Consider the following 72,089-nt stretch of genomic DNA (forward strand, 5'->3'; position numbering starts at 1 on the left):
CAAGAAGTGACATGGGGAGAAGCATACATTGTTTATTTCTGTTGCCTTCAATCTGTTAGAAGTTTTAAAATGTGTTAATTGTGTTTGACCTTTTTCGATTTACTCAACAGACCTCATGAAGGGCAAAATTTTCCACTTCAGCTGACAGAGCTAGGAATTCATTGACAAGCTCCCTCACTTGGTTGAGTTTGTCGCTTTTTGTCCTTTGTTTCTAACAGACATTGCTTAGCATGCTCAAATTTTCAATGCAGCCATTTGCCTGATACAGTGGAGCAGACCGGAAGGACAATGAAAAGCACCAAGTAGCCTGGAGCCATTCTAATGGGCCGCTTCTTCCGCTCTCCCACCGCGCAACAAATTAATTATCCCTCTCCAGGAAATCGACATGCACACACACACACACACACACACACACACACACACACACACACACACACACACACACACACACACAAGCACGCACGCATGCCGGACACACACACACACACACACACACACACACACACACGAACACACACACACACAAAGTCAAGGGAGATTTCCCAGACTGGATGGCACCTTGAATGAAAAATGTCCCACAACAATAACCTACAGCAATATTGTGTTAGCCACAGTGTGAAATTGATGAGTATGTTTCCTTTCATTGAGTGCTACATTACAGTTGTGTCTGGCTGCAGCGAATCATCCATTAGTGATTGTCACTATTCAATTTGATTGTGTACAAGCCGACATCCCAGGGCAGTTAGACAAAGGCCTTGGTGTTAATTCAGATGGAGAGCAGGAGAAAGAATAAGACTCTTGGGGCATTGATAGCTGTGGAAGTGATGAAGATTGTCATGTAAAGAGTCGCATTAGCCAATCAGCCAAACAGTTCCATCGTCCAAACGTATTGTCTCTTTTGCGATTTTAATTTGCACGTTTTTTTTTCTTAATCTGAGAATGAAAAAGAAGTTTGCAAAGGCTGAACTTGTTGTTTTTAACAAGTGGGAGGCTGAGATGCCCTCGCATGCCTACACTGGAATAAAATAAAAGCTTATGGCAGTGTAGTTTTAAAGTCTAGCATAGGAGATCAATTAGTCCAAATGGCCCGAGTGTGTGTGAGTGCTACATCCACCATCCACAACAACTAATTCTACATGCTTTTCTGGCCTCTTCTTCTTTACCATTTTTAACGCCATTGGCGTGCAAATTAGTGAGTCCTCTGCTTATCAGTCAGTTGAGTAGGCGGCTCAGCAGCGTGGCCCAATACACAGCTGTGTACATACTGCTAAAATGTCGACAAATTCAGCCGGAATGTCAGCATCTCAGTGTGTCTGGATTGTATTCATACCTTCATTTGGAGCGACTTGCTGGTAATTGGTTCATTCTAACAGCATGTTAATAGAAGTATGCAAAGGCCCTGATTCAAATGAAGTGATTTAAACACAGAACTACAGTGTTCCCTCTAAGCTGCACACGTGCACAATTGCCCACTACTTGCATATTCTCAGCACACAAGAAAGTTTACGTAGCGCACCAAATAAAATTTGATGCAAACGTATTAACTAGTTAATGACTGGAGACGAACGGACAGCTAAACATCAACTCACCAAGCCAAATCAAAAAAGAAATGAGGTTCTTTTAAGATGGAATGACTGTCCGAGCTTATGCAAATAGACGAACAGGCTGTGAAACTGGGTGAGATCTATTTCTTTTTGAGAAAGTTCAAAGCAAGACGCAGACGAAGCCATTAACCTGGACAAAGTGTACAATCACGCAAAAAATAAGGTAAAACTTAAGTCAGATTTGTGCATATTCTAATAACATTTATTCAGATGTTGTTATTTATGGATATTAATCATTAAATGCTGTTACTACTAGATAATTTATGGGTTGTAGATATGCTAATACAAAAAGGGTAATTAGAGTTACAGGCATTTACACTGTATCACAAGCAACAGCACACGTGATGTGAACAAACTGTTACGTCTGAAATGTGTATGTGTCATTTCTTTCAGAACGGGGCCCTAAGCCAGGCTACAACGGGACCTCACCGAGCTCAAAGCAGCTCTCTTCTCATGGCAAAAGCAGGACTCTCACATATAACACTACACATATCATGAAAAACAAGATTTTTGTTTTTTTCTTTTCAAGTGGGCACTTACGTTATAAATAAACAAATGAAAATTGCTGCTGTAATTTGATATGCCATGTTGCTATGATCCAAGATTTTGAACAAGTGTGATACTTTTGTGTGGCCACAGTGTGCATATGTGATGTTGCTCAGCAGTGATCGGCAGTGTGCTCAGGAAGCTTGTGTGTTTTCCCAGACACATGAAAAATTAGAGGGGATATTGCAGAACTTCATGAATGCGTTTGTTTCCTGGTTTATGCTGCAAAATTATTTTTTTTGCCACAACCTCTGTTGTTATGTAGGTGTGTGTGCAATAGAGAAGAACATATAACTCCATATAAAAATACATTTATTTTGAACAGTTTTAAAATGGCAATTTGTTCACAGTAAGAAATATGATTCAAAACAAGATGATTTTCATATCATTGACAAAAACTGACAAAAATGGACACTATCATAGATCATGCAAAACTTTTTGTAGCTGCACAACTAGACTATTAGACAAGGTGTTTAATTAGTTTAATGTGTGGAGTAAACTTTAAAACCAGCCATGATATATATTTATACTGCAGTTGCTCACCCTAATGTCTTAAGTCTTTCATCACAGATAATTAGGGCATGCTACTGTAAAAAAATCAAATAGAAAAAAAACAGGTACAGGTTATTATGAGCTTTAAAGGGACAGTAGACCCCAAAATCAAACATTTTTCTTCTTATCTGCAGTCTTATTTATCCATCTGGATTTTTTTAGTCTGATTTGTTGGGGGTTGGTGATATCAGCTGTAAAGATGTCAGCTATCTCTCAAATTTAATGGAATTAGATGGCACTGAAAACTCAACAGTCTGTCCAGAATTCATGACACAGTAACTCAGGATAACAGGCAGACTTGATGTGAGTATTTTCATGCTCAACCTGTTTTCTTCCCATATCACAGCACAGAGAGTGTTCGTCTATATGTGGATGTAAGGCTAGCTCTGCTAACTAATGTTATACAGCTCATCTGAGGAGGATTTCAATAATGTTTCCATGTCATCCTATCATGAGCATGAACCTCTCATCCGTGGAAAAAACTGAGTGCCATCTGCACATATTAAAATTCTAATACAAATTCAAATATGTATATTTTCCAATAGTAGGATATAAAATACATGTGTATGCAAAAAAAATCTGCTTAAACAAGCTTACCAGGCTAGATTTAATGTGATGATTAATGTGCGCGACTATTTACATGTAAAACGTGAATCTCATGTTCCCTCTCTGGTCCACATATGAAATGATTGTAGGCTGACAGATTTTTGATGGAGATGATGTCATCCTATACATAAATACTTTTTTCAATCGCCAAATGATTAACTGTATTGTGATCCTGGCCCACATCAGGAAACCACAAACTTTTCTTTGTTCACTATCAAAACGATTAGTTCAGTGTTACTTGATATCTATTTTTGGATTGGAACTAATTAATCCATGTAATTTATTTATCACATATGCTGTATTTGGGCACTACCTTGACCTTATGGGACATACTGTAACTTACGTGAGGGGCACCAGACCACCCCGTTGGTAGCTGAAAGGCTCAAATGGTTCTACTGAGTAATCCTAATGCCTGGGCAAAATTTCTTTCCCGTTATGCCACAAAGCTTTGCAGTCCTCTCCTGGTCCTGTTTTGGCCTGGTGGTTGCCAGTTCATTAGCCCAGATCCAGATAAATAACACAAGAGATAAGTTGTGAAAATATATACAGTGCGCCCTCGTTCTTTGCAGTTTATGCGTTCCAGGAACCACACACGATTGAGAAATCCACGATTGAAATTGCGATCTAGTTATCTTATTATTTTCAGTGATTTAAACATTTGTGAACCCTCCCCATACTGATATTAAACCACCTTCTATCTGTATTACCTTTTCCCGAACTCTTATCGACTGTTTAAAGCACTTTTGTGTCTCACGAAAGTCTGAGACTGACAGAACATAGCACACTACTGGATGCCGTCAGCCAATAGAATGCGCGAATGGTATCACGTGACTGCCGACCAAAAATCCACGATGAGGTGGAGTCGCGAGCGTTGATGCATGAATGCACGAGGGTGCACTGTGTTCATATATATATATATATATATATATATATATATATATATATATATATATATATATATATACTGTATATATGTTTTACTGATCTTGCGTGAACTGTCCATTCAGTTACAGAAATATATCACTGCCTCTTCAGTGGGTAAATTTTACAAAAGATTATGGTGAAGCTAGACTCACATCCCATCTTATTTTATGTACAGGTTTTCAGTGTTTCAACTACTAAGACCTTATTTTCACATCCATATATCATGTTATTGTTGTTAACCATCATCTTAGAAAAGGTCATTGAAAGCACCATGTTATCTTACAGAACATCTAAATACTGTATTCATAATTCTCTTGCTCTCTTTCCACTTTATATTCAAAACTAAAAAAAAACCCAACAACCTCCAGTTACAGGGCGGTAAATGCATTAGTCCAGAGAATATAGGGCTGCATTTAACATCATGTCTTATGGCACTTGAGCTATCTCTAGGCCCCGTCCACACGATGACAGATTTTTTTAAAACGCAACTTTTTTGTTGCGTTTATGCCTTCCCTCCACACGACAACGCAGATATCCGGAACAAAAAAGCAACTTTTTGAAAACGCTGGACTAAGTGGATTTTTAAAAAAACGCTGGGTCTGCGTTGTCATATGGACGGTGTATCTGCAACGTTTTAAAAACGCTGACATCTTGCCTGCGACGAAAACCTCTGTGACGTTATATTTATGGGCCCATGTGTTGTGACAACAAAACACGGAGGATTCCTATTGGATAAAATTTGACTCAATACTGCCACCACATGGTTTGGCATGCTTATAGCCGTCTTCAAAACGCACTGCTGCGTTTACGCGTGGACGGAGATTTCTTTGAAAATGCTGTCGTGTGGACGCGAATCGTTTTCGATGCGTTTTTAAAAAATTCCGTCATCGTGTGGACGGGGCCTAGTCAGAGTCTGTCGTTATTGTTTTAGGTTTTATTTCCATTAATAGAATGTACAGAAAGTTTTGAATAAAGTTAATTCTTGATAAACTGTATTGTTTAAATTCATGAACAATAAGTAATGTTATTATATAATAATGTATATAAGTAACATTCATTTAGGGCTTACTTATCCTCATATTTAGTCATAATAATGAATTTACATTAAACTTTTTACACAAAACTTTAATGTACACAGGTGTAAACAATACATTCTCACTGATACATAAGTTAACGGCACTTTTTTTTTAATTTGTGAGAAGATATTTTAGATTTATTTGGCTTGTGACATGTCAAAATTTAATTGTAGAATGTGATATGCAACATTCAGTGAATAATTTGCCAGAAATAACAAGGACACTTGACTATTCATGAAATACACACCTGATTCAAAGCAGAACACCTAAGTATAATGGGGTATCTTGATGCTAAATGCAAATTTTGTGCTTGGTAATACAGCTATCAGTGAATTTCAGCAGTCACCGCTCTCAAACTAGAAGCCCCCAGCTCTGGCCTGATGGATTTACCTTCATTAAGTATTGTAAAGTACATACTAACTATGCATATGAGTTAAAAACATGACTGAACAATAGCAACTAAGCTAAATAAAAAAACAAAGCAAACAGTTTCAGCACTATTGTAACAACAATATGTACTTACTCTGTCACAGAGAGCTTGTTTTAGACATTAGTACAGTTTGGAAATTCCCTTGTAACAATTCTCTCCATATTTCTTCCAATTCCTCCTGGAAAAATGCAAACAAAAACAAAATTGAAGAAATACTCAAGACTCTCTTGCTTTGTCATCAAATGCCCAGTGCAATTTGCTTGTTCTGATGATTCAAGAGAAATTTATCTTTGCAAACAAAAAAGATTTGATATCAAAATTGATTTTGAAGAGTTTTAAAGAATTAAGAGATTTTAACATCAAAATAGCCACCTAAAGTTCATTCTTGCTTCCTAATCTTTCTTTACATGAAGGTTAAATGGTTTCCATGTATTTTGACTTTAATGTGTGTGATTTCTTTGTAACGATACCCCTGTTATCTCAAAAAACATGGCCTCTACAAACAGGGTTGAGCTACCGATGGATGGATAAGATACGATTGCTGCAAGAGGTTGCTCACATTGTGTAGATGCTGGCGCTTTCAAAGGTGGTTTATCTCCAAATAAGTGCCAAGCTCATTTTTCATCTACAAAACTAATAACCTTGCAGTAAATTTATCAAGGTCTGGATCTAGCAGTCACCTAATACTTGTTAAAGAAAAAATGCTCACGAGATTTAGAGTTGTTATGGCATTGACTGAATTTTAAATTTAGAATTTTAGTCTGCAACAAGGTTTAGTTGCCCACTGAGTTTCTACACATGTTACTTTATCACCCTCTGCCAGCCGAGATGAGCTGCCTTCAAAGGGCTGGGTGTCCGGGAGGGAACATACCTGGGTCTGTATTTATCAACCACTCAACAACTCTATCAAATTTAAAAGAACTTGAGAGGTGCCCTGAATGTTTCATCCAGCGGCAACTGTTCAAATCACATATAATTAATTACTTGTTATGTGATTGTGGTAAAACCTCCAGTTCTTTTTGATAAGTATTATGTGACAAAGCTCTCTATCGTTTATCTGTATTAGTTTTAAAAGTAGCTCCTAAGTGAGGACATTGTGAAGTATTCATTTTATTTTCACCTCATATAATGTAATAAGTGACTTTAATGAGAAAATGATTCAAACCCCGGCTTGAACTATTATTGTATTATTTTATATTCATGTTTGCAAGCCCCCTACAGCTTGTGAAAACTGCACAGCCTAAAGCCTAAAAAAAAACACTGTTCATTTTATACATATTTCTTCAAAAAAGGTTTTGTCTAATTTGAATTTGGTTGTATCCTGAAATGTAGGAGTTTAGTTTAGTTTTTTTCTTGTCCAATTTATCATCATGACCTTAGTAACTACCACTCCCTAGTAAAAAGGCATAAAAATTTATGAAAAAAATAGAATCTTCAAGAATGCCATGGCGTGGGCTGCATGGCTGCTATCTGTACAAGGCCTGTACCCTATGATAACATCACTGATTATATAAAATGTTGTATACAGTACTTCACTTGTATAACCTCATATACAAGTCCTATTTTCACCACAAGCACGTAAACACAGTACAGTGTGCCCTCGTGCATTGCAATTTGCGACTCCACCTCATCGCAGATTTTTGGTAGGCAGTCACATGACACCGTACGCGCATTCTATTGCTGACGACATCCGAAGTGCGCTATGTTCCGTGAGTCTCGGAGTTACGTGAGACACAAAAATGCTTTTAACAGTCAATAACAGTGTGGGAGAAGGTAATAGAGATAGTAGGTGGTTTAATATCAGTATGGGGAGGGTCATAAACGTTTAAATTACTGTAAATAATAAGATTAATAGTTTGTCACTCTATCGTGAGATTCATTAATCATGTGTGGTTCCTGGAACACATTAACCATAAAGAACGAGGGCGCACTGTAGTGTTTTTAAATCCCTCAAGTTTATAAAATACTCTTCAAAATGTAAAAAACTCACTGATAGGCATTCATGAGCTTATTTTCCTGAATACTCAAGGATACCAGTTTATCCAAGTTTATCTTGATGGCCTTTAAAAGCTCAATTATTCTTATTTCTCTTGAAATACAAATTTCTGTGAATTCTTAAAAAGGAGTAAATAATAGCTGGAACACTTTAGTTTTAATATCATTTCAATTCTCATACTTCATTTGAATTTTGATTTTAATTAACCAACTAGCCCTGGTTTAACTGCTGAAATCTTACAACTTGAATTTTCTGTTACTTCGTCTCGCTGCACTGTGGGACTATCAATGAATAGATGGATTCTTCTTAGAGCTTTTAAAGACATTTGGACCAAAATGAGAAAACATAAAATCACTGAACAGAGACATTAATTAAATTAAACCTGGTTAATGTGTTTCCCCTGGTAAGGGGGATGCTTCCCACTGACTAGAGGAAGATGAGACTCAGAGGAAAAGCCCATCTATACCTTTTATATTGCTGTAAGTATATTTTAAACACAGTAATGACAAAAAAACTAACAGGTTTATGTCAAACTGACGGACGTGTTTGTAACAGACCATGCTTTATATTGGAGGTGAAATTAAATACAGCATGCTGTAAATGCATTTAATTCATCTCTTAACCAAAAAATAACAGGTCATGCTGCCTTTTTTTTTTATTAACAAACACTTTGAAAGTGACCGAAAAGGAGTTAAATTGTTAAAGATCAGCAAAGTTAGAAACAGCTGAGAAATGAAGAATATCAAAAAGTGCTGAATGACCAGGAAAAAAGGGCTGCAGCCCACATCTCTGTGTCAGGAGTACTGCAAGAATCGTCACCTTCTGCAGGGACCAAACAGTACTCATCTTAAAAACATCACATTCAATGTCATCCTGATATCCTGATGTTGTCCTGTCATTGTGACATAAACTTTTGCTTTTGGTGGGCAGTTTTTTTTAACACGATATTGCATTGATAAACACATTCCAGCACTTCGTATACAACAGAAACTCACTGAGGAGATTTTGTTTAAATTGAAACACTACCACTGTGTTTGAGTATAAACCACACATCATCATTAAGAGTCTCAGGTGGAAGTTATCTTTAAGGTCTATATTAATGCACCTGAGGACTGCTCAGACGGTAATATATTTAGTACTCGTATTAATATAGTATCATGTATGATATTGTATGATATTGTAGCTTTAAATCTAAGTCCTAATAACATAAACTTCACAAAATATTTTGTGGTTGAACTCATGAATTAGCTTCCACCATGATTTAAATTGCTTTATAGCCTGTACAATACGTCATTATTAGTGATGCACCAGTAGCACATTTGTCAGAATGAAGACGAGAACTTAACTTTATCGACCAGAACACTGAGGACGTGGTATAACAAACTCACTGTAGTGTCAGCAATAGACCAAATACAGACCAATAGTGACATATTATGTACAACATGGTTTGCTTCTGCTAAAGTTATAGCTGTTACCATGATCCAGTCATTAGACACCACCTTGAAGTGCAACTATGCTGGTTTTTCAAGTGTAAAAATTGCTTCCACACCTTCTACCAAATGTTTAGCAAAGTATAATTTGCAGTAAGCTCCAATTTTATTGTCACCATTTCTATTGAAGTTCATGAGTTCCAGGACAACCTGTGAAAAACAAAATTTTGCGATATAGCGACACAGTAATTTAAACATTTATTAACCCTCCCATACTGATATTAAACCACCTTCTATCTGTACTACCTTTTCCCACACTCTTATAGACTGTTAAAAGCACTTTTGTGTTTCACGGAAGTGTGCTTCGTTCCATGAGTCTCGGAACGCAGCACACGCATGGATGCTGTCAGCAAATCGCATGCGCGTACTGTGTCACGTGACTACCTACTAAAAGTCCACGATGAAGACGTGAAGTGAAGTCGTGCATTTTGAAGCGTGAATAAGCGAGGTATTACTGTATTTCAGCACAGGTTAAATCGCTCCTCCCTTGACTTAGTTACTATTAATGGTACATAGGTTAATATTAAAGAGGTATTAGAGTAATTTTATGAATACAAATGCCTACTATCAGACTCAATAGAACAACTGATACATCCCTGACCATCATTGTTTCCAGTAATGAAAGTGGATGTACCTCTGCTCCTGGCCTCCAGCTCCTTCTCCATGAATTCATTTGGAGGAGGAAACTCACTGAGCTTGACCTTGGACATGTTTTCATTCTGTCCGACCGTACTGATCACCTCTGGTTCCTTCTCGTGGCTGTCCTCAGTCTGAACGTGAATCCAAGGAATTTTCCTGATGATGAGGATACTGTGAGGATTGGCTGTGTAAAGTTTCCAGTTGAGTTCGGTCAATATTTCTTATTCTCTAAATAAACAAACCTTTTGAACTTGTAGATGAAAAATGCTGCTAGACCAACAAATACCACAGTGAGAAGCATCAGCATTGCCGACCCACTATGGATAGAATTAGAATTTACCAGCGGTGCTGAAAGGCAAAGACATCAAAAGAGCGTCACACTTTGACAAATTCATTTGACCCTTTCTTTGTTTATTCACTAAACCCTTTCATTACCTCACGTCATGCAACAATGACAGTTTCAACTGCTGCTCTCTGCATGTTATCCACTCAGAATATTACAGAAAACCTTCAGGGGGTCTCATGCCTCCCTATGGAGTCCACAATGCAGGTAGCTTATGCATAGTCATGGTATTTTAAATGCTGAGATGCAATATTCAAAGTATTTCTCCTTTCCACCCATCGTTCTCTCTTCAGATAGGAACCCATGAAGTGTTTGACCTTTGTCCGTCACTTTAAAGGTAACACAGACCTTTGTATGCAGACACAAATGAAGACAGATCAGTTGGTGGATGAAAAGGGTAAAGCCGTGCAAGGTTGATCGACACATTTTTGAGATATGCTAATGATCTGGTGATCCAGCCAATTTCCTCAGTGCATACCAAATACTTTCTTTGTCAATCAGGCCATTGATTTGCTGATTTGAATGAGTATTACAGTCTCACAGCCCCAGGTGTAAAACTGATGCAATGTGGAAGATATTTAAATCCTGTGTATACTCTCTTCTATCATGGCTTCATCTCATAGTAGTCACTTACCTTTTGTACTTAAATGAACAGAAAAAATGCTCTGAGGCTGTGTAGTCATATAATAGTACACTGGAATAAATTATGTTTGGAAGGTTTTTTCATGTCTCTGTTTTTCAAAGCCTGGAAACAAACTCACCCAAAGTTTGCTGAGTCATGTACACAATAATACGAATATCAGCCTTCAGCTCAAACTGGATCAGGCCTTGGTTCAGGGCAGTGGCAAAAATATCCGCTACCTGTTTTAGGAAGTTAACAAAAAAACACAATAGAGAGATACATTATTTAACAATCGATAGAATGTTTTATCATATCAACACCTCCCTATGCAACTGGCTGCTGAACTTCCTGACAGGGAGACCACAGGCAGTTCAAGTCGGCAGCAACACCTCCAGCACAACCACGCTGAACACGGAGGCCCCCCAAAGATGCGTACTGAGCCCCCTCCTCTTCACTCTGCTGACCCACACCTGCACACCAACTTCCAACTCCAACCTCTTCACAAAGTTTGCAAATGACACGGTTGTGGTGGGTCTCATCAACAACAAGGATGAGACAGTATACAGAAATGAGCTGAGCCTCCTGGCTATGTGGTGCAAGGACACAATCTCCATCTGAATGTGGAGAAGATAAAGGAGATTGTTGTGGACTTCAGAAGAGCACACACCCAGCATGTTCCACTAACCATCAACGGTGCTGCAGTGGAAAGGGTCAGCAGCACCAAGTACCTGGGTGTACACATCTCCGAGGATCTGTCATGGAGTTGCAACATTGCATCCCTAGCCAAAAAAGCACCAGGCAGTCAGGAGGCTCAACTCCTTCCCTGCTCTGCCCCGTTCCACAGCCTTGAACTTTACCCTCATGTTGCCCTGCCCCTCCCCTCGCCCAGCCCTTAACAACCTCTCTCTCTCTCTCCCCCTTCAACTCAGTGACTGCGCACATGTCACTTTCCCCTTATGTGACCAGAGAGTCTGTAGAGATGTTTACCGTCCTTTTGTGTTTCATCTTATACTTTGAGTTGTACTACCTGTGTTGTACTACCTGTGTTGTACTGCCTGTTGTACTGCCTGTGTTGTACTACCTGTTGCACTATGGGTCTGAGAGGACTGCAATTTCATCTGAGCTGTATGTCATGCATATATGGTAGATTGGACAACAAAGTTAACTTTGACTTTGACTTGATATCATGTAGACTACTTTTTTTTAAATGTGCGGTGTCAGAGCTTCCATATTTTTGGTTTTCTTATAATAATTTTGAATGTGTATATGTCTGTTGTAGATAATAGTTATTTAATAGTTATTTAATATTCTGACTGGGTTTCAGTTCTGTTCAGATCTGCTTTTATGAAAGTGTAAACTGTTTGAAATGTGTAAGTTTATACATAAGAGTATTTACAAAAAAGTATTTTGAGCTTTTTGTTCAGTAGCAAAAAAGAAAAACTAAGAAAACCCACTTCAACATACACCAATGCATACTCTACTGTATATTAACACACATCTAAAAGCTGCCTGAACCATGTTTGTTGGCTGTTACGTAGTCTGTGTTCAGACTGCAAATTGGATTCCAATCAGACTCCCTTTCATATCTGATTTTTTAAGGGTGACAATCCACACTGACCCATTTGGACTGTCTGCCAAGATCCCATTTGGCAGACAGTCCAAATGGGATCTTGCTATATTCGGACTGGGTCACATTAGTGGCCAGTCTGGCAGGTTTCTGTAACAACGAACTCAGAGCAGAGGCATCGTCCATGCTCTGTGATGCGCATTGGCTCCTGTATTGCGTTGAGTCATGTCACACAGTCAAAAACGATCAGTGTATTTGAAGCTGTTCAAATTGTTCCAAGCCGAGCGGAAAAAACAAATGAATGGCTGCCATGAGGCACGAGTACTGCATGCTTCACTTTGGGCCTTTCCCCAGTTGTTTCAGGACCGCTCAACTCAAGAAAGACGTTACACACATGCAGTTGTTGACAAAGAAAACACTGTACATTATATACACTAAATTATGGGAATTTAGTTCATGGAGCAAACGTGTTTGAACATTTTAATAGCGACATGTAGAGAGACAGCTTTACAGTCTCACTATATAGCATACCAGCACAGCTAGTTGAGTCATTACGCAATCCATGGTGAGGCACGGCTGGCTGGTGCCTCACCGCAGGTCTCTGATCAGTATTTCAGCGGTAAATGTGAAAATTCAGAGATTTTGAGTAAAAATAAACTAAAATTGGTGACATTAAATGGAAAATAACTTAAAATACACATCACAGGATAAATATAACCATTTCATTTTTTTAAATTTTTTTTCTTTCTTTCTCCTGCCAAGTGTTCACCACCACAAAGGTAGAAATTCTTATCCTTATTGTTCTATTGCTTTAACTATAATGTGCTTTTCATTTTAGCTTACTGTATTCAATAATTTTTCACTTAATTTGCGTTCCATTGCCTATGGTACGAGTTTACGGTACCGTAAACTTCTGTCCAAAAGACGACGGTAACTCGTACCTTAGGCTAACCTGATTACGTTAATGTTTTTTTTTCTTTCTTTCTTTCTTTCTCGTGTTTGCTTCTTTCTTTTACATTTCTTTGATGTTTCATTACTATACAATTTGATATATAAATGACATTATGAAATAACATATTGTGTTGAAAAAAAAAGTAGTTTTCTAGCGTCTTGGAACGGATTAAGACCATTTACTTTATTTGTAACGGAAAAAATGTATTTGGAATTCGAACAAATCGCTATTCGAATAGCCGTCTGGAACGAATTGTGGTCTGAAACCGAGGTTTGCCTGTACTGCATTTTTATTTGTGATGTACAGTACATACTGTATATTATCTATGTATCATATTAGAAGAAGTGAACCAACTGCTGTAGTAATACAATGACACACATTACTTTTAAATTTCCACAGTTCCTGGTTCTGACCTTATCCAGATCCTCCTCACTGCTTCTCTTGTGCTCATTTGATGTCTGCTCATATGGCAGGATAAAGACTTCGGCTGAACATGGCAGTCCCGGATACAAAAACACCAGCAGCTGTTCCTCAGGAACCCCAGACACCTGGAGCAGCGGGACAGCACAGACAGACCTAATTCACTGCGGATGTTAAACTTCAGGCAGCTGTTTCTAAAGTTTGGACAACAACGTCAAAGTCTCTCAATCGATAAAGTCTCATGGCAAACATTTTGACAACTTCAATTCAAATTCACACTATGACCATTCATCGCTACTTGTCATCAGCAATAAACTAAAAAAAAAGGCAATATTTTTCACATGGACCATAAAACATCACGACTGCTTTATCAATACTGCACACAAGTATGAAATAATAAAAACCCCAGAATGCACTGGAGACTAGTCCTGGCTCCTGGAAAGACTTCAGAGCAATAGGGAGTTGATGTACCTGTGACAGAACTGTCCGCACCACACGCCCTATGTCCTCCCTCCACTCTGGGATGTCAGGATTGTGCTCATCAAGAACTGGTGAAAATGACAGTAGCAATGACCTGAAGAAGTCTGCAAGACAGATAAAACGGTGTCTTTTAGAATATGAGTGCTACATCTGGTTTGGTTTTTGATTAATCTGCTGCGTGGTTTTGTCTTTTTTCATTTAGCGATGTATGCCTTAAAGTTAATTGCTCCTCAAGATTTCGTGTTCGCCGATTGTGACATATTATTCATTAGATGAGTCCACGCTGACATCAACATGGAGCTGCTTGCAGAGTGGACCGAGATGCATCACACTTTCCTGAAGATAGCGTATTGCATATTCATGGAATGTGCATCGCATCAATTAATGTGTAGTGAAGACTGTCTCCCAGACTCACCTTTAACAGTTATAACTTTTGAATCCTGGATTATAGTGCTTCCAGATGCAACCTGGACAGTGACCTTGTTTTTTCCCTCTTTTTGGAATGTGTAAGAGATGCTTCCCTCCAAGGTTTTAATGGGCTATGTTTCAGAAAACAAAAGAGAGTTTTTCACAAAAAGCAAACCTCTGCCGAATATATAACACGCCATACATGTGCAGCCCCTGACATACTGCATGATGAAGGGATGCTGCAGTGGATGCAATCAATGTGATAAATATAGGACCAAACATCCTAACTGGATCCTCTGGAAAGACACGGTCCGGTTACATGCAGTCATTTTTACTATTTCTTTAAAAGCTTAATAGATTCGCACTTAGCAAACCTCAACACAGACTTCAACAGAGGCTTTGGGAAATGAAAAAGATTATAGTAAACAAAAGACTGTGTGTGGAGCAATACTGGGAGGAAAAAGTTCTCACCTCAGTGCTGTTGTCAAACCACCAGAAAAATGTCAATGTTCTGGTGTGGCTCGGCCAAACTGTCACACTCAGATTTGCCTCCTTCCCCCGGATGGCTACCATAGGAGCTGAGAGATACGTTCGCTCCACTGGACCTGAGGTGACAGACATTCAATATACCCGTGTGTACAGAAAAAAAATCACCAAACATATTACTATGATCACAGCTTCATGTACATTTTATTCCACATGCATGGGATTAAAGAAATAGAACCATGACCATGAAACGAATTCAGAGATTGGGAACGTGACTATCCATGAAAGAGCTCACGCTTCATGTGAGTAACGATGTTTCTTATTCACATACTGGTGATGTGTAAAAACAGTGTGCTGCTGTCAGATCCCTGGCCATTTTCAGCAGAAGCTGTCACTCGGTAAATCCCGGTTGTTTGGTAGATGTGCTTGATTCCATCATCAGTCCGACTCAGGTTAGAGTATGTGATCTTGATGCCATCCCCAAAATCCAGCTGGATGCTGGTTCTCAAGGAGTCTCCCTGTGGACAGGTGGTAAGACATGGCCTCTGTCACAACAGCTTAAGTCAGAGCACGTCAATGAGACCAAATCCAAGTGAAGTAAGCACAGTCCACTGCAGCAGTACTTGAGTTGAAATGTCATATATGCTGTGTTGCAAACACTTTGTAGGTGACTCAGAGTGGATGGACACAGGAATTTAACTTAGATAAGAAGAAAAGTGAAAACAGCTGTGGAGGCAAAAGACGCTATGAAGGTGTCCCAAAGTACGTGGGATCAATTTATAATCTAGTGCAATTTCACCAACTGATGAAATCATCAAAAGAAATACAATTCCCATTATTGAAGTGTTTTTCCATCTGAATTTCAAAAATACAAACATATCTTGTCCCCAAATGGTATCTAGCAATCCAGAAATTTAGAGATATTCTTTCTATAGGATTTCTGGCACCATACAAATGCAATACTTAGGCATATGCGTAGATTAGTGTAGTTATAGCACAATGACAAGTTTTCACAAAGATTATTGTTTCAACAGAAAGTAGTACCAATTACAGTATAATGTCTGTTTAATTCATCCTCATGGTATTGGGTTATCACAAAAACTGGGCAAATAAAAAGAAAACTATCTGCATGTTTACACTAGAGGGGAGTGGGAAAGTACATTTTCAACCATTCTTACTTGATTTTAGCTATTTGGTTCATTATAAAGTTGGTAGTATTGCACACGTCCATGGTTCCCAGAGGATGTATAATAACAACTTTGGCGATCCCCTACTGTGTCATATTAAACCAGCATGGATTGCTTTTTTTTTATTCTGTGAAATAGCTTAACGAAGATTGGATAGCTTGTCTTTAAATTTGGTACCAACATTCTCCCTCAGGGAAGAAATCCTAATAATTTGGGTGTTCATTATCATTATATTAATAAGGCATTTGTTGTTTCCCAGAGAATGAATTGCTTAGATGTTTATTATTCCATAAGGCGTACTTAGTGCCACCAGCAGGTTGACATTTATGGGTTCCAGTAATTCTACACACATTGGTCATTGTCTGACTTTCTGACTTTTTAACACTTTCCTTAGGTCAGAACTACATTCTATTCTGTACTCAATATTTTAAAACCCAAATGTGAAAAACAAATCACAGTCGTAATTCAAAAGCTATTATATTATATTGACTATGGATACCGTTATATCTGCTAAATATCAGCTTATTAACATGGTCACCCTATAGCATGTTGTCATTCCCATTATAAAGCCTACTATAGTCTCATATATGTGACATACACACAAACGCATACGCACGAATGCACGCACACCCACACACATGCACGCACGCACTCACGCACGCACGCACGCACGCACGCACACACACACACACACAATAAATAACTTTTCATGATGGAGAAAAGGCTGTTCTGTTACCAAATGGCAGTAAGGTCAACAGGCTGTGGTTGGGTTAGGTGTCATGGTCTCCTTTGGGCTCTGCACAGGCATCAAACATAAACTAATACTTTCTATCCCATTACTTGGCCATTAAGGTTAACAAAAACATGGCAAGGGAATTCAGCTTTTTCCAATTTCCTTTATAAGAGCCGAGATGTGTGTTGTACAGAATAGGTTCAGCTTAGAGCACACAAATAATGATGATGATGATTATGATGGTTGTTATTATTATTATTAATTAAGGGAATGCCATTCCATGAAACTCTCTGCCTTTGTCGTATAAATCACTGTAAAAACTCTGTCTCTGAAAAACAAAAACAAACAAACCAAAAAAAACCTATGGCAAACGTTGCTTTCTGGTAATTACTTATTTTCCACCACATGAGCAATTCCATCCCAGTAAGCCTGATATCAATAACATTCTTTGTAGATAATCTAATAATAATTATGTCCTAAATGTTGGGGTTTTAAATAACTAGACATTTTTATGCACTCCACATACATTGTAAACCCTTTAAAATAAGCAATCCTTTAACATGTAAATGAAACTTAAGTGGTATTCCTTCATAAATATGACTCATAAATAAAAACAGCTTCCTCTGTCATTTTTAGTATTTACAGTATCTATGTTATCTGTTGAACCTACAGCTATGGTACTAATACATAACTCTGCAAAAGTTTATTGGCATGACTTACATCATCAAGGTAAACTATGAAGGTCACGTTGCTTCCAACAGTGGCACTGAACTCTCCCTGACTGGTGGACAGCTGGAGGCCTCGGGGAGGTCTGGGACGACATGCCTGTCTCCTGGGGGAGAACACGTTTCTCCCTCCTTCCTTACAGTTGTTGGACAAAACCTTTCGATACCTTCAAAGCATTATGTAAAAAAAAAAAAAAAGTTTATACACAGCTCTGTACTACCTTACAAAATGTACACCTTTGCATAAATATACACACTTGAGTATTTTGTACTAACACTGAATTAGGACACAGTCAAGGTTGCGCAGCTTTAGGTGGATTTTTATTTCCTGAACCATTAAGGATGTGAAGCAGAATGTTCTGTTTGTGTTCTAGACAACATGACAAACAAGCAGAAATGGAATAATATTGTTTTGTGACGGATTGAACACTGAGGACCACTTACCCTGTGCTATTAAGGAAGGTTTGGCTGGTGCTGCAGCTTTTAGTCGCACCATTTGGATTAAACCAAAAAGCAGGGGAGCACTTCCCGTCTGCCTGGCGTTCCCACCCGTAATCACTGCCAAAAAAAAGAGTACTTCATGAAATGATAAACACGGCGACTGAAATAATCTAGCTTCAATGAGCTTTTGTAGTGGAGAAAATGCTCCGCAGTCGGAGCTTCATGGCACATTTTAAGAGCATAACCAGAAACATGATTGTCAGACAAGCAGGATCAAACAGAATTTCAGGCAGATGGATAAAAGATATTCAAAATTCATTTAGTGATTCATTATTAATTGAATTCTAATAAGTCACTTGACATTATGGTAATTACAGTTGCACGATGAAAAGTTCCTAACTCCCATTTACAATTTCAAAACTGTAATTAGACTCGTTGAATAGGGATGTATTGGACATCCAGTCGAAATTTAATGTAAGAGGGTTATTAAGGCATATTCAATTCTGTAGGTTGAGACTTCTGTTTTTGATTGCACATACATATAAGCAGGAGTAATCAAGTGTAATGGAATTAGATGCTAAAAGGTGAGGGGTTGTACGGTAAACAGGTAATGTCAGAAAATAGGTATCCGTTAGATAAAAGTCTTAGCTATAATATATTCTCATTAGGGAAATCTGATAGGGGAAGGCATTACCATTCGAAATCATAGGTTGTACAAAGGCACGGATCTGAGGAATAGATCCTTGAATAGTCCTGGGCCAGCATGCAATGGTTGCCTGGCTGGCGCTTCATATAGATCTGCTTCTCACCCATCACACACAGCTCTCCCTATCAAACAAAGAGAAACATGATCAAGCTCAAGATTGAAAGAAAATCTGTAAAGGACGGATGAACAGAAAGGTTTTTGTTCATAACTACGCTTTAATTAAATGAAAGCATAATAATATAAACATGAATGTCTTAGAGCTGACAAAAAATCTATTATGTTTAATATTCCTGTTACCTTGTTATGAAGGTGCCAAGTCTGATAATCCCCATCCATGCACCTCCTGCTAAAGAGGCCCTTGTAGTCGATCTTAATCAACTGCCACTCTGAACGATGGCTGAAGTGTCCAAAGAAGCTGGAAGATGATTCACAAATATGCAATTTCAGCTGAGGCTCTGGAGATATTAATATGAGACTCTAATTTACACTGACAGATAAAATAACATTCCCTTTGATGAGAAGTTGTGGGGAAATCAGTTGGACCTTTCTTTGGTTACATTCCCAGCCAAGCTAATACCTCAAGTTTGATATTTGTTTCATTCCTGCTGGACTCCACTTAGACATCTCTGCTTACGTGATAATGTGGTTGTCAGATTCTGGCTCCATTAAAACACCATCCACATACAGAGGCGCCAAGGAGAAACTGTGACGGTCCCATTTCTTTCCTTCGTCTAGACTGATCCTGCATAAAAAATAAAAACAACATAGCGTGATCTGTCTACCCATCCGGCTTTGAATGTCTGTTGGGGTTAAATATGCTTTTTCTCCCTGTATACAACAATTCCAGAGATGTGCTCTGAAACATTTCAGGTCATTTAGCTTTTGATGGTGTTGAAAAATGAAAAATTATCCTGATACTAAATTGAGCAACAGAATAAATGCTCCTGAGCACAGCTTAATTTCCAAAGGTGACAAAACAATATAAGAGAAAGATGTGTCTCAGGTTGTAACATTAGAAATGGGCTCTTTTTTTGGAGGGGGGGGGGGGTTCAAATCACCTTTCTCAGAGCTTAATCACTTCTGACAGGGCTATAGTGAGCAGGGACATCAAAGTCGATAGTGTTACAAAGCTCCCACAATATGGGGCACTTATGAGGGCATTCTCAGTCTCACATTCCCACCCTGCTCTACTTTTCATTTACATAAAAGCACTCAAACCATCATCTCCCACCACGAGTACAAAGCTGTAACAGACTCTTTTCTGTTGAAAATAATTCTAACAGTTCTGAAGCTGTAGTGCCAATATAATAATCATGCAAACTTGCCATCAGCATTTCAAAACATTAAATGTAATCATATGCGGCTTGCACCCAGGTAATTTTCCTCAACTCCACCACCTACAACTCCTGCTTGCAGTAAATATGATGTATGATACCTACCATAAGTGTCGAATGGGTGTCGCTGCATTTAAGACTGCCAGCATCGCGCCTCCATTGTCGAGAAACCAAATGTTGTGTTCTTCATCAAAAATCTGCACAGCCACACATTGACACAAAACTTTTGTTCCATGCACAACAGCAAACTTCTATTTGAATACAAAATCTGTTTAAGGTAAATGCATAGAGTATAGATGGGTCTCACCTGTCTCCAGCTATTTCCTGCATCAGATGTTATAAACATCCCAAGGTTGGTGGAGGACAGCTCTGCGCCAACATTCCCTAAGTACAGAGAGATGAATATTTTTGCACTGTATTTACATAGCAGAGACTCCATAACACACCTATATGCACAATCACATAATATAATCATTAGTTGTTTTGCAAATCTCTGCATGTCCTCATTTTCCACCAGTGGACATATTTATGATTTACTGTGACCTAATAGTCTCCCACAAAATATGAGACTTCGGAGATGGAGTTTTAGTGTCTGATTTCAATGACACAAAGAAGACATTGTGTGATTAGTTTTGTGTGTTTTAAGGGTTGCGCTGCTACGATACATTTATCTGACAAAGTAGGGATGACTGAGGTGATGGACAACTAAACAAAATTATCATGTCCAACTCTTTACCTGTAGCCACAATGATTCCTGGTACCGACTTCTTGCTGGTGATGGGTCCAGACGTGTACGGATTCTCCGACATCTCCAGATGAAGATGCAGTGAGCAAAACGACTGTCAACAAAACAGATTTCACCCATATTGAGACAATAGGTATCAAACTGATCTTTGCTGCAGCTTTGTCTTCAAATTACTCTTCCCATTGAGAGAAAAGTGCGAACATTATCTGAGACAATTTATAAAACAAAGATGCTTTGTCACTTTCATCTCCTCTGCCCGGAAGAAAGAGAAAAAGCTGAGAGGACACAGAGGGCATTTTAATTGTCTCATTCGAAGGCAAACAAGGCATGTAATTAAAATTCCCCAAGATGCACTGATAAAACTGGCAAAATTGATTCAAATCATTTTCACTCATCTTTCAGACTAAAGCGCACTGAAAAACATCAATAACACTTCTCAAACAGCTGGGGGTTGGAGGGAGGTCGGAACACAGACAACGACATAATGGGCATCTGGTGGTACGACAGAGAAATACTGTAACCTGCTCAGTGAACAAAATACATTATGACTAGAGAACATACTGACTGGATTAGGTGTCTATCATACCTGCTGAATAACAACATGGCCAGATAATGAAATTTGGTGTAATCTAACCTTCATTAGTCGAGTGTGACTACAGGTAGTAAATTGAAATCATAGAGGTTAATGGAAAGTCTGGACCCCTGTAACTAAAAGCGATAACACCCAGTGGCTTACAACGATAATAGCAATATCCCAGCCAAGCATCTCTTTGCCCAGTTAAGATGCTAAAAAGGTAAGCTGATGCTCAACCAACCCTCATGCAATTATGACAATCATTCAAAGACCATCCAAATCACGAAGGATTAGATTGTAAAATTTGATGAATGATACATGTCAAGCTTCATTTGACACAAAAAAGAGCAGTCACTCATTAGTGCCAATAGGCTTAAGCTCACCAGAATGCAGTTCAGGTTATTTCCAGCCACATCGGTGGAAGGTGCCGGCAGCAGAGTCCATGTTTGTCCCTTGTTGTAGGTGATAAATGTCTTGACACTATTGCTCACCAGTTTGTTGGCAAGATACATGCCATTAATCCCCTCCACCTAGGAAAGATAATAGCAAACGTTAATTTGTTCTTTAAAGGTAATTTGCAGATACTCATGAAGCTTTTAGAGACTCTCTGAAGGAATCAATAATCATTGATTGCTTGAGCAGTGCTAGAAGGAAATATTCAGATCCTTTACTGTAGTAAAATCTAGGATACTACACTTGAAGATTTACTAAGTAGGCTAAAAAAGCATTGTCAACAAAGTGTAAAAAGCTCAATCAGTCAGTCTAAGCAGGACTTGATAATAGGCTAATGCTAAATATTTTGTTTGTCTATTTAAAAATGAAAGTTCCTTTATGCTGAACTTTTGTATTTGAATCACTTCTCAATCAAAAGTGCCAAAAGAGTTACTTCTATTAGCCCCTAAAAAGTGTTTGCTTCCTGAATTTAACTGTTTAATATGATCTCTATTATCAATGTAAAATACATACATTTGGAATGCCTGCTCAAACAAACTAACTGATTTGAATATACCACCTCCTTGTGAATAGTTTTGCAAACTATTCACAAAATTTTGTAAACCAAATTAAAGCAAAAAAGTGTCCACTTGTAAACTTTTTGAACACAGCCAGTTATTCTGAATTTGTAACAGGAGCAACAAAAGCCACTAAGGTTGTTGAATACTGAATTTGACTGGACCATTTCACAGGTAAAGATGTTAACTGGATGTTACAACATCAAATACTTGCATTCTCCTAATATTTGTTCCACCCAACTGGGGTTTTATTACTAAAATACCTGTGAGGGAAACGGGAGTAGCAGTGACAACAAAGACCCTTAAATGAGTCTGACTACGAACCTTATAAAAGTCGACTAGTAGGTTACCGGCGAGCCCTCGGCTTGTTCTCAGGTTCTCTAATGAGAGCGTAAAGTAGACCCCGGGGGAGTCAGAGATATAAAGGCTGTAAGTGTTGTTCTGATTCCACTCCTGGACTGCAGCGAATACCTGCTTCTCATCTGTACTTATAATATGCATGTCCTATTGGACGGTGCCAGAGAGGGAGACAGAGGGAGACACAAAGGGAGACAGATGAAAAGGAGAAAAGCTAATAAAAAAACAAAAATCTTCTTCTCTGTTTGGTTGACAAGCAAAAACACACAATCGTTATTCTTTCTGATAATGAATATTTTATGTGATTGTTAGTTGTATACATTTGCACTTACCTTTGGTAGGCAGTATTTTGGTAATTTCATCTGTTTGAAGGATTCTCTCATATAGGACACAAAGTAGCTGGCACGTCCCGACTTGGTTACCTATACCGTAAAGTCAAATACACTTTGTCACGCCCTAAATAGAACACATAAATGTATTTTAGCACCACTTCACCTGGTGCCCTGTTTTCGTGTTTTAGGTCAGTGACTCTTTTATTTGTATATTTCCATTTTGATTGATGCCAGTGTTAAGTGTGAGCTCTTTCTACATGGAGACGACAATGTGGAGCATCCATTAAAAGAAAGCAACAAAACGGGATGTGAGGCAGCGTTGACTTTGTGAAATGAGGACAGGAAGATAAAGCGTCAAGTGAACAAGGGGCATTAATTCCCAGAACATGACTGAACTGATAAAAGAATTTTACAATTTAACACAACAGATATTTTTTATCATTATCTTAATTAGTCTAAAGCCAAGAGGTTCTGAAATTTGTGTTAACTTTATCTACAGTGTAGCTTGAAGATGCAGTGCTGCTTTCTTTTCCACTAACAGGCAGGGCAGCACTACTTGATTGCTTATTTTTATAATCAACTAGAAGGATGGCGTTTGTCCCCCAACACACTACATTAGGGCTCTAATGGAATAATCTATCGAAAATCAATCAGCTGCATTTTCCCAGGCCACATTTTTGAGGATGTTGCACTTGGCTGTTCCTCCTCTCCCAAGGGAGTTTAGAGGTGTTGAAGACTGCTTATTTTGCTGTAGCCCAATCGATAACCTCATTACTCTTTGTCAAGTTAAATCCAACTGCCCCAAGCAATGAAAGTCACGAGAAAGTCATTGATGCCACAGCATCGGCTTGGTGTAGAAGCTCTCTACATCCAGTCACTCTCACCAGCATCTTCCCTCTTCCTCAACACTCCATCTCATCTCAGCAAAATGCAATTTGGGCCTATTATTGAATCACCAGAACTGATTCAGGCTGTGATATGATTTTTTTTTCATACATTTTCATTCTTACATTGTAGCCATTCCAATAAAGTCTGTGGATTAAGCCTGTTGAAACTGGGTCACTGCTAAAGTGTTACAAAATCATATCAAAAGATTAATCTGTGGATAAATAAATTAAAAAAACAAACAGTAAATATTTAGGGCTCACTTAGTCAAGTGAGTGCAGAGTGATTTCGTACAAACACTGAGCTCTAACAAGCATCTATCATTGGAGTTTTATCTTCCTCAAACATGGCTGGAGTCTAACAAGGAAAATGCATGGAGCCTGACCTGCACAGAGAAAATCACTAGCTCTGGATTGAAATCAATGACAGCGGAGGGCATTTGAAAATTAAATCTCTAATAATGACCCTGACTGCCACTGTCTAATTGGAGTCAAAGTCAGAGTGAATGATAATAAGGACACCAACCTGCCTATTCAAAGTTCCTTTGTCGTGCACTCGTTGCTAGGAAATACATTTTCAGGCATGGAGTAAGTCTGTGCAGACACTGAAACACTGAGCTTGCCTTGATATGGAGACAAAACATCATCACAACACACATCAGGCCAGTGGGGAACAGGTGTGTTGGGAAAAGCCACTGAACAGGTTTTGATGGAAAAGCATGAATTGAATGCACACGAGACTAGAATAAATGAAAAAGGCACAAGACAATCAAAATTCACAGACACGGAAGCGTTGGTGAGAAGATTAGAAGACAAAATGATAAGTTTAAACATAAAACAATAATATATTACTATGCAAACCTGTGTGAAAACATATTCATCCTGCACAACCAGTGAATTGGTGTCCACATGTCCAGGAAAAAGGTACTGCCTGTTGCCTTCAGTGCATCGCTGGGCTCGGCACTTCAAGTACTGAGCTCCTGGAAAGAGGTTAAAGGAAATCAATCAGAAGTAAATTACAGCCATTTACTTTCAAACACCACTTTGCATACTGGAGCTGCTGTATAGCACGCATTTACTAAATATAGTTAGGTCACATTTCAGTTTTAACTGTGAATAACTATGAATAATGTAGAAAAGGTTCCAGTTGTGAGTGATTTAAGCAGTTCAGAGTCAGATTTTTATCCCACAACAGTAATATACAAATCATTTCCAAGAAAAATAAATCCTGTAATTGGTCTGATAAAACATATCACACTGTTTAGAAGGGGAGTTGAGTTTTGTCTATGAGACACAGGGGATGTATTAAAGAGAAGAAACATCCATCAACTCTGTAAAACTCTCCATTTTTGTCAGAAGACACCTATTCTGTTTTACTAGACATCAGGGAACAATCGGAAGAGCAGAGCAGGTCTCATCGTCCCCTTGACCTCGCTCTAAATGAGAGGCAGAGGGTCCTCTGGGTCCTGCTACTACAGTGGATAGGGTGTAGCACTCACGGCCTTTTGTGATGCGTGTCTCAATGTGGACCACATCTGATTCTCTGTCCAGCCCCATTACCGCCCTTTAAAAGAGAGGGGACGAGAAGAAAATGAAAAAAAGAGCAGAAACAAGCTGGAGGAAGATGAAGGGGAAAGGATAAGATGAGAATGAAATAAACAATGGGGGGTGTCAGGATGTGTCTCGCAGCTGTAGATGGATACCCCTGTTGTGTGAAACCAAAAGCAAGGTGTTTTTATCTCTATCATTCAATGTAGAATCTGTTTCACCAGTGGCAATTAATCTCAATTCACCAAAGAATCAACAGAGGAAGTAACAAGAGGGAGCAATGACAAAATATCAGCTCGTCCCATAAATATCAACCAAAGCAAATTTGTGCTGTAATGAAATAGTGTTCGACTGCACCAATATTTTGAAAAATAGCCTTTTGACATAATGTGTGTGTGTGTGTGTGTGTGTGTGTGTGTGTGTGTGTGTGTGTGTGTGTGTGTGTGTGTGTGTGTGTGTGTGTGTGTGTTTGTGTGTGTGTGTGACGTTGAGGTTTTCAAGAGCACAAATAATGCATTGTTTTGGGTGCCACTATACCCGCTGCGCTGCTCTTATTCATCAAACGACTTGCTGTTCATGCGTGAGTAGAGGATGTCCTTCAACCAATGTCATTTTCTTTACTGGCTAGAAAAACATAAACTTTTGGTTTTGACACATACCGTGACAAACGGGGACAAATGGGCTCGCATCAATATTCACTGTCTTGCTGAGATTAGTAAATGACAGCAACAACAAAAACAGCATGTCATGTTTCCATGCTATGGAAAAAAGGAGGCGATATCTCCTCAGCTTTACGTGACACGGGTATTATCAGCTTTGAGCCCTACGACTGCGGGGCAGATCAGTTCTTGACAGGATGTCACTCGATCCTTCTGACGCAGCACGGGGTTTTGAACACTATCATTAAACAAATTATAATCAATGACTGCGAGAAATAGTTTAAGTGCAAGCGCTGTGTCGTCATACCAGTAGAAGCGGCCTGGCATCACGTTGTCGTGGACGAGCTGCCATCTTTTTCCAAAGTCCACTGAACTGTACAGCTGAAAGAAAGAAAAATAAAATAAGTCTTCATCACGCTTAAAGATTTAAGGAGGAATATATTGTTACCGTGCAGTAAAGCGCTCATCAAATCACATCAAGCAGGATTTTATGGATTCGGCATCATATGTCACCTCATTTCTGCTTTAAAGTTGATTCGCTCAGACGTTACCTTGTTGTCGTGACTGTAAGCCAGTATCCAGTTCTCTTGCGTAGGGTGGAAGAGCAGGCTCAGGATATTGAAGTTAATGGGATGCTTTTCAAAGCTTGCTCCTTCATCTGAACTGATGAGAACAGCGCTCTCTACCTCTGGGTCACTAAGCATCATTATCTAAAGTACAGACGGGCAGACAAGGGATATGTCATTAGAGGAGGAGGGGAGACAGAGATCATTTAGCAGCAATTTTTAAGAAAATGTAATTTGATGTCAAGCTTGTAAAAGATCAGACAGAAAGATAAAAGCAGCAGAGAGATGCTGACCTTCTGTTTGTTAGTAGGGCAGACGTACAGGTAACTTAAGACTGTCCTTGAGCCCACTTTGTCATTAAGTTTGGTGTAGGTGCTTCCATAGTCACTGGATCTGAACACAAACAAAAAACAGGTTGCATGTTTGAATAAAAAATCCATTAGAGACCTGCCTGAGACCATTTCTGAAGTGCCATACCAGTGGTTTGGCATGTTTTAGCCCATTAACTGCAAATCAGTTATTCCTTACGTGACTGCATCTCCAAAGCACACCATACATTTTCAGATTGATTTTCTACCATCCAGACAGCCTTTTGCTTTACGGAATGAAAATCAGCTTGCAGAGAGAGAGACTAGCTTCATCTTAATGTGTTATTTTGTTTTGTTTTTTTGTAGTTGCTTTTGTAAAAATAGACTTCGTTTCATTCCTGCATGAAGTGTGGTACAGTCTATCTACAGTAAGTTGTCACACCGCAGATGTCTCATGTAGTGTGTCAGTGTGGCGGTGAGGTGAGCGGCTTAGCCTTGAATAGAGATTGCTTAGAATCGTAAATTGCATGATTGTAATAACATTTCTATTTAAAGTAGAGTATGGATGATTTTAGGCCATACAATTTAAATATCATGAATAGAACTGGAAATAAGACTGACATATCCTTACTCTTCAACTTCAATCAATATTGACTGTCCTGCATGCATAGTAACAACAGCAACTTCTGTGTTGGCCATTAATCCTGCAGTGAGATGCAGAAAACCAAAAGAACAGATAATACTGTGGTTGACTTGCAGTTTCGGGATTAATAATCCAACATTTCTTGGGGGATAGAAATGCTCACAGGTGTTGGGGTGTGGTTTTGACTGTTTGTGAGTTGTTCCCCCTTCTTGTTTACAGTATGTCACCATGTTCTGTAGTTTATTTTCTCCCAGTTCTATGTTCCATAAGGGGGCTGAGAATGTGGAGATTGATGGCCCTCCTTTAAAATGGCACCCGAGGGTGCCGGATTTACTGTTTGGCGCCCAACCGGACAATGTCTTTGTGTACCTTAACAGGTGCACTGAGCTTATGAGTGATGACCACTGTAACATTCTGTATATAATGTGAACCAGTGGTCCCCAACCCCGGACTGGTACCGGTTCGTGGGTCATTTGGTACTGGGCTGCACAGACATAAAAAATAATTTACATTACTTCCGTTTTATTTGTTTCAGAGTCTGAAAGACGTTTTATTTTGAAAAATTACCCGATTCACTGTTACATCCGTCTACGTCAGTGGTCCCCAACCACCGAGTCGCGACCTGGTACCTGGTCGCGGGACATTAGATACTGGACGGCACAAAACCTTTGACTTTTTCTTATTGATCACCGGTCTAAAGATATTTTATTTTGAACAGTGACGTCTGTGCGGAATGCATGCGTCTGTCCTACTTGACAGGTCTCGGTCACGTGACAGGTTACCCCTAAATTCACACAACTGCGTGAGTGTTGTGGATTAAAATCAAGGCAGATTATCCTGAGATCGCCCAAAAAGTATCAAAAACCCTGCTTCCGTTTCCAGCCTCATGTTTTTATGAAAGAGGATTTTCTGCAATGACCGTAAAGAAAACCAAACTGGGGAGTAGACTGGATGTCCAGAACACACTTCAGGTGTCATTGTCTCCCATTACCCCTAGATCAGCGGTCCCCAACCACTTATTCTCATTATTGTAATTATTATCATTTGATTGACTTGATCACCCTTTTATTGGAAATGATCAGTATTTCTCCTACGATGAATGCACTGATTGTAAGTCGCTATATTTCAAAATAAACCTCATCAGTGCAGTCACTTCAATTGAGTTTTTAATATAATTATTGCTTACAATTATTTCGTTTACAGAGATGTTGATTTTGAATTTATGAAAAAAAAAGTTATTTATTGTCTGTTGATGTCTGAATTTTACATAAAACCACTGTGGATGATTTATTATTGGACTGAAGCTGTACTGGCGTCATTAACGATTATCGAGTAGATGAAGACCGGTCTGTGAAAATATTGTCTTAGATGAAACGGGTCTGTGGAGCAAAAAAAAGTTGGGGACCGCTGCTGTAAACGGTCTTTAAAACCTGTAGTCTAGCTCACTACAAAGGAGGGAAATACTTTTTACTCCTATTTCTTCTTCTTTACTTTATTTGTTTATATTTTTTTATGGAATTACATCAGCTAAATGAATGTCATTTCATTTACTCTGACTGACTCCAGGTACATTTGCTTGTTTTTGTATTTTTTTGGCCACCCTGATACTATTATAATAGATGAATAAATAAATCAACTTTGTTTAGACTGCAATTACTGTAGCACTAGTCATCTTTGGGATTTAGGAAAGAGCAGAATTCTTCTTTTATAATGCCACAGTATGGTAGGATTGGGCCACAAGACTGGGCAACACATCAACTAAACTGTTTAGAAGAGAAGCAAAGGACTAAGAGATCTCTGGGCAAACACTGGAGGCCAAGGCCTGGGTATAATGCACATGCTTAGATTTAATTCATTTTACTTTTTGGCCCACGTCTGGTTAAATGCACATTCACTCAAATTCTGTTGACTCCTTAAGTTCTGTTATGGGGTTGCTAAGCACCAAATCTAATCAGTAATTTGGGAACACCTTCTGCTTGTTTGTGCATACAGACATAAATGCAAATTCATGTAAGTGACAAAACATATTGTTCACAACAGAAAACATGCAAATATACAATGCACGTAAGCAGCAGGGGAAAAATATATAATGAAGGACAAAGAACCAGTGAAGTTGAAGCAGCAGTCACAGCAAATAAACACCTCAAAGATTGGCCATGGCTGCCTGCTGGGTTGGGGGGGGGGGTGATACAGTATAGGATGCTTCACAGTTTAAAAAGCACAAACTGGTGGCACTAACACAGCAAGAAATGGAGTCGTTCCCTAACAAAAAGTAAAGCACTGCTGATCAGTATAAATGGTTTACATGGTTTACAGATAATCCAGATTTGAAAGAATTACATATTGAAATATTTATATCAAACTTCCACAGGTTGCCTTTAGAATTTTGCAAAGTTCTGAAAAATCAAACACTGTCATTGTGCAATAATGCATTATCATCACAAGAGCTACAATCCAGAAACCCCTCTCGGTAACTACATTAAAGGATTTTCTTTTAAAGCAATGAAATGGTGGTGTGGAGAGGAGCATAATGCAAATGATGAGCGCTAAAAAGGTTAGCATACCTTCCTAGCATTAAGCAACAATGTTGCTGTGACAAGAAAATAGTGCAGATTATAAATTATCTTTATACAGACATTGTCAAGCAAGTCTCAGTTCTTTGGAGCCTTGGTTTCATGCAACAATGACATTGAAGAAAGCCATCACGATGCACAAATCAGATAATGTTCAACAGCAGTGTGAGGAAATGCAGGAAAAAAGCAACTGCAGTATTTGCATTTAAAGGACAACATTCAGTCCTTGAGAACAACAACATCTTGAGTTAAGAGTACTTCATATTGTGCAGTAGTAACGTAGTACACGATTTATATTTAAACTTTTCATGCTAGTGGATGTTTGTTAATTGTACACGGAGTATATATTTAAGCAGAGCAGTGGTAAAATGCCTCCTTTTAACTCAGTTAGTGGTAGCCCTTGTGTTTCACTGGTGGAGAACACATACACAGACAAATGCTAAAAAGGAATTCTAAATTCAACAGGCCAACAACAGAACAAAAAAACTGAACAAGATTTAAACTAAATAAATTTGAAAAAGTGGCCAAAACCTGTTGACCTTTATATCATAAATGAGCCTGGTTCCAATACAGCAACTTAGGCAGTAAAAAAGACCTGCTATGACAGAATATTCTGCATGCATCCCATTAGGCTGGATGTGCTCCTGACCCAAGTCTTCATATTCCTCTTCCCCACAAACGTAAAACCGCACTCTCAGTTCTACCTGAGTGCCTCCAAATGTAATTTCTTTGTATAATTGGATAGATACCCAGTGTCTGCTATCATTGTCTGCACATTAATCGGAATTGTCTTATTCGCTGTCGACATTGTTTTCAAAGGCTTACCCCAAAACCCATTTGTATATGTGCTTGAGAAATCCTTTAAGTTGCTTTTGTTTTTGATTGTGGGAATGAAAGAAAGCCACTTCAATAATCTAATTACTGCACAGAGGGGTTTCTTTTTGCAGGAAGTGCCACATTCTCACAACCTAAATGAACTTAATGTGTATTTAGATTTGGGGTCTGCAGGTACTGGGCTGTGAAATCAACCAGAAACATATGAAAATGAACGTTCAGAAGCTCTCGCCAAATTAATATCACTCATATCAATTAATACTTTCCCTAATATATGTACCCAATAAAAAAAAAACTGTTATGTCCTGTTCAATCAGGCACATCCACCTCTTCAAACTCATATTAGTTTCCATTCACTCAGAATGAAGGTGCAGCTAGGAGTAATTCAGGGGAGCCTTCGGCTAAAAACGAATGACATGACCAAAGTTTTCAGGACATTTTTACTGAAGACAACACCAAAAAAAAATAAGAATCTGTCTGCGAGTCACCCATTCATCAGCACATTGTATTTTGCCACCAACAGAGGCCTGCAGTATTAGTCATAAATCATTTATCATGTTAACTCAGGAATCATTTACTCTTGTTTCATATCATAATTTTGGCTTTTGTAAAAGCCACACTAATAGCCATTGTGCATCCCCTCAGGTACAATCTAATTTAGTTGTGGTGCCACCGTTAAGCAGACATCTTGATGATGGAAGACCTCCTGCACACAATATGGAATTTGAAAACGTGCGTCAAGTCGGGTGTAAATCTTAGTTGTGCCTCTGGTGAAACAGATATTAATTTGAGGCTCCATGCTTGGCGGACTGATGTTCTCTTTTCATGTGTACTTTGCAGTGAAATGACTTCTCTGCAGGATGTGGGAAAGGTGAGAAAAAAGGAACATTGGAGGCTGTATATGATATAATCCTTAATGAATTCCATTCTTATTTATGACCTGACAGGCCATTGTAACTCACCTCTCAATACATACTGAAGAGAATTACTACAGCTATACCGTAGCAATTGCATGTCAATTGCCTTTGAAACAAAAGGTTGTGGATGACAATCAATCAAAAACTCCATCAGAAAGTTTCTAGGTCAGAAGAAAAGGGCCACGGGTCCAAACAAAGAATCCCTCAAACAAGTTTTCCTGTTTATCCATCAAAAGATGTCTTTGCTGTTGATGAGCAGAAAATAGTTTGGGTCTTTTCTTAGAAATGGTTGCAGTCTCACTTGTTTTATTTATGGGACTGCAGAAGGCAAAAAGAAGGATGCTCAACTACCTCACTCTGCTTCATTAAAACATACTTTATACTGGCTTCCAGTGTAACTTGATTGTTCATATCCTAGCAACAGAGAACACCATAAATCACACTCACAGTATATTGCATTCTCTGTGAATATATTACTCTTATTCTTGTTAGGTTTGTGATTTAGAATTTCATAAAATTCTTAAAATAATGTTATAGTTTCTCTATGACCCTGATTCAAACATATTGGTCTCCTCATAGACCATAAGTTAGAGTCTGATTAGTCCATGAACATTACAAAAAATACAAACAATCTATTTATTATTTTACCTCAATAATTTCATAGATTTCTGTAGATATGTGTTTTTTCTGAATATGATGCAGTCAGACTTTGGGGCAACAAAAGACAGACTTTTCACAAAATTACAGTAGAGAACATTCTAACAACTTAACAAGATAATTTCTCAGAAGGATCTGACACGCTAGTATGAAGGATATACTACACTGGCTCAAAAACAGTTTTGTATACTGCACTACAATTTAATCTTAGCATATGAAAATATTGTTTTCATGTTTTACACATCATTTGTGAATCACAGTAGTATTAGGACATCAAACAAAAAACAGCAATTACTAATAACAACCTTACCTCCATAGTGAACTCTCAGTAACAGCCCCCAGGTTGAAGTCATACAGCTTTGTCAAGATCAGAATCACCTGCAACAGCAACAGAAAAATTACTATTACTGTACACATCTTATGTCTCCATTGTCTGCCTGCTCCTAATCATGTTGAGTAAATACAACATGACTGCTACATCTCTTTTAATAATGAATATCTGAATCATACCGTACATTATCTCATTGACAACTGATCCTCATACTGTCAAGAGATGTCAGTTAGCTGGTGACAGGATCTAAAAAAATCCATGTGGGCTGTCAGAGTTGACTCTGCATCTCATGTGAAATAAAAACTATATGACAGCAGAATCTGAATTTTCACTGAACAATAAAAACAGATGCATTCAGTGGCTGCAGTGCACCGTTTCCTCTAATTCCCTACACTTTTGTCTTTCTTTTTGCTTTAAAACAGTGAAGCAGTTTAGCCGTGAAAATGCCAAAATATGATCATAAATGTTGATGGAAGATGTTGTGTCACTTATTTTACTGCTTGGAAGGATTCAGTTCCTGCATGGACTAAATGCTTTTGCATGCTCTCTGAGGATAGTTGGACAATGCATTTCTGGGCAAACAAAAATGTAGCCCATAAAAGCCTGCCAAGACACGAAGGGCAGAGTGAAATGGTGTGCAAATGAATTATTGTCACTCCAATGGCATTATAAATGACTTCCCATGGGGATGCTCATAACTCAGAATAGAAAAGGGGGGTTGGGGTAGAGAGTTTAGGGCAGCGCATTGAAGGAGGGGCAGTAGATAATAATAAACAAGGAGCAGAAACATGGTAAAACATGACCAAAAAAAAAAAGCAAAGCCTGGAAGATAGGTCAAAAGCTCAATTACTGTGAGTTTAAACGTATTAACCTTATGGGACCCGTGGAGCGAGTCATTAAACTGAGAAAACCACACAAGACTCGCAGGAACAAAGACATGCTTCCAAGTCTGCTTTGAAAATGTTAAAAACCCAATTGACCCACAATTTAGCCATCAAATAGCCACCGTGCATGACTGGGACTATCTGCATTACAGGTTAATTAACCAATCACACTGAGAGATAAGCATTTGCATAACTAAATGCACCATGTCTGCAAGGTCCAACACTGGAGTCTGAATCAATTTGGAGTACAGACTTCGTTAAATGGCTGTGATGTTTGCCCTAATTGTCTGCTTTGAAAAACAGATAGAAGAGAAAAAGTAAAACTGAGGATTGTTTTTCTCCTCAGTTCTCTTTTGCTAACAACAATGGCTTGGTGTCATGAGACATTATACCGTAAATACTGCCGCGTAAATTGAATCTGGAATTGATTTTATCTGTGTCAAACTGGAGGCAGTTCATTCCAAACCGAGGGGATTCAAATATCCAGAGCTGCAAATTAATTGACTGAATAAATGAATAAATGTTACAATTTTAAGGGTCTCAATCACTTGCACCATTTTGCACATGGTTCCAATTTAATCAAATGTTCACAGATTTATTTGGGGACATTAAGCAGCACCTAAAAATAGCCCAAAATAGTAAAACTTGATAATAAAAAAAAGTCTCTTAGCATTTGGGCTATCGTTGCCATAAGGAACAGTGTCTTTCTTTACTGTCCTCAATAAGTGCAATTGGCTCATTAACAAAAGTTGACCAATTTAATTGGGTCAGTGAAGATCTACCTCGGGGACCAACAGGCTAGAGAGCCACATGACTGTTTGGATGATTTGTCCCTAAGTGGATACATCAAGAGTACATCACTGGAGACAGCATGTTCGCATGTCTTTAACATTATTGATATGTTGTGCATCTGTGGCTTGAGTCAATATAGAGCAGCGGCTACACATGCAAATGCTGAGACAATGAGGGAGAGTCCATGACTCGCAAAGCCGATGAGAGTCTTACAATGAGAGCCGGACAGAAATGAAGTTGCATTAAACTACTTTATGGTGCAGCCTTGCATTTATGTAAATACAGGGAACAAACAAACACAAAATAGCTTCCAGAATTATTTTAGCCTTCTAGGTAAATACAATTTTCCATGCATATCATCGCTCACTTGCATACATGAAATTAAGTAAGGACCCTGGAAGGCCAAAAGCAGTGCATTTATTCATGTTTATGTTTTATTGATGTGAGCAAAGAGCTGTGCCCCAGGAAAGTCAACCAATCATTTTTCAGATTGGCTCTCACCCTCAGAGGACTTGGGTTTAGTCATCCTTTTATCCTAACATTCTATTCTAGAAGCTTTATTTCCCTTCTTTGCTCTCCCTGTTCGTACTCCACTTCCTTAAAGCTTCTTCTCTTTCTATCCGTCATTTTTGAATCTGTTTTTGTTTTAATTATTTCTTTTATTTGAAAAATACACTCTCCCAGTGTTTTCTTTTGCTGTTTGGGCATGGAGGAGATTTGAAATAACATAACATAAAAAAAAAAAAAGATATGACAGCCATGCAATGGTTTTGACTAATTTGATGGCAACAAATGATTCACCACTGTAAGTCCATTCTGATATATTATATCAGCTCATCCTTAAACAGATTCACACAGACCTGCAGGAGCGTTTAAGCATGCAGCGTTTGCATGTACCGCACATCCACAGAAAGAGACTGCTGGACCAAATCAAATCTTTAGAAGTTTCATATCTGTCTGTATTTTTTTTTGTTAAAGAGAAATGCATTTTAGAGAGCTTTAGTGGGACGTGAGAGGCATCTCAACCTCCTGTTGGTGGGCAGAAGATTTTCTATACGAATTGCAGTATAGGTATGAATCATCTCTACGCACTGCAATTTGGCTATTAATAAAATGGAGTGGAGTGCATATAGGCAAGGCTTTATTGTGCTTTCCAACACAACGCTTCAAATGGAACCTGTTGCTTATTAAGGCAAAAGTAAAACATCATTAAGATGGCAGTGCCTCAGACATTATTTCTTTTTAATTGGGTAGTGGGAAAAAAAAGGTTCTTTCTCCAAAGATCACACCTCCAGATTGTTGTTTCTCTCCTTCTCAGGAGAAACATGCCATGGGAAGAAGGAGAAATCTTCAGATATGCGAGAAATGTAGCCGCTTTCATGTAGATCTGATTCTGTTTTTAAAACTAACTGGAGGGTACAACTGAAGTATCTAAATTAATTTCCAAGGGACCCCCAAAGTTGATAACAGTGAATGATGTAAGGCTCTTTGTAATAACACAGCAAACGACTCGCGCTAGGAATGGCATTGGCACACTGTCTGTTTCTGTTTTTTTGTTTTTATTTTTCTACCTTTCCATCCTGTGACTAGTTCGCCTCTCCAATGACGCACATTTACATTCTCATGAATACACATAAGATTTCATATATTGCACCATAGGGTAAACACATCCAAAGAGACCGCTCCCTGGAGTCGCTCAAGTCTATTTACCCACCACATCAAAATGACTGACAAATCACTGGAATGCGTCAACAATACAGGCACACAGTTTCTGAAAAATGAGCATTCACGGGCAGATTTTTTTTTTTACCGTGCAATGCTTCTTTTCTCTATCTGTCTGGAGGTCACTTTTTGTGGATTTATCAGATTTGATGAACAGACCAAATATGGATTTTAAATCAATTAAGTGGCTGAAATAAACACAATCGGAAAAACCTGTGATGACACATGTTATCTATGCAGAGCTGGTGTATGTTTTTGTGCACTTTGAATGCTTTATATCATATGTCACATAAAAATATCACCATTTATAATAGTAATATCCATAATAAATCAAGTTATAGTTTACTGTAGAAATGCTTTAACCCTTAGTGACCAAGATATTTTAGCATCTAAAATGCGTGGGGTCATTTATACATATCATTTTAGAATATATTTTTGTTTTCAGTGTTTGTATTTATCTTATCTATACTACTACTCCTTCTTCTTTATCTGCAACACATAGTATATTCTAGAATGCTGTAACATATAATGTCAAACATAATGTATGATCACCATCGACCAATGCCAACTCATCTTCATCAACTGCAGCTGTTTTCATTGTCACATGGGAATTAGAATCAGCCTCAAGGATTCTGCAGCAGTAAATCTTGTTATTCTAGGTTTGTTAGCCATGGCTCAATGCAGCACATAGCAATGCAGTGATTAGTAGTGGAAAATTAGTATAAAATCAAAGGCTTTAATATAAAAAAACCCCCAAAAAACCAAAACAATCGGGGGTCATAAGCGAACATGGACAAGATACAATTTGAAGTGTTATGTTTAGGACAGTGGTTCTTAGCCTGGGTTTGATTGAACCCCAGGGGTTAGGTGAGTTGGTTTCAGGGGTTTGGCGGAGAAGGAGGTCCAGACAAAACACCCGTCACGATGTGTTGGGTGTTATGTCTGGACCTCCGCCGAACATACAGGAATCACTGTGTACGTATGACACATCGTGTCAATTTGTGATGACACACCTCCCTTAGCCATCACCGGCTGTAGGTGATCACGCTACATTGATTGGCATACCTTTGCTTTAGAGGATTTTGTGCATCAAGTAGTCAATTTATGCCTGTTGTGATGGTACGTTGTCTTTCTTTCTCAGAACTGATCTCTGATGCAGTCCCACCTCAACCTTGCACTCCTGTCACACCTACAGCACACCTCACCACTGTCTTACAGTCCTCATACATACTCCTCTAACATACTTCTCTGCCATTCCAGACTTCCCCATCTTCCAATCACACTACTGGCACCTGTCAATTCACTTCCATCCCTATCCTTAATCACCCTAACCTGCTGCACATCCTTCCCATCTCTGTCTTGCTAACCTGTATAAATAAGTCTCTCCCTCCTTACTGTCTAACCTAGCATACAAGTAATCATAAGCCACTTGTTTGGCCTCATTCCACCACCAAGTCTCCTTATCCATTTTCTTTCCAGATGACACACCAAGTACTCTCCTACTCTCCCTGATCACATTAGCTGTAGTTGTCCAGTCATCTGGAAGCATCTCCTGACCATCCAGAGCCTGACTTAACTCCCTAAAAGTCATGCAACACTCTTCCTTTTTTTTTCAGCTTCCAACATTTCGTCCTCTGCTCTGCCTTTGCCCTCTTCATCTTCCTCACAACCAGAGTCATCCTACACACCACCATCCTATACTGTTGGGATACACTCTCACCTACCACTACTTTGCAGTCACTGTTCTCCTTCAGATTACACCGTTTTCTCAAGATGTAGTCTACCTGTGTGCTCCTACCGCCACTCTTATAGGTCACCCTATCCTCCTGCCACTTTTGGAAAAAAGTATTCACTATAGCCGTTTCCATGCTTTTTGCAAAGTCAACCACCATCTGTCCTTCTGCATTCGTCTCCTGGATACCAAACCTGCCCATCACCTCCTCATCACCTGTTTCCTGCACCAACATGTCCATTGAAATCTGCACCAATGACAACTCTTTTACTTCTAGGTATGCTCTGCATCACTTCATCAAAGTCCAACTAGAATTTCTCCTTCACCTCCAGTTCACATTCTACCTGTGGAGTATACCCACTAACAACACTGAACATCACACCTACGATTTTTAGCTTCAGACTCATCACTCTATCTGAGGCCCCATCCACACGATAACGGATATTTTAAAAACGCAACTTTTTTGTTGCGTTTACGCCTTCCGTCCACACGGCAACGCAGATATCCAGAACGAAAACGCAACTTTTTAAAAACGCTGGCCGAAGTGGATTTTTTAAAAAACGCTGGGTCTGCGTTGTCGTGTGGACGGTGTATCCGCGACTTTTTAAAAATGCTGACGTCTTGCCTGCAACGAAAACTGCTGTGATGTCATATTTATGGGCCCGTGTGTTGTGACAACAAAACACGGAGGATTCCTATTGGATAACATTTGACTGAATACTGCCACCACATGGTTGGGCATGCTTATAGCCGTCTTCGAAAACACACTGGTGCGTTTACGTGTGGACGGAGATTTTTAAAAAAACGCTGTCGTGTGGACGGGAATCGTTTTTGATGCGTTTTTAAAAAGTTCTGTTTTTAAAAAAATCTGTTATCGTGTGGACGGGGCCTGACACTCTTTTTACCTCCAGGACATTCCTAACAAACTCCTTAAAGATAACCCCTACTCCATTTTTCTTCCCATGATAGAACTTGAACCCTACTCCTAAACTTCTAACTTTGCTACCTTTTCACCTGGTCTCCTGGACACACAGTATGTCTACCTTCCTCCTCTGCATCATGTCAACCAACTCTACCTTTTCCTGTCATACTTCAAACATTCAACGTTCCTACTCTCAGTCCTATACTCTTGGAGTACCTCATCTCTCTCTTGTCTCCTACACTTTCCTTCTCTCCCTCGACCAACAATAGTCCAATTTTCACCTGCACCCTGTAGGTGAATAGTACCGATGGTGGTTGTTGTAAACCCGGGCCTCGATCCGTCCGGTATGGAAGTCATAGAATTGATATGCACATTGCGAATAAAATGTATTTATTTGTTGCGTATTCCTAAAAATCTATATCAACATAGGCCTAAATAGCCAGGTTATACTTCAGATCCCAAAACAGGGTGTAAATTCAGTAAGTATAAACACTCTGTGGACATTATATATTACCGTGAATATGTGCTGTATGTATAATCTCTCTCAGGACACACTGTTAAGCTCAATAAGGTCAGGCAAATTTTTACCATAAGGCACAGACCTTAAGACCTCACCACTTTGGTGAGATGAATGGACTCAAAGCTACCACAGTCTTTCAAATGTGTATAACATTAAGCATTGAAATAAAGTAAATGATTGAGTTAAATAAAATATTCACCACATGTGCAGCTATCATGAGCAGGATAATTTATTATCAAGAATGCATCTGTTTCTGGTACCAAGCTGTTTATTCCTGTTTAACATTCAAAATGGGTTCTTTCACTCACATTTGGACCTAGTATTGCATGGCCTTTCAAAAGATATGAGCTTTTTGGTATGCCCATGTTGGCATCAATATTTAGTATTATGAAGACACTGATGATGACAGTATACTCTACAATTATTACAACATTAAATAAGCTTCCATCATATCATAAAAGAAAATGTGCGAGAGCCAACAATTTCTGACTAACCAGGTTACAGATCAGCTTTTCAATACATTTTCACATATGTCATGACATGTAACTGGGCTTGCGCTAGCCATTTGCCAAGTCGCCATAGGCGTGTAAATTCCAGATTGGCTACAAGGTTTTTAGCCTGTGTAGCCACAGTGGAGTTCTTATTTTTAGGGAAAAAAAGGCTAACACTTACAACTTTTTTTGACTCGTGATAATCCCCGAGCGACAACAAACTTTTTCTCTCGCTAGCGCAGCTATTTCTGTCGTCGCATGCTGACGGAAATAGTGGCCGACGGAAATAGCCGACGGAAATAGCCGAAGCATGCCGACGGAAATAGCCGAAGTGACCCGAACGCTCCCGATCATTAAATATGCTCTTGAGTCATGACCTCCTCTCGTCCAATGAAAAACAAAAAGATTCTGTTTTTACATGCTAAACCCGCAAATTGGTGTACGACAAGGCGAGGACGATCGATCGAAAGAAAATGAGAATAGAGTGTTTCATAGTCGATTTTGTGTAAAAATCTAATTGAACAACAAATGGTGAATGCTGAGAGGGGGTAGGAGTGGTGACAGACTGATCAGAAGGTAAATGAAAGATATTATTAATATTTTTTTGTAGTCTTCGACTTTTGATCCCTATGACCGGCAGGAATGACTAGCGATGCATGTAAATGTGTATTCACCTCGCTTGCTATTTTATATGTCTTTTTAAATTGAAATGAAACATCATTTTATCGAATTTAAAAAACAAAACAAAAACTAAGCTATGGCATACCAATGGTGTTGGTGGTGGTCAAAGTTAAAATGTCTTCTAGTCCAAGTAAAACTTACAAGTAAACATTGAGTAATATATTGTATGACTATCTTCACATAGTGAATGCAAGTTTTCAATTGTTGAATCTCACATTTATACCTGCATAAAAAAGGATAGAAATAAAGATAGTTAAGCTTGAACTGTTGACTTTAGTGTATTTTTTTAGGTAAACCGAACAGAAGATTTTGCCCTCAGAATGCACCAGAATGCAGGAAAACAACCACATTTTCTAAAAAATTTTCCCCCCCGTGAGGGCTATCCCACCCATGCACCCCGACATGGCGTTGGTTGTCCACGCGCTACGCCACTGTCTTGGACACAGAGTGTGGCTTTTTGTGGCTTGCTCAATTCTTTTACGAGGAGCCACAGTAGCTTAGTCACACTAGTTCCTAGTGCAAGCCCAGTGTAATAATCTCGAAAAAAAGGTAACATTCAGCTTTCAATACCAGAAGCAGGTTAGCAGTCTGAATGAGGAAACAGGGTGACAAGCATAGAACATAATAGGAAGAGACAAGTCTGCCTCATAATGCAAATCCATAGAGGCCACCTAATGCATCCTGGCCATTATCAGACACCAAAAACTGGCATATCGGTGTGAGAAGAGCAAGCTGGGACATTGTTCACTCAACTACACTGTGCATTACTGGCTTATTCATGCAGATGAGATCCTGAGGACACAAAAAAAAAGTAGTTTCATTTGTTGTTCAGCTCATTACATCTTCAACTTCATTAAAAGAAGGAAGATAGAAGCCAGGAACAAGAGAGTCACTTGAGCGATTTGAGAAATACTGCATTTTCTTTAAGTCAACTCACTAATTAGGATCCCAGATTTCCTTCCCACACCAACTGATGATTACTTTTCATTTTCATTTTTAGTGATATGATGAAAAAGATCAGCAGCCAAGCACAAGAGAAACATGTTTTGTGTCCCTTGCTGTGCCAAATGTGATTTAAAAAAATGTACCATTAGAAAATAATCTAGGAATCAAAATGAACTCGAAACTTGCCACAATGCATCCAACTCTGCAGGTAGGAACAAGAACTTTTTTTCCCCTCATAAGATTACATTAATATATTCATGCATTCATTAGAAATTATCTGCTGCAAACACCTGCAGAGAACAGAAATACAGTATTGGTTGCAAATTTGCATAAAATTCTTTAAGGCTTGACAGTAGTGAGGGCAAAATCAAGAAAAGGCTGGGGGAATGAAAACAACATCTTGATTGTAGCTCTGTGAGGCCGTCTGCAAAGTAGAGCACTTAGCAGTAAAGACAAACTGCTTTTAAGAGAAATGATTCAGTTGGAGAGACTTTACCCCGTCCTCTTCTTATTTGCAGGCCAAATTGATTGTTTGTTCTTTTATGGGTGAAAACGTACTGAAGGGATGCTGCTTTTATCAGGAACACCTCAGTGAAATAATGTTCCTTGTGCATTAACCTGCTGTCCGCATGTTTGCTCATCCTCCACACTCTGGTCATATAGTCCTAATGCTCTGAGCTTTGGAGGTTTCAGTAGTCAATCTGGTCCTCCTTGAATATGTGCATGGGCAGTGTTAATAAAATTGGCTTATAGGATTCATTTGCAATAAAGGCTCTATCGTGAGACGTTTTTGTGAACCTGTTATGTGTTTTGATGATGATAATGTCATGGCCTGTTGTACATGTGTCATGACATGTAATGTTGTTTGCACGAAAGATAGAAAACAAGAAATGGTGCACTGAAGGACAAATCTGAGGGAGATTTTAGAAGTCATTTAAATGTTTTGACACATCTGACAAGGTTTTTAGTCACATCCTGTGCAATTTAAAATTTATTTGATGCATTATAAACAGTGTGAAGAACCAGAAATACATTAGCATTTTACCCTTGCTGATTTTCTTGTTTTGTTCTTTTCTATTCTTTTTCTTACATTTAGTGTTCAAAAGTAAAAGGTATGGTAACTGGACTGCTTTTACTTTCAGTCTGAAATACTGTATTCCCTGAGCTATGGAATTAAACACACATTAGAAATAAACCCGGGTGAAATATGATAATACATAAACTGGTTTTGGTCATTTTTAACACCAGCATGTTGGAGAACTTTGAACAGTGTAACACCGATCAGACAGTTCTTCCAATCTCTTCTGTTCCCTCACTGCTTTGGCTCCTAATGGCTGGCCTCCTGCCTGCAGGGGTCTGAGCTGGAGCCAAAGGCAGCAGTGTGTCCAAATTGAGATTTTGGAAGAGAAAAATCCTCCATCTAAAATTGCCTCCATCGCCGTCAAAAGTGCTGGGAGAATCAGAGATCCTGGGTGACTTGAGTCTGTTATCACTCATTTGCATTTCACATTATGTGTAGAAGAGAAACCTGATGAACTCTTTAATGATTTATTTATCATGTCTCCTCCAAATTATAGTCATCTATTGAGCTTCTCTATTCTGCTTCACCGCTAGACACTGACAGACATCACTTCACTGGGAACTTCTATTTAGAAATAAAGCACAATGGTCCTGGGCTGAACTCAGGTCACGGTCAAGTCGAAGAGTGAACACAAGTGTTGCCAGATTGGGTGATTTTTATGCACGCTGGGTTAGTAAATTTGTTTTGATTTATTTTTGTGTCATTCAGGCAATTTTTCTGAAACTAACACTGTGGAGACAGGCCAGTGAATCAGCTTTTCTCCCTTTCCAGGTATTATAATTCCAACTGACAGGGCACTGAGCTAGGTGGGCTTAACATGCAATGACTGATATCTGATGACCGAAAAAACCAAATGTCAATCCAGTTAATTACAATGAAATGGAAACTTTGTCTACAGAGCCTGTGGCTCTGTGATAAATGCCTTGTAAAAGCTCCCATCTGCTCATATGTTTGATAACCCTTTATGTTTACTTTTTTTTTTAGATATTTGAATTAATTTAGCAACAACTTTGGATTTATCTCATTATATTGTGCAGAGGAAGAGCAGAGTTTCCTTTTCATTAACAACAATGTTCAGCCTTATCACGTATGCGTGAGCCATAAAGTCTTCCCTAATCAAGACACCATATAAACGTTTGTTATATCGATAAGAATGACACTAGTGGTGAGGAAGAAGCCTTGACTGTTAATGGACACATAATTTCCGAATCACTGATGACTCTTTCAATATTTCAAAGGATCAAAGATCAAATCCAAACCATAAAAACCTTATTACGCCTACATCGACATTATTTTGCAAAGAGTTTAAAAATAGCCACTGAACATGTACAGTAATATTGGAAATTAAACATGTTTTTTGGACAGTTTTTTCTTATGTTGCTTTCGGAAAAATACAATCTGATTTACATTACATTCCTTCAATATATTTTCTGTGTAAAAAATATGATTTTTATAGAGCAAAATTAATAATGGAGGTCAATGTTGGTCCTTTGGTTTTTCTGCAGAGCTAATTTGATTTTGTATTCACTGAAAAAATCATGGAGCATCATAGTGGCGCAATGGGTAGCACTGTCACCTCACAGCAAGAAGGTTCCGAGTTTGATTCCTGTCTGTTTGGGATGACTTTGTTACTGTTGATCTGCAGGGCCTTCAAGGTACTACGCAGTATAGCTGTTATAGAATACCTACAAAAAGTGTGGGGAAACACTAAGGTATATTTGTCACTTTAGGGTTAGTTTTGCTCCATTATGTTGTGTACCAGTATTTATTAAAACAGAAAATCATTCAATTCTCATTTTTCCTGAATGCCCGATTATGATTTCATTGTTTTTAATGGTCTTTGTTTTCATCTTTTGTACATTGAAGTAGCAACAAGAATTTATTTATTAGTACCATTTCATATTTATAACATAACTACACCATACACTAAATCATGCACTGCATTTTTTTGTCGTTGGGTTTTTTTTTACACAGAAGCTCTTTAATCTTTTTTATGTATGAAGACATTTATTTTTTATCTTGTTTACTACTTTATTTAAATATATGGTCATGAAATGTTGTTTACTATAGTATCATCATAAAGCTACCGGTATACTCATTCCACAGATTGGCTGATCTGCATTTGTTGCACCCGGTTTGTTTTTGGTAGTCTAACCATTTGAATGGCTGCAGCAGTCCGTCCCCACTTTCTCACCCTGAAATAAAGAATACTGTCTTCAGCTTCAGGGACTGCGTGAAATAGTAGTATTGCTGAATACATTGTCTGTACATGTCATTTCATGTTCCAGGCTTATTTCTTTAAATCCTTGATGCTATGATATACTTACTGATACCAATGTGCCATGAACTGTGTGCAGATTTTTACCTCTAGCAACAGTTAAGATGATTAAATTACCAGAATTTCTGGTTAACTGCAATATTTGTGTCTATATTTATGAGTTAGTTTAAGCAGCTTCTCAGTGTGATGATAAATTAGTTTTATTTGTTAAAGCAAAAAGCGACCAGTCACTTTAAAGGATTTGTTTGTGAAGACCCATCGGGGGAGATTTCAGTGTGTCATTGTGTTTCTTTTTCCATCATCGCCATTCACTGCACGGTATGTGTGTGTGTGTGTGTGTGTGTGTGTGTGTGTGTGTGTGTGTGTGTGTGTGTGCGTGCGTGTGTGTGGTGCTTTTCTATCTCACTAGATAGGAAAAAACATTTCTTATTCCAACTAATACATTCCTGTCACTGTAAACTGCCAAGTCAAACCATTATTTAAGCCAACTGCCACCTGAACAATTCCAGTCATCTTTAAATCTGATGGTAGCTGCTGTGTTGCTGTAGGGCAGAGTGAGTCTCACTGCATGTTAGCAAACCCAGTTCACTTGTTATACTGATGAAACTAAAGAACTGAACAAAATCAGCCGTGACCTTTGGGTGTACAGACTTCTCCTCAGAAAGTAACGCAGTTTATATTAACTTTTCTACCTCCATGGTGATTAATAAGGAGATCATCTCCAATTTGAATTTCAATTTTTTTGATTTTCCAATCAGAGAATGCATTAATTTGTTTTCATAACCAAATCACAGCTATAATATGTGTCTCCCACACTGCGACAGTTATTAAACTAATTAATCACATGCAAAACTGTCAAATATGATACCCGCTTTGTCACTTTGATTAACATTTCACTAAATGTGTGTGTGTAAGTGCATGGGACTGTTAAACATGGAGAGACTGTGAGGAAGCAGAGAAGGATTCAAGCAGTGACAATGTGCTTGAGTACGCAACTGATGCAGGCCTTTACATTGAGCTCAATATGCACTTTGTGAGGCAAAGCTACGCCCCAACTGCTGATGAAGTGCTGAAAGCCAATGTTGATGTGATGCATTATGGTCCCAGAGCACAAATGATTCATGGGGAAAAAAAGGGCAACATGTCATTTGAGGAGTTAAAACTGGGATTTCACTGAATTATTACTACAGAGGGAGAAAAACTTGCATCTTGTGTGTCATAAAGTAAAGCTGTGGCAAAAAAAAGAAAAAACAGAGTGCAACCTTTTTCTCAGTAAACCTTTATAAATTGCCCATCAAGGCTCCTGATCAATTGTTTTTGCTGTAGTAACCAGCAGATGACCACTTACATAGCACGGAGGATTGCTGCAGTTTCTATCAGCATCTCACAGCGGACAGTGAACCCCTAAAGGCTTGAGACGGCTTGGATTAATGAACCAACGAATGGTGCTGACACCCTGAGGGACAAGCAGGTAAAGGACCAAAATGGCTAGTAGAAAAAAAGATTATTTTGATAGATGTCCCTTTTTTTACTGGAATCTTAGAGCTGAAAGTGCAATTGTGTGGAGAATATGAAAGACAAATGTGAGAAGTGAACAGAAAAACAAAAACACATCAGAATATTTCCCTTTGTTATATCTGAACACCCTGATGGAGGCAGCTTTTAAATGCACTTTTCATCATCCTACAACACCCGCAAACTCCGGTCAATCACCTCTGTGAATTGGGAAGCCATTCCATTTGATTTTATGGATCAAGGACTTTCTATGCGACCAGCATGTTAAATGGAATGACTGTCTATCTAATGAACCGGTTTTAAACACAAGTGTACCCCAGGGCCTTGCCTTTTCCTCATTTTTATTGTCTATTTATACCGATGAGATTATGTGCGACAATAACTGCCTTGTTCCGACTAAGCATGCGGACAACACGGCCCAAGAGGCCTGTCTGATTCCCAGTCAGTGGCAACAGAAAAAGACAATGTAACAGAGCTGACAGATTGGTTTTGACTCTCGCTACCTCAGACAAAACATAACAAAAAAAATAAAAATAATAATGAGACTTGGCCAAGAGGAACAGCTGACCTCATCAATGTCCAGCTACTCCCAGAGCATGTCTTTCATAGCAGGCCAGTGGAGATGGATGGACCTGTATTCCCTTCATGCAGCGGGTACGCATTATTTACACCAACATACAGTATAATTTTTGCAGCAGCAGCTCAGGGGATATGGTGTCAATAAATATGATCATAAATGGTTCTCGGCTTCAGTAAAGTGTCGTGGATCGGTTGGCACTATGGGAGAAGCTAGAAAACCTGGTCATTCAGGAACCTCAAATGATTTTTCAGCCAGTAACTCTCTGATCACCAGCTGGCTTTTACTCTAAGACTTTGGCCTTCAGGATGGTGGGGGGTTGGTGGGGGGTGGGGGGCAATGGTAAACTTTGTCCCTGGAGTTTAGACTGTGCTACAACAGATGTTTAAAAAGATTATAACAGGGAAATATCTAAGCTTCAAACATGTGAGGCAATAAACAGAGATATTGATTTTGTATACTGCAGACGCCCCTATCCCAGTATAATGAGTATTATTCTGATTTATTCCAACTCTATTTTCACTAATATTTATAGCAAACGTCATTAAAAATCCCAACCCCATATATATCAATCAAAGTTTGCATTCATGACATATATAAAGGGAGAAACATACTCAGGCAATCAATGCTACTTGTAGGTAGGACACATGTATTTATATGATAATTTGTGCAGCATCCGCGGTGCACCGGCGTCATGCCTGGAGTATCCCCCGCCTCTCGCCCATAAGTCCACTGGGATAGGCTCCACCAATCCCCCGTGACCCACGAAAGCAGGAAAAAAGTGGATAGGAAGGCTTATGAATGAATGAATGAATTTTGTGCAGCATTTGTTGTATTCCCATGGCCATGCCCAATCAAAATGATCTCTCTTATGTTTTAGACCACACAGCCATGACTCAAGGCTTTGATGTATCAGACAATCGCAGGTATCAAATAATAGTTACAGGACTGATTTGTGGACAGATTTGACATTTTATGCAATGAAATTCTTCATCATGTCTGAACTCTAAAGATCCCCTTTTACATTTTTCTCATTTTGTTCCCTGTGGGATTTCACATCTTGGCCAGCTCACAGGCAACGTGTCGAAGTGAATATTTGATAGACCCAGCCTAGACCACAGGAATGAAGTAATTTCCCTTCAAATGTCCCTTTTAGATTGGATTTATTATCAGCCATTTACATCTGATATCTCCTGAGCTCTAACATCTAGTCATAAAAAGCCATCAATTTAAACTCTGCAGTTCCAGTCGCACTTTTGGGACAGCAGACGGGGATTCAGACTGTATAAATCTCAGATGTTGACTGGCTACAGTGACAAGCCCATCAATGATGATCCAGTGTCATCCGATGTCTTTTGTGCTGCAGTGTCCTGCAGTACAAAAGGCCATCACTGGGGAAAGAAAAAGGAAACGATCAAACTTACAACATATTTCACAATACGTCCTACAAATCAGAATTTATTAGATTACCCATTCATATAATTCATTTCTGACACTGTGATGTATCAACATGTCTGAGATTCCACTGATGTTATGATATATTGTCTAACAACAAGAATGAGGTAAATGCTGGATCACATAATTCATCCAGTGAAATATATTAGTCTTGTTTGGATAATGTATTAATATCTGCACTGTTTTCGGGACACAGACATTTTCTGATCCGGTCCCGGATTAATGTTTCTGCCTTACATCACTTCGCTCAAAAAACTAAGATGATCTGAATTACCTGAAGGAAAAGGCAGATTATATCCTTTCTTTTGCACAAGGCTGTTTGTATCATTAAGATGTTTGCGCTTGACGATTAGTGGAACTTTCCAACACCTCTACATGCTGCATATGTAAAGGAAGAGATAAAATCTCAATGTCTTTGTCTCTGTGGTGGTAAAACAATGTGGAACTATAAAATGTGCGTGTACTTGCAGGTGTATGCATGTGTATGTAGTGCGCCTCTATGTGTGAGGAGGTGGGGGTGATTTGAGTGATTGCTGCAATGTCTTGTAATCCATTTAAGTTGTGCACTTTTCCAGCAACCTGTTTTGGAGAGCACAGCTTCCAACATTTTGCAATGTAGAATTCACCCCACAGTAATCTGTGAAGTCAATGTCGAATATGGAGCATTAGAAATCAACGTATCAATTACACTCGAGCTGGACACATCACCCCTAAAATGAAGCTTCAACCTCCTCACAGACATTGTTTGATTTAATCACTTCATTAATAATTAATTTGCTCTGATTGTTGGCATAAAAACAACCCCCTTCCCATAGCTCAATGTCAAATAAAAAATGAATATGATACCGATAATTTCAGAGTGATATTACAAATACTCCATTTAAAAGAATTACTACTCTCGTCTGAAGGGGAGAGAAGGAACACTGCGAGTGTGTAATATATCAATGAGTCGTCCATCAAATCGCAACAGCAAACAGCGTGAGAATCACATCTTTTATGTGGAAAAGGACAAAATATAATTATGAATGGAAAAAATGGAAAATGCATTGTTCAGATCAAAATTATAGGCAGAAACATTTAGTTTGCAGGAAAGAGTTTCCTCGTGCGTACTGAAACGGCTGTGCGTAAAAATGCAACACCCGTTCAAAACTGTTCAAAAATGTTGTAAATGTGCATGTCACATCAGGGAAATGTAAGAGTGATGAGCATGTTAGAGAACTACAAGCTATCTGAAACCTGAAATGATTTGATTAAATGCATTTCCAAACTGGAACTCACGCTGCTGTTGTGTCCGGACCAGTGCACCATCGCCTGGTTGTGAGCCGAGTCTCCCGACAGAGCAAAGGTGGAGGTGTCCAGGTACGGCTCTTTTTGCCTCGGGTTAACCCGTGATTCCTCACCACTTCTCCGGTACTCGGCTCTTGAGTTGGAAACTCCTTTGACAGCCTCCACAAACCTCTCTCTTGACTGCGCTTCTCCACTTATTATCTGATCCACATTTTCGGCGTATGTTGTACCGACACTTCTACGCGCCCTTTTTCTTGTGTCAGAAATATTGTTTTCTAACCATATATTGACGTTACTTTCCCTTTGTTTGTCCTTGGAAACACCAACATACTTTTTATCAGGTATCTTTAGGCAATTTGGACAGTTTGGTGCCGGTTTTACGCCGATAGATGCGTCGTTTCCAAGTCCACTCTGCTTGGCATTCACCACTTGCGTGCCTTCGGTTGGTTTTAAAGCATCAACTGTTCCTTTTTCAAATGCGCTTGGAACTTTTGTGATACTGCTGATTTTGTCGGAGACATTTGGTTTTCTAGTTCCACGTACCTCCAGCATCGTTGCCTCCAGGCGGTGAAATTTGTCGTATTTACCGAAATAACTTATTTCCGCTTGAGTCACAAACTTGGGTTGAAAAGAGTGCAGAGACGCGAAAGCCAAAAAGGAAAAACTCCACAGTGACCACAGTCCCATTGTGTTCCCCCTGACAAATAATATGTAATGGGGAGAAGACGTGGCAGAGCTATTCTGTTCTAAAATATTCAAGGTGTCATGTTTATGAGCAAGCCGTTCAGCAGACCCGCTCACGTCCAAGACTTTGTCAAAGTGAAGGACCAGTTGGGGAGGCGCTGCGCATCAGGCAAATACGCCGTCTGAGACTGACTGTGGGAATGGACTGGGCTCATTATTCATGAGCCTTTTTTTTTTTTTTAAATTTAAAAAAAGGCTTTAAAATACTTTTAAATTGTTACATGTTTTTATATGTCGCTTTGGGGGGGGGGGGGGGTAGTTTCTTATTCAGCCAGGTCTCAAGCTATTTGTATAATCCATAAAAGTTATCCAAAATAGAATTGAACGGGCTCGAAACGATTGACAGCAAAAGTGATTTTAGCCTTTGCTGAGCTGTGGTGTGTTCACTGTGGCTACATACATCTAACGGGACAGACAGAAAAACATCATTTGCTTGCATCAGTCAGCACCGGATTCACCTGTCAACTGTGCGCTCACGCACGCTGTGCACGCGTGTACACTTTCACAGAATTCACGTGGGTTTTCCTGATGATGATCCAGATGTTTCACCGATGCGCATGGCTGCAGAGGTGTTTTTATGTGTGTTGACATAATAGGACCCTTTTTTAATTAGACCACTAAAAGAATGTACCTCCGAGGATCTGCTGCACAACAACCCAATAAACAAGAGAGACTTTGGGAACATACTGTGATTCTTTTTTTGTAATGTTTATAACTTAAGCTGCCACACATGAAGAAAAGCCTCCAATAACTCATTTAATCTCCAAGCCTTTCAGTTATTTATTTATTTTGTCATGCACATTTGAAAAATCGAGCTTCCTACAAATCAAAATGATGTATGAAAAGCATTGGTTTCAATTAGTGTAGCCAGATGAATCCCGAAAAGCAATGTCTACTTTGTTCGAGCAGAGCCTTACAGCTGTTGCAAGATTCTTATTGAGTATTTTACATTTCGCTTCAACGCGTTGATGTATTGTAATTGTCATTGTGTTCGTCCGGTCGTTCGTTAGTCCACCAAATATCTTCGCAACCGTTGCAGATAGAAAGATGAAACAAAAAGCAGATTACTCGGGCGGCAAAAGAGATGAAATTGAGATGATGACCTTGATCTTGAGAAAAGTAGGTAAAGGTCAAATTTCAACTTTTGTACTCTCAGGAGCTGGATAAGACGGAAAGGACGAGGGAGAAGGCCAGTGTAAGACCATAGCTAGTGTTTTGATCTACCTATGCAATAGCTTTGATCTATGGTCAAAGCTAGTGCATAGCTGTGACCTACCCTGAAAGGTCATAGCTATGCACTTATCAGGTACTACTTTCAGGGTACCCTGACCTACCCTTTGCGGGATGTTGCAGTCTCTGACTGCCTTGGTTCTTGTTTTTATTTGGGAAAATTCTTTTATATGGTGATTAGGAGGTAAAACACACATTAGATACGTAAGCTTCAACTGCCTGACAGCTGCCCGAGAGGGAACTATGAAGAGGAGTCCCATCATCTTCAAGGACAACAAGCATATCTTTGAATCACAAAAACGGGACAAAGAATATAACAGATATTTCCCTGTAATGTGACAGCAGATGTTCCGTGCAGTTTAAGATAAACCTGGAAAAATTACTGCTTCCTGTCAAGGTTAAACCACACAGGACCTGGAAACACTCAACACAAATTTCAACAGCTGCACGAACGATTTAAGTAATATGGACTGTTAATGATGAGACAAACTGTTAAGGTGTCGAGAAGAATACTAGTGCTCAGTCTTCATCTAATAATGAACAAATGATCCGAAATAGGCAAAGGTACAGTATATACTACATATAGTGTACTCAGAATTCATATGTGCTGTAGATGAAAAACAGCATGGTGGGATAAAATCAACAAAAAACAACAACCACTGTCCTTGAAAGTTTGCCAAAATCAAGCTCACAGCATCCCACTGGAAGGACTGACATTGACATTAGTTCACTGACATGAGTTCATTGCTGAGCACAGCACCAGCTCAGCACATGATCTCCCTCCCATACAATGCACTGAAAACAGCAGTCAGTAGTCTTGCTAGTCGTGCCATCCTCCTTAGAGAGTTTTTTTAGTCCCTCATTTTGCTCTTTGGCACGGTTGTACAAACAAATAGAGATTCATACAAGTGAGGACTCCCAGAAGCAGGTGCTAGTGTTGTAACTCTGCTGCATGCCAGACAGATCACCACGCTCTCTACAGGCTGTTCCCACCAGAACACTTCTGCAATGAGACGGTAATTGGCATGATCACACTCTGTTTGCCCAGTATGTTACTGAAATGAAGTGGGATGTTCCCAAAAAGACCAAGAGGGAGGAGCCTCTTTCATCAGTGACAATTCTTTTCTTCTCTTTTAACCTGCGGCCAGGAGAGTATTGTGCTGATTTTGGCATGTTTGTGTCTTCATCTATATTAGCGGGTGCATGACACAAAGACAATGACAGACAATAAAATGTGAGACTATATGTGAAGAAATGCTTGAAGCAAGAGGTTCAATGTGTCTGCATCCCATATCCTATGTGTGCTTAAACTATGACAAGGAATATTGTATATCTTCCTGGGTAGAGGATATTTGAGATTCTGCATAAATCAGAGTGACAGTGAAAGAGAATTTTAAAAAAAAGAGAGGTAACAGGATCAGACTGAAAACTGTGTATATCGGTGCAGCTCATGCAATTTTATGGGCTCTCCTCCCCAGTGCAGATCATTAGCATGATTATCAGATGTAATCATCTCATTCTGGTGGAAGATAACTAAGACCCTGCAGATAGTACAATGCTCTGTCCTGTTTCTGGTGGGGACAGGGAGCAAACGCTGAAGCTTTCAGGACAAAATCCCATTTGTGCATCTGCTGTCTGCATCCCAAGCTTGTTTGTTCCAACACTTCAGTGATCCCCATGGAGTGGACGCATAGGCAGTAGCAGCAGCCGTAATGGCCATCACCCAGACAACTCACACTCACATGCGGGAGATGAACAGCAAGGTGCATTCCCTCAACTAAACCCATGCCATTAAAAGGAGAAATTTTCTTTTATTGCATATGGCAAAACACTTATTTTGTGTCTCCTTCATCGTCTGGATGAAATAAAGGCATTTTAAAATCACAGTGGGAGAAGCAGTTTAGGACAGTTTGCTACTGCAATAAACCCTGTTGCTGAAAACAGTACTCTCCTCACCTGTGAATCACAGTGTTACTGTTATCTGTGATTGATTCTTGCTCTTGAGCCTCCTACACGACAAACAGCAGGACAAGAATGTCAAGATATGAGTGCAATTTGCTTGATCTCCGACAGCTGTAGTGCACATTAGTCTCTCCAGTATGCTGGATCATGCTTATGTATTGGATCTGTTATAATTATTGTCTTTCATTAGCATTATTTTGTAGCATTTCCATAATTCAAAATATATCCCTATTTAATGAAATATATTCCAAAACCAAAACTGCAGCCTTGTAATTTTGTTACATTATATATGTGCAGTGATGGCTACAAACCCCATAAGATATGCCTCTGTTTTATTTATTTTTTTTGTTTCATCGTGATCCATGAGACAGGAAGGAATAGTTTTTAAAAAATCTGTTTTGCAATGTTGACAAAAGCGAAGAAAAAAAATCATTGATTGACAGCTTCATCCAATCAGTAATGAAGTTAAATGTTGTGGTTTTGTTTTACTGCTTATTGTGATGGTTTCATGTTTTATTATGGGAGCATATTTCTCCGTGTCATGTCCTTCCTTCACACTTACTGTCATTGCATTTGTCATCATCACTTTGGTGTTCAGTGTTTGTCCTTTTTCTATTTTCTGTCTCTGTTGGACTCCCTGTTTCATTTTTTTTGTCCTTTGTGTTCTTCACCTGGGCTCCCCTTAAATTTTCCTCTGCGTTTTCCCTTACTTTGATTATGTGATTAGTTCCACTTTGGTCTTGTCCTAATCTGTCTCTGATTTCACCGTGGATGTAGTCAGTGCGTTTTCCCCATTTTAGTTACCAGGTCATTGTCCTGATGAGGATGTCTCATTACCCATTTTAGCAATCACCTCTGTGTCCTTAGAAAGCTGCTTGGTTTTGAATCTCTTGTTTGGATTATTGATTGAATTGGGTTTGTTGCTCTGGCTCTAAGCATCACTGCCTCTGACCTCCTGGATTTATTTTGTACTCTTTGCAATAGACCCATTTCTATCATTACTTCACGGTCTTTGGTCACCTTTTAACTTGACTTAATTACTTTTAAATTACTGGACTGCATCCAACTAATCTCAGTCCCTTTTGTATGCATTTGGGCCCAAACACCAAATAAGACTGATATGCAACCATGTTCTGACCCATTCCCTCACCAAGGAAATCTATTTCATCTGGATAATCTTGCTGACCGCTCGACCCACCAACAAACAGACGGTGTCTGCTTGGTGGAGGTAGCAATGAAAATTAATGTGTCTGCATAGTAGGGATGTTGAGCTATTGATGTTGATCTTGTGGTTAATTCAAAGGTTACATAATCATTAGTGATGCACAGAGCATAGTTAGTGTATATGTGCAGTGCTGATCTACGGATCTGGCCTGCCATTTAGACAAACAGAAAATGGGATACAGTGTCTTAAATGGGCTTTTATGGGGGGAAACAATTGTATTCTTCAATCCTTTAGCGGCATGCTCTATAAATGTCTCCGCATTATGAATGATGTGTTTTTTAGGAGAAAGACACAGTTTCATTTAAATTTCTTACATCTCCTAAACATGACAGGATCTACTAATATTAATTCTACTGACCAAAAAGGTTAAACACACTGTCCATTCCTTCATACAGTGAAACATATTCTCCAGATAAATTCTGAACTCCATCATTGCTGTCTGTAATATTCATGTCAGCAGAACATTTAATTTGTTTTCTTCTTGATAGTTTCTTCTGTCCTGTCAAGTTCATACCTCCAGTAGCACTTTGCTGCTTCAACGTCGCATGATATTTCCAGCAGTGCCATCACCCTATGCATGGAAACTTATTAAATAATGAACACAGCATTCCTAATTAGTAAGTAAATTGTTAAGGAAAAAACACTCATACTGTATGTCAGGGCTTAATTTGTGTGTCAGATCCTGCCTTTTTAGGGAAGTTAGTCTAGTCACGTATTGGCTATTTTGAATACATTTAAAATATGGAGAGAGTAGTCAGAACATAACATGACCTGCAATTTTAGTTTTGATGAGCCTTGTTGGATTATGATTTCATACTATTTGATCTTTTCATGATGACTCTAATCATAAACATATCAAGGATAACAAAAAGTAGACAATCATGCTGTAAAATGATGAAATAAAAATTTGTGTGCAAAGCTGTCCATATTCCTGACATCGAAGCGATTACTTGAGAGGCAAAACAGAGGGACAACAGATATCACTTAATTCAGTTTCTAAACTTGCTTGCTTGCGTTTCATGATGGTAAATACAAGTCTCGGATTAAATTCTGGAGTAAACCTAATCCACCAAAAGGAAGAAAATGACAGAGAGCGAATAAGACCTACTATGTGGCACACAGCTGTTTTTTTACAGCCTCTCCAACTGATTTCAAGCAATTATTGTGAATGAACTGTGAAAAAACGTAAGATAATAAATAGCTTCTTTTTCTAATTAAAGTATTTTTTGTCCAAACTGCTCTAGGCACTCTAGATTTTTGATTTGGTCTGCAACTTAAACTTTCTCCTTGACCTGCTGGAACAGCACCCCCATTGTTCATATGTACTGCCTCATTCAAGGTGTAACAAAGGAATCAGCCAGAAAGCCACTGTTCCACATAATTTAAAAGGTAATTTAGCATACAAGGACTCTTAAACATGAAAAGGAAATGTCTGGGTGTGAGGCTCTGAACCAGAGAACGAAACCTCCTGTTGTTGGGAGCAGACAGATAAAGAAAGAACAAAGGCAGAAAAGTTGTTCATGCTAACTTACTAAATTTTGTTTCTTTAAATGCAGAACTAAAGTGTGAAACTGTTGCTCTGGTGCAGTCTGGCAGTTCCACGCCTACGCTGCAAAGTCATGAAATGTTCATATCCATATAAGTTAAATGCTTAGTGACAAGGCACGCCATTCATTTTCTTCTCTTGTCTTGCAATGATATTTCTGATATTAAGCATGATGGATATTTTTTGTAATTTGTTAAGCCACTCTATTAAGCACTACTATTTTAGGTAAAAAAAACATTGTTTTAAATATTCAGGAGCACAAGAAATGGTTTGTATTAAGATGTAACTGGAAATTTTAATATGTGCTTTTGTTTTTAAATATGTGTTGGTGTTTTTACATAGCCAATGAAAGAGTTGAGATATTTTGATTGCCTTTTACATAATTTATGTGCACTCTTGTCAAAGCTCAGCTTGCTTTGCAAGTTATGATTTATGGTCAAGCAATATTTCTCCTTCATCAGCCATGGGTCAGGGTTAGCCCTCCATGCACACACCTGCACATAGCAGAAGAGAGCACCGTAACAACAGGTGAGGACAACGACACTTGAGTCATAGGTTGATTATGGAGGCAGTAAGGTTGTTGGCTATACCAAACATCTTTTCAATTTCATGTAAGTTCCTTCATGTGGAGGTAAGCTAATGTTACCTGACTGCATGATTGTCCTTCAGCTGACATGCATTGGAGATGAGCCTCCACACAGGATCTGATTCTACACCCTGTATGCCAATCCTAAAGGCTTGCATAATGTGCAACATGTCTCCATGCACACTCACAAAAAAAAAAAAGCTGTGAACAAATTCCAGGCATTATGTTGCCTTTCAAAATGTTGGTAGAAAAATAAATGATCAGAATCTTCACATGACAGCTTAAAGTTTTACAGCTCCCCTACATTTTCTCTAACAAAGGCATATAGTGACTGTTGTTTAAAAGCTTCTCACATCTTAGCAATATCAACATGTTCAGTTCATCTCAGCAATTAACATAGTGACTGAAATCTTTCATTCAGATGGAGAAAGTATTAAATAAGTTCAACTGTAAGAAACAAAGAAAACCTTTCTATGATTGGTTTCTAAGCAAAACTGACAACAGATGTTATCTCAATGCTACTCCCACATGCAAATTGGGTGACATTCATACTTGAAATTGATATACCGAGGCAGGGTTGTGTGTGATTGCGTGTGCCTGTCAAGCAGCCACTGGACTGACAACCAGGTTTCCTCTCTTGTGCAAAACATACTGGGAATGGATCTCATTTGAGTAAAGATGAATGAATACTACCCCATTAAATGAACTCTGAAAGAACACATATGAATACTCCATGAATCAGTCTGACCAACAATTATAACTAACAGATTTGTTATTATACACAATTATGAAGCTGTTGTCTTTTCATTTAATGAACATGTTTGTTTATTGCCACTGGAGATGAGAACCATCTGCTTGCAAACAAGGAGGCTTTGACCTACTTTGAAGATACTTCGCATATATCCTGAAGGAAGATACCAGTAATTTCATACATAAAGACATTTCTTCTCAAACCCAGGTCAACACGTACTGTTATTGGTCTATATTTTCCTCAAATTAAAGACGAATGTATCAGTTTTATTTTTATTGCATGGCAGACAAAGAGAGGTAGTCATACATACAGTATATTGAAGCCTTCTATAAAAAGTAATGACATGCTTATGCATACAGTAATTGCATTACACTATGTTGAAGAGCAATTTTAGAAGTACTCTGTCAGTACAAATTTAATTTTTGTGCTAAAGTAATGAAGAACATTTCCTGAATCTACAAAGTGACCTATGTTTTCAATGCAAGAGAGAGATCATCGCATTGACACATCCATGGTTCAGTGTTTCCTAGCTTTAGGATATTCTGATTTAAATCATGCCGATGATGTCAGACCATATTGTGGGAGTAATATATGCATGTAAAAATATAGTTGTTGGTTGTTGTTGTTTTTTTTATTTAAGTTGCTTCCACTTGGATTGGATGGCAAAGACGAGCAGGAATACAACAAATTTGAAAAAGTGATGAAAATGGTCTGACACAGAGTTCATCCAAATCCCTTCTGTCCTTGTTAGCATTAGTATAATACTGGGTCAGATTTATGGTGATATAACGCAGTAAATGAAAAGAAACCAGTACGTGTTTGGAATGAGTAGTGAAATTTCCACCTTCTCTGCACCAGCATCGTAAACAAGTAACGGTTGTATCAGGAGCCACACGAAAGGAGCGTCTTCCCAGCATTCAGACACCAGCTTACCTGGTTGTTCTGTAGCTTCCTTTAGACTTTCCACACACACTAAAAGGAAAGTCGATACTGCTTAAAACCCTCTGCAACTTTTCAGAGACTTTTAAATGAGTACTTCAGAACTTGGCCGTCTGTTATGTGTTCTTTGCTCCCCTACCTTTGTGGGTCTATTGGCAGGCAATCGCTTAACACCAACAGCCCTTTTCCTCCCACCTCACAAGCCCACACATGTACACATATTCACACAAACACAGATTTCTTCTTTTTGCCTCCCTCTCTCTTGGTCTCTGTCTTCCTTTCAAGTGCATTCTCGTCCATCTTACACTGCACCCCACCACCCAACTTTTCTACATCTATGTGTCTCCACTTGCACATTCTCGCTTTCTCATCTCACCCCTTTTGAAGTCTGAGACAACTCAAAATCCAACACCGTTCTTTTATGGACGGCCAAGGGGAAATAGCTGAGAAAGAAGGGCTCAAGTTCGATTACAGCTGTTAATCAAAAATCTGCACTGCCCAGTATGGTGTGATGAGAGAAATGATTTTGGTTTCCATCTGTCAAAGCCACTCTATGTTACATGCTCAGACCTATACGATGATATATTGTGTACAGGGTTTATGTGCACATACTGACTCCCTGGGCAAGACTATGAAAATGAAAACTCGCTACAAATGCCATCTACCCGTGAAGATATGCAAGAGAGGACAAATGAAACCAAAAAGAACAAATAGACCACCACATATCCATGGCCAAGTTACTGTGTCTTCTACGGCTGAGTGGAACTCATTCACCACCCAGATATAATACTATTCTGCAAGCCTGGGATTATGCTCTGTAGCAATGTTAGTGAACATTCACTCTGGTTTTTGTGCCTCAGGCATTCATTACATTTGGTACAAACACCCGTTTGGATTTGAGGATGAACTGCTCTAATTTGGTGGTCAAAAGTCAATGACACTGTGACCTCACAAATCATTTGTTAGGCTATAATAAAATGTTAATCATAATATGTCACACATACCATATCCTCAATAGGATGAAGACATTTTATAAGGCCATAAGTTAGCTTCACTGTGACATCATACTGTGCTACAAAAACATTGGCTATTATTTAATGCCGCTAGCATGTTCGCTTGTATCCTGCTAGCCAGTTCCATCCCCCAAATCTCATTGCCAGGCTAGCTTTTAAGATGGGCCCCAAAAGAAAGGGTGGCTCTCGCCAGCATCAAGCCTCTCAGCTGCAGAGCTCCTCATCCTCACCACTGCCAAGCTCCTCATCCTCATCGCTGCCCAGCTCCTTGTCCTGACCAGGAGGTCTGTGAAGCCAAAGAGGAACTTCAATGTTGGGGAGAGCTTATGTGTGTGTGTGTGTGTGTGTGTGTGTGTGTGTGTGTGTGTGTGTGTGTGTGTGTGTGTGTGTGTGTGTGTGTGTGTGGGTGTGTTTGTGATAAAGTTGTACTCCATGGCATTGTACTCAAGGGGTTCCCTAAAGCTCAAAATAGTTACATAAATGTGAGGAGAATACTTTTTTTTTTGTTAATTAGCAAAATCCGACAGTCATATTTGTTGCTTATTCTGACTTGTGTAATAATTTTGAGATTTTTTTTACATTGATTTAGGTGAATTGGCTGCATTATCATATGGCTAGTAGCCACCACACAAGAAACCAATTAAATTTTGGCAGGCTTGCACTATTGTTGTCTGTGTTTCAAATGATAGAGGCTTTGGATGGATTTCATTTCAGTCATTATAAAATAATTTGAGACATTTTCTTGGGGAGTAATATTACTTTCTGCTACATAGCTGCAGGCTGTGTCTCACTGCATCCTATTTCAGGAAGACTTGCATGTTTTGAAGGACGCTGCATACAAAGTGTTGTCTTTTGAAAGACCTGAAGGATAGTCTGATCCTATGGCTCTTCAGAAATGACCTGTAGGAGACATAAATAACGATGCGTTCAGACAGTCCTCATCAACCTGTAAAGTTGAGTTACTTTTGCAATTTGGTGTCCTTTAGAGTTTACGGATGACTTTTCATTAGATTTAAGTCTCAGTTTTAAGTTGTCATTAACACGTAGAAAATCATATATTTGATTTTGAAAAATAATTCCTGCTTATAGCAATTAAAGAATGATTTTATGTTTCCAGAGGAGATTAAGTTGTTCAGATCACATCAGGGAAGATTTGAGGCCTTGGACTGAGATTTACAACATCAACAGTGAATCATGTCAGCTCACAGTTCGGATAAAGCACATCACTACCAACACACTAACACTGGACCAAGGTACTGCATCAGCTTTCTGAGAGAATTGCACCATATTTATCTGTTCATATTATATTATGCCACATGCCACGTCATCAATTCAATTTTACTTATCTAGTCTAGTATCACAAATCTGCTTACATCCAGCATGTATATAGTGCATGCATCCTCTATATTTTATTTGAATCACATAAGGAAAAATGGGGTGAAGTATACTTCCAGCGGACGTCTTTCTTCTGTCTCCTGTTGTCGCTATCTCTTTAACTCATACTCATACTGACTCTCACTGACTCTCTGCAAAATGATGAGAGGAAGAGAAAAATAGGAGGAGGATGGGAACAAAAAGGATACTCTAGACCAGATGGTCTCTTCTATGAAAGAGTTAAAGAGTGAGTTAAAGAGCGACTTTGATAAGTTAAGAAGTGACTTTGATAAAAAGTTAGAAGAAAAGCTAAAACCGGAAGAAATTGAGGATGAAAGAAAAACATTCGGAAAGACAGATGAGAAAGACCGAAAAATTGTCCTCTTGGAACAAGGACAACAAAGAATGGATGATTTGGAACAAAGCATTCGTATAAATGATGTGATCATCTCTGGCATCAAAATCAAGCGGAGGAATTACGCACATGCTGTGGCCAGGGGAGAGGGAAATGAGCACAACACTGACACCGAGACTCTGGAGCAACAAGTGATTTCTCAACTGAGGGATCTGGAGATAACTATAGATCCGGACCAGATTGACACGTTATCTACTGCCATCTGGAGGTAAGAGACCACCTGCAGTGCTGATAAAATTCAAGAACCGTAAACACAAGATTGCTCTTCTCAAACAAATCTTCAAGCTGAAAGGAAAAAAAATGTCTACATTAATGAGAATCTCACCAAGAAAGCTGATATTGCTAAGAGAGCTCGACAACTAAAGAAGAATGGACTGACCGACAATACCTGGACGAACAACTGCAGGATCTTAATCAAAACAAAGGGGCTTTCTCTGGAGCAAATGAAAACAATGATGATCAGTAGTGCAGAGGAGTTGGGGAAATAGGAGCATTTAAGACGGACAATAGTTATTATACCAAAAATCAGTACAACAGAATCATTTCAATAGGTAGCCTGTAATATTAACATGTCAGAAAAATAAACAAATTTAAATAATGAAATTGGAAAAAGAATAAAACAAATAGAAGAAATCTCAGGAAGAGTGAGAAGGAGCCCCTGTCCCATGAAGGACATGTAACGATATTTTGTTCACAAAGTGGACCAACATGGCATAATAAAAAAATGTTTAATTGAAATAACTAAATTATACAAAAATTAAACATATGAGAATGGAAATGAAATGTCAAAAATGAATGACCACATCTCCAACATGGAGACCTGAGCAGAGCAAGTCTGTTGGTTGATCAGGATACAAGGTCCAACATCTTTGCAGGTTGTAAGGGTGAAGAAGATTTAGACACAAGCACTAATGGGCTGACATATAGGTAGGGTTGGTCTGGAGGTCAGGCAGGAGAACATCGTTGTATAGATGAAAATTCTATAAATGGAAGAGTGGTTCAAACCTCCCTCTCCCAGCTGCCTCCCCCAGCTCTTCTGGGGGTACATCAAGCGATATAATCATTCCAGCACATCCTGGATCTACACTTATTCCTGACGGTGAGTTCCAACACCGAGGGATAGCATTTCAGATGCTTGTTTCACTCATTGCCCAAAGCTCATGATCTTAGGTGAGGGTAGGAGCTTAGATTGACAAATAAATCGAAAGATTCACATTTCGGTTAAGGTCCACTTACACCACAATGGCCTGGAATAGCGTCCACAACTCTAATCCAACATCTGTCAATCTACTCCATTCCTACCAACCTAACCCCCAAGACCACTTCCACTTTGTGCAGTAACTCACCACTAAACTGAAGTGAGCAATCTACCCATTGCCAGATAAGAACCATAGCCTCAGACTATCTGTGTCACGTGAGGCGGGGTATGGACCCAAATGCAGGACACCAAAGGCAAAACTGTCATCCATGATTTAATCAGAAACTCAAAATTTAACCAGACAGACAAGAATTAGAAAAAAACAAGACAGATTACCAGGAACCAAACATGAGCAATGAACCAGCTCTGAGCTCTCATGGTGCCAGGCTTAAAAAGCTTTAGAGTCATTAGCTCCAAACAAGTTCAGGTGAGATGATCACCACGGTCTGTGGATGAGCTTCAGGTGTGGAGCCGTGGCTCCACCCACCAGCTTGGCCTCTCCCTGCCACGCACCAGCACTGCCACGCTGAACCGTGACAATCTGACTTAATGTTGGCAACATGAACCAAGCTTTCATTCAGGTCATACAGGGACTGAAAGGCTCATAACAATTAACCCAATACCCCCATTGTTTCATAATGATAATAATGATGGCTAGCATGGCAATCTCACCATGTACAGGTGCCATACCTTAATTCTAACAACTCTCATTTGGCTATCAGCAGTTTTCAATGAGCATTGTCTAAAACAAAAACTTTTGTTCATGCATCAATTGATACAAAGTTACTGGTTAAGTTATGAACATGGTGGAGAATTTAGCAGCTGAAGAGCAAGATATTTCCCTTGGGAGTTGGTAGAGAGCCAAACAGCTGATATGAGAGTTTATATTTAAGTTACATCTCACTCCAGATGAATGCTAAGGTTATCCCATATCTAACAAATGTGGAAATAGTTTGCTAACACCTTTGCTATATGAGACTTTATGGTCATAGCTTATTTTCCCCATGTGGAAAAAAATAATACTGATTTAATGCTTTCAAAGATCAACAATTTTAAAGCATCTTTAATAAATAGTGCTCCCCGGCATTACGGACATTTCCTAAAGCAGAAAACATGATAACATAGATATTTGATAGGGCAATTTTTGTCTGCAATCGGGTCCTGTGAATGTGTCTTGAAATAATTAACATTAACACCCTCATTATGTACATAACTAAAGCAATCAGTTTATTTGCCTGAAGCATTTTAGACTTTTTCATGGACACTGTTTTGGATGCACATTTTTAGAATGCGTACCAGGATGTGGAAATTTAAAACCTCTCTGAGACACTGAGGTGAAAAAAACCCATTATGAATAAATGAAGGATCACATTTAATTTTGTGTTTCACCAAAGTGGCAGCATTGTCATTGCAAGCTACTGAAGCAAAAAGAATTGCTAGTGTAGAGGAATTCAGGCTGAGGGTGCAGACGTGGTTTAAGAGTCTGTAGGGCATTTATAATTTCCAGAGTTTAAAAGGCCTCCTCAAGGGCCAGAAGCTGAGTCTTATCAGGGATGACATTACTCTCTGGATCCACCAATTGCACACTGTTGTTAATACTCCTGCTTTACATGTATTTGACTGCACCAGTTATGCTGCACAGTAGTTCCACAGCAACTGATACTAGTAAAGACAGAATATGTTCATACCATTACACAATCAGTTGTCATCACTGGAGATCAGATGGCTGTGCTGCGATGGAAGTGAGCAACCTGAGAGGGCAATGTTCAGCTGCAGTGTTTCACGCTGTTTCTTCCCTCCCGGGCAGGATTGAGGCTTAAAGTTCTCAAAATTAGAGGATGTTCCCCCTATGCCCCTGTTCCTCTGCGCTCCTCTCTCTTTCTTTCTGTGTGGTGACTTTCTCCACAATGAGATGGAAATGTGACACAGTTAGGTGGGATTCCGGCCTGGGCCTGTACAGAGTAATGGAGGTGTGTGTGACATATTTCCAGCAACTCTTAGCTGCTCCCAGAACAGCTGCTGAGGACTGTTATGACAGCTTTCCACTGAGAGCACAGAAATCCATCTTCTCTCCACGACACATCTATTCCAGTTCAGTCACTCTCATTTTTCCTTTTTCCACATTTTTTGCAATGCTGTCATTCAAGCAGCACATATTGGGTTTTTGTAGGGTTGGGAAAATGGTGGAAAGCATTACTTTTTTGAAAAACACTCGGCAGGTGTAATTACCCAGTTCTGTGAAACCTTCATAAAATATCAGGAAACAGAGCTGATGAATGCTCAGGCTGCCTTCAGACAGTTCTGAGAAAGATGCCCTTTGATCTTACATCTTCTCTAAACATCCTTCTCATATGACTTTTGACAGCTTCATCACATCAGAGCTAATGCCTTTGGACAAATCTGGGATCATAAGGCAAAACAAAACTCTCATGCTTCGTCGTTTCTTTTAAGTGTATGTATGTCATCGTGCACCCGTTGACGTGATATGCTGAGGAAAAACTCAGATTTTGTATTTTACATGAATTCTCCAGAAAGGTAGAGGAGTGTGCAGTTTGACTCTATATACTTGAATAATCTCAAAACACCTGTTTATCCAGGCTTTGCTGTAAAATACCAGCAGGAGACCTGGAGGAGATGTGTTTTCCAAAAGCAGCTAATGCAAAAAGCTCTGCTGCAAGACAAAAAACATCAGAAGCTAAAAGTAAAACCCTCCGCCCATTAAAAAAAGGGAAAACCCTGAGAAAACAAAAGAATAGGATTTTGTCGGTGCAAGGCAAAATTATATTTATTTCAATAATCTCTCTGAAACAGATGACGTTCATGTTCCTCTGATATTGTCTAGCTGTGGGTAAAAGGCTGAAATATTCATTAGATGATGCATATATGCATACATATGAGTGGAGATGAGTGAAAAAGTAAAGCGCTAAATAGTCCGGGCAGTGAGTGAGGCCACAGCTGGTGTGTGGAAAGAGGAAGGAATTTGTGTTCAATCAACAGATGTAACTTCACTGTTACAATTTGTGCAGTGACTTACGTTGAAAAGATTGGAATTAAGTACAGGACTTCATAAGCATTTCTGAAATTGAAATTGTCTGATATGCATAGTGGCTAATGGAATATGCAAATACATGACTGGATTATATGTAAAACTGTTTATCCATTCTTAATGTAGATTAATGACGTTTGTGTGATACTCTTGGTATATAGAAAGACAATCATCACAAAAGCTTTGCTCAATTAACATTGTATGGTTTGCTTAGAAGAATGAAATATGTTGAGATTATGTTCAGACTAGATTATGTCCAGTTTCAAATACAGATAAACACCAAAAAAACAACAACAAAACAATACAGATGTAGATGCTTAACTTAGTAACCATAACTGCATTTAAAGTGCACACTTCAGTGCTATCCACATCTTGTGTTTTGTACTGAGGTATGTGCAGAACGCACCATCCTGACATATGTCTACCTTTCATTCCATCTTTGAGGGTCTGCTGTGGAAAATGAACCTGCAAGACTGGAAGTGTTTTACAACATTCTACAGGACCAAAAATAGTCTGGTTCTGTCGTATAAAGGCAGATAAAGGTTACACTTGAGAGCAATTTGTACTTTCCACAGAACCAAATTAAAATGTGGCTTTGGTTGACCTTGCAGTCAGGTGAGTATGAGGCAATACTTGGGTAGCTGAGTCTAAAGACTGCTTGAGCAGGGGCAGATCAAATTCAGCCTAAAGCCTTTCTAAGCTCCAAACTCTCAAATCAATGCTTCTCAAACAGCAGACCATAGTGCGTGGCCTCTCCAGCTCTTCCTGGCTTATGTGTATGTATTTCTGCCACTTTGTTCAGAGCCTTTATGCCTAATACCATTAGCAAGCCACCTCTCTTTCCAGATCTCTTTCTATCTTTTTTGTTTCTTGCACACGCCAGCAGGATTCGGATACCCTATGTATTATGGATGGGAAAAATAAACAGACTGCGTCAGCCATTTATATGACACTCTTGTGAGATCACAGGACAGGAGCGATTACTGTGGTCAAATAAAGATTCAGGAGATGAGGGGAGAAGACAAGTCTGAGATAGTTCAGCTCATAAGCCTGCTCCATCTTTTACAGGGCTTTCCTCCACGTCTTCTTGGAACTAAATATGTTTAACCAGTGCTCCCACTTTTGTAAAGAGTCTATTAAAGTGGGCCATAATCTCATAGATGACTTAGTTATGTGTTGTTTTGATAATCATTCCTCTCATTGAGGCTGATAGCACCTTCATCAAGCGCAGCCCACCTCCAGAGGACCTCCCCATGCACAAGTAAATTAAAATAGTTCCACATGTTATGCACTGCGGTATTATGCTTATGAGAATAATCACTCTCAAGGTTAGGAAGGAGCCCTCTATTAAATGGTTCCTAGCTTTATGACTCAGGTTGTCCTCTATATGGAAAAGAAAAAATGAAAAGAGAAGTTATCCTAGTGGTAATATAGGTTAGTCATCACCCTTCAAAAATAATGGAAATAGTGGAAAAATAATGTAACATTATTTGCAACAAACATGACTGGTAGACCTCATCATCATCTAACTTAGGCTGCACATCACCAACCCAATTCATGACATCATATTTATTAAAATGGAATTTATTACTAACTTAATTACCAAAAACACAGTTTTGAGATAGATGCCTAGATACCCGAGAGGCAAAGCTCTCCATCTACCATTCAATCTTTATTCCTATGTTCACCTAAGGTCATGAGCGATGGGTCATGACCGAAAGAACAAGATCTGGAATACAAGCCAAAATGGGTTTTCTCAGGCAGGTAGCTGGTGTCTCCCTTAGAGATGGGTTGAGTAACTCTGCTATTTGCAAGAGGCTCAGAGTAGAGCCGCTGCTCCTTTGTGTGTAAAGGAGTCAGCTGAGGTGGTTTGGGTATCTGATGCGGATGCCTCCGAGGCGCCTCCCTATGGAGGTATTCCTGGCACGTCCAGCCGGTAGGAAACCTTGTGGCAGATCCAGGACCAGGAGGAAGGATCATATCCCAACACTGGCCTGGGAACGCCTTGGGATCCCCCAGTCAGAGCTGGTTGATGTGGCAGAGGAAAGGGAAGTTTGGGGCTCCCTGTTGAAGCTGCTGCCCCCGGGACCTGACTCTGGATTAGTGGATGAAGATGGATGAATTGACTATTTTGAGATAATTGTGATTCACTTTAATTTTCCTATTATTTGCTACTTTTTAATTCTTCTCTAACACATACCCAAACACATATCCTCCATTTTGTGTAATTCACAGAGCTTGGTGATGTTTTAGATAAAGATTACATTAAATAGTAATTTTGAAGTTTGGAAACATTTAATCTTTTAATGTCTTGTTGGATTGAAATATAAGATGCAGTATAAATCTAACGCCATGTAGGATCAAACATGGGTTTTTTTCTTTTGATGTTTTATGTACGAATATAGTTTGTTTGTCTGCATGCTGCATACGTTTTACCTTGCAACAGAAAATTCTGTGTGAATACTTCCTTGAAGCAGTTTGTAGTCACACATCTCATTCAAAAGTACTAAAAGCTCCAAACTACTATGGGAAGTACACAACATCGGCTACCATATCATGCTCGAAAGTTCATAATATCAAAGGGCAGTGGCTGATGATAAGATATGTAGGAAATTCGAAGGCCTGCAGAGAAAATTACACATATCTCAAAAGCAATATCTTGGCCAAAATGAAAGTGATAAGTGTGTAACCCAGGTGGAAATAAAGCTATGAATATATCAGTGTGTTAGGGTGCCATTTTTGTGATTGTCCAAGTAAATCGAGAGCTCATGTTTTAGACATTATTGATATGGATAAAAAAAAGACATGTGTGACCTCTGTTTACTAAGTATAACTGCTAACAGATTGGACAAGCTTAAAAGGACACTATATGCCATAATCAAAAATATTCTTTGGTCTCTTATCTGTAGTGTTGGTTATCCATCAACATTATTTTCTAGTGAGTTGCTGAGCTTTTGAGATATGGACTGTAGAAATGCCTGTCTCGTCTTGAACATAATGGAACTAGACAACAGTTTGCCTCTGCTTCTTTAAAAAAATGACAAGAAAAAAAAACACAAAAAAATTAAAAACTCAATTGGAATGTCTGTCTTGCATGAATCATCATCCATTTGAACCTTGTAGTAGTTCAAATGGCGCTATTGTTAAAAGGAGTAATAAGCTTTTTAATGTTGGGTTAAATTGTCCCTTTAAGACAAAAACCATAATCAATAAGACATCACTGCTTCTGGCAATCCCAGCCTCTCTGAAATAGCTGCTGCTCTCGTATATCTCAGTATGCACTTCATCTGGTTTCACAAGCTGTGTGTTCCTTTCACTGTTTTGAAGATGAAATTCAACTTCTGATGCACCTCGGGTATCAGATCAGAGAACCATAAATTATAAAACATTTTAGAGTATCCCTGGTCCAGGATTTAACCATAAATGATATGTGACCATGCCTATATAGATAAATTAACGCTTTCCTTTTCCAACTCTGATCCTTATGTTCTAATTCATCTCATGCAAACACAGGAGAGGAATTATAGGAAGCAGACATGGACAAATATTGTATTTTTTTTCCATCACTCACCCTCTTTTAGCCACAGCAGATGAGGGGGATCAGGATCACCGCTTCAATGCTCCAAAAAAATGTTCTTTTGGCACAGACGCCGAGCCCATTCTTACAAGTACCAACTGCAGCGTTTCCTAGCAGCTGCATGACAAATAACACTCAGGGGTCCTGAGACGCACCAAGTTTTCAAAGTTGGATAAAGATGAATTCAAGTTCTCATTTATGCATAATTCATTATCATTATTCTGTCTATCCTGTCAGTCGGCAATGTGTTTGAGTTCAAGGGCAAAGATGAAATGATAGTAGAAAGAGGTTGGATAACTCACATGGTAAAATGGCATTATATCTCTTCCTTAATGTTTAATCAACACTGTCACTGAGCCCACACAAGTCTCAGTCAGACTGTTCAATTTCAATGACGCTCTTGTGCGTGTGTGTGTGTGTGTGTGTGTGTGTGTGCGTGCGTGCGTGCGTGTGTGTGTGTGAGCGCGCATCTGTGTGCATGACTATGTATGTGACCAGCTTAGAACCTAACATTCTTTCTGAAATGTCCTAGAAACTTTCTTTGCCAGTCAGTGTACTTTTGCTGCAGAATGAGAGCTGAAAATCACCAATTAAAATGTCGATGCTAAATCCAGCAGTCAGGACAATTACAGATTTTCCTCAGATGGATGCAATGCCTTCCACATGCACATTTCATAATTGCTTTACCAGCTAAATTAATGAATCTCTTCCTTATTCAAACATTGCTGTGAACAAACCTTCTCGTTTCATTCATGTGTCCAGGCGGGCTAAATGTTAATTATTATAGCTGGCAGAAATTGCCATATTCCTTTTTTATGAACTGCTGGCCACTGTCAATGACTTTTAATTATGTGCATTGCAGGCTGTCATGATTTTTCAGCACAAACCTCTTAACAAGTTGTTTACAATCATTTGTCATTATAGTTCACACTCACTGACAGCTTTTACTTTGGAGAGTTTTCAGCACGTTTCACAAGCTCTTTGATTACCACTTTGAAACTTACCCTATTCTCACAGTCATACGGGAAGGGGCGTTCAGATTGATTAAAAAAAAACAAAACACCACACCACACATTAAACATCTCTTTTTCGAACATTAAAAGCTGACAGTGTTTTTAAATTACATTAATCAGTACAAGCAATATATTTTACTGTCATTTGCACACTTCTCTTTTTTACACGAAAAAGAAAAAGAAAATCATAACAGGAAGCCTTCTGTTGGATTTAAAGAGGGACTAGAAACCTCTACTTTTGTATCAGATGCGTTAATTTTAGTGTACAACCTGCTTACACTGGGGATTAGCACAAAGCAATCAGGAAAGAGGACAGAACTAAACCATTTGTCATTAATGAGAAAATGACTTTGTATCGCTTCTTCAAAAGACTCTTTTTTAACCTTTGTCTGAGATTGTATTCAACCCTGCACTCTTTTGTTTTGAAGGAGGCTCACTCAGGCAACAGTAAAGTAAAAGTCAGTGACACACACCTGATAGAGTATGATAGCTTCCTCCATTCTGGACTCTAATCCCCTCAAAGGAAGCACTGTCAGAATGGCGTGCTAAATGACACAATTTAGCGCCTCAAGGGTACCTAACCTGAATTAAAGGACTGCATGTTATTTATGACTAGTCTGTGTGTGTGTGTGTGTGTGTGTGTGTGTGTGTGTGTGTGTGTGTGTGTGTGTGTGTGTGTGTGTGTGTGTGTGTGTGTGTGTGTGTGTGTTAGAGAGAAAGAGAGAGACAGAGAGAGAGGAGATGAGAGAGGTGGGAGGAGTATTTTGGCTTAGGGGTGGGATATACAAGTTGAAATATGTGTTTTACTGCTGTACGGTAACTAGACTTAATTACAACTGGTGCCTCCATCCATATCACAGTAGCTACAGTTGCTCTACAGGAAACAGGGATTGTGACCCCCTTATATTTAAAAATATGGAAATGAAGAGTTGATTAGTACTCAAACTGGCTCCAAGATGCACTGCATTTATATCATTCACAGAGCTCTTCCTGCATGACATTTTTACAGCAACAGTTAACACAGCAGCAGGTTTACTGTAGCTAGTGGTTTACGTCAGTGTGACAGGATCGAAATTTAATAAAGAAAATCAAGATAGTGCTGCATGTAACAAAAACACAAAGACCATGTCTTCAGGGATCACTACAATTTGATTATTCATTCATTCTTTTCTTGGAGGCAAGACAATCAGTAACAGTCTCGTCTTTAGTTGCTTATTCAGATTTGAGTTGCATGTTTACACTGGATCCCAGTTGACTACAGAAATTGGCAGGGTACACCCTAGATAGGTCCCCGGTTTATCACATGGCCACATAGATTGACCAGTTCACTTAAATTGCATGTTGTTGGTGGTGGGAGGAAGCCGGAGAGCAGGGATCGGGTCA

General features: G+C 39.0%; 1 protein-coding gene across 1 annotated transcript; it reads right to left on the reverse strand.

Annotated features, from left to right (window-relative positions):
- Positions 1-4,279: 4,279 nt before the first annotated feature.
- On the reverse strand, positions 4,280-50,867 carry sorcs3b (sortilin related VPS10 domain containing receptor 3b). Its single transcript, XM_068326923.1, has 27 exons — positions 50,079-50,867; positions 33,185-33,252; positions 27,236-27,335; positions 26,928-27,086; positions 26,684-26,757; positions 25,669-25,733; positions 25,031-25,149; positions 23,286-23,375; positions 22,921-23,100; positions 21,970-22,116; positions 21,004-21,106; positions 20,575-20,651; positions 20,373-20,464; positions 19,568-19,675; positions 19,231-19,348; positions 18,922-19,055; positions 18,231-18,344; positions 17,782-17,953; positions 15,473-15,659; positions 15,127-15,260; positions 14,663-14,786; positions 14,239-14,351; positions 13,761-13,895; positions 10,968-11,067; positions 10,106-10,211; positions 9,859-10,019; positions 4,280-5,916 (listed from the first exon to the last, which is right to left on the reverse strand). The coding sequence occupies exons 1-27, from the start codon at positions 50,772-50,774 to the stop codon at positions 5,852-5,854; spliced, it is 3,741 nt and encodes a 1,246-aa protein (XP_068183024.1). The 5' UTR covers positions 50,775-50,867; the 3' UTR covers positions 4,280-5,851.
- Between the last annotated feature and the right edge of the window lie 21,222 nt (positions 50,868-72,089).

The sequence above is a fragment of the Antennarius striatus genome, chromosome 11 (genome assembly GCF_040054535.1).
Source record: "Antennarius striatus isolate MH-2024 chromosome 11, ASM4005453v1, whole genome shotgun sequence".
NCBI classification, from domain to species: Eukaryota; Metazoa; Chordata; class Actinopteri; order Lophiiformes; family Antennariidae; genus Antennarius; species Antennarius striatus.

Coding starts and splice junctions, on each gene's coding strand:
- sorcs3b (XM_068326923.1), bottom strand. CDS start 50,774: ATGGGACTGTGGTCACTGTGGAGTTTTTCCTTTTTGGCTTTCGCGTCT. Junction 23,376..25,030: donor ATGAATATGTTTTCACACAG/GTTTGCATAGTA, acceptor TTTACGGTATAG/GTAACCAAGTCGGGACGTGC. Junction 22,117..22,920: donor TACTAGTCGACTTTTATAAG/GTTCGTAGTCAG, acceptor TATCTTTCCTAG/GTGGAGGGGATTAATGGCAT.